The sequence below is a fragment of the Phoxinus phoxinus genome, assembly GCF_949152265.1.
Source record: "Phoxinus phoxinus genome assembly, chromosome: 24".
Lineage (NCBI taxonomy): Eukaryota > Metazoa > Chordata > Actinopteri > Cypriniformes > Leuciscidae > Phoxinus > Phoxinus phoxinus.
This window is the reverse complement of record NC_136899.1, coordinates 24208552-24280208: the sequence shown is the minus strand read 5'-3', so window position 1 is coordinate 24280208 and position 71657 is coordinate 24208552. Positions and strand designations below refer to the sequence as shown.

General features: G+C 38.7%; 4 protein-coding genes and 3 long non-coding RNA genes across 12 annotated transcripts; 3 read left to right on the top strand and 4 right to left on the bottom strand.

Annotated features, from left to right (window-relative positions):
• The first annotated feature begins 2261 nt into the window (after nt 1–2261).
• LOC306992648 lies at nt 2262–3095 on the top strand. Its single transcript, XR_013796318.1, has 2 exons — nt 2262–2901; nt 3018–3095. It is a non-coding gene; the product is annotated as an uncharacterized lncRNA (long non-coding RNA).
• Nucleotides 3096–16412: 13317 nt separating this feature from the next.
• LOC306992975 lies at nt 16413–17635 on the bottom strand. 2 transcript variants are annotated; one of them, XR_013796375.1, is made up of 4 exons: nt 17441–17635; nt 17279–17366; nt 17125–17194; nt 16413–17004 (listed from the first exon to the last, which is right to left on the bottom strand). It is a non-coding gene; the product is annotated as an uncharacterized lncRNA (long non-coding RNA). The 2 variants fall into 2 exon arrangements; XR_013796376.1 differs by having other exon boundaries at nt 17125–17191.
• An 8036-nt stretch (nt 17636–25671) lies between these two features.
• Nucleotides 25672–42919, bottom strand: LOC306992905 (zona pellucida sperm-binding protein 2-like). Of its 2 annotated transcripts, XM_079602182.1 has the most exons (15): nt 42634–42919; nt 42279–42479; nt 40812–41011; nt 37180–37317; nt 36875–36989; nt 35926–36124; nt 35256–35397; nt 34427–34582; nt 34288–34343; nt 30418–30593; nt 29325–29725; nt 27371–27467; nt 27123–27300; nt 26687–27037; nt 25672–26084 (listed from the first exon to the last, which is right to left on the bottom strand). In XM_079602182.1, the coding sequence occupies exons 2-14, from the start codon at nt 42399–42401 to the stop codon at nt 26883–26885; spliced, it is 2136 nt and encodes a 711-aa protein (XP_079458308.1). In that variant the 5' UTR covers nt 42402–42479; nt 42634–42919; the 3' UTR covers nt 25672–26084; nt 26687–26882. The 2 variants fall into 2 exon arrangements, with proteins under 2 accessions (XP_079458308.1, XP_079458309.1); XM_079602183.1 differs by lacking the exon at nt 42634–42919 and having other exon boundaries at nt 42279–42502.
• Nucleotides 42920–45692: 2773 nt separating this feature from the next.
• On the top strand, nt 45693–49429 carry LOC306993026 (uncharacterized protein; the record flags this gene model as incomplete). Its single annotated transcript, XM_079602457.1, has 10 exons — nt 45693–46382; nt 46881–46960; nt 47281–47446; nt 47641–47775; nt 47860–47920; nt 48038–48064; nt 48149–48209; nt 48313–48387; nt 48984–49193; nt 49350–49429. Exons 8-10 carry the CDS (start codon nt 48369–48371, stop codon nt 49427–49429), a joined length of 309 nt encoding a protein of 102 aa, XP_079458583.1. The 5' UTR covers nt 45693–46382; nt 46881–46960; nt 47281–47446; nt 47641–47775; nt 47860–47920; nt 48038–48064; nt 48149–48209; nt 48313–48368.
• Nucleotides 49427–50654, top strand: LOC306992738. The gene is made up of 3 exons (XR_013796334.1): nt 49427–49510; nt 49604–49691; nt 49859–50654. It is a non-coding gene; the product is annotated as an uncharacterized lncRNA (long non-coding RNA).
• A 2552-nt stretch (nt 50655–53206) lies between these two features.
• tubb6 (tubulin, beta 6 class V) lies at nt 53207–59650 on the bottom strand. Its single transcript, XM_079602280.1, has 4 exons — nt 59427–59650; nt 58262–58370; nt 57756–57866; nt 53207–54685 (listed from the first exon to the last, which is right to left on the bottom strand). Exons 1-4 carry the CDS (start codon nt 59481–59483, stop codon nt 53622–53624), a joined length of 1341 nt encoding a protein of 446 aa, XP_079458406.1. The 5' UTR covers nt 59484–59650; the 3' UTR covers nt 53207–53621.
• A 768-nt stretch (nt 59651–60418) lies between these two features.
• Nucleotides 60419–68284, bottom strand: cidea (cell death inducing DFFA like effector a). Of its 4 annotated transcripts, none has more exons than XM_079602440.1 (5): nt 68128–68284; nt 67158–67296; nt 63283–63438; nt 61951–62123; nt 60419–60701 (listed from the first exon to the last, which is right to left on the bottom strand). In XM_079602440.1, the coding sequence occupies exons 1-5, from the start codon at nt 68166–68168 to the stop codon at nt 60593–60595; spliced, it is 618 nt and encodes a 205-aa protein (XP_079458566.1). In that variant the 5' UTR covers nt 68169–68284; the 3' UTR covers nt 60419–60592. The 4 variants fall into 4 exon arrangements, with proteins under 4 accessions (XP_079458566.1, XP_079458568.1, XP_079458565.1 ...); XM_079602442.1 differs by having other exon boundaries at nt 67158–67293; nt 68128–68195; XM_079602439.1 differs by having other exon boundaries at nt 60493–60701; nt 61951–62128; nt 63285–63438; nt 68128–68250.
• Nucleotides 68285–71657: the final 3373 nt, after the last annotated feature.

Here is a 71657-nt window from a genome sequence, read left to right as displayed (position 1 = left end):
GGACCTCTGCACGATGTTGTGAATAAGTGCACCAAAAAGGGCAGTGGGGCCCAGTGCAATAAGTTGTTCCAGGACTCATGGACATCGGAGAGTCAACAGGCATTTGAACGTCTGAAAAGGGAGCTGACCTGCGCTCCAGTTCTGGGATATGCCGATTTCTCTCTTCCGTTCATGCTGGAGACGGATGCCAGTAGCTTGGGTTTGGGCGCTGTCTTGTATCAGTACCAGGATGGGAGAAAGAAGGTCATAGCCTACGCTAGTCGGAGATTGAGAGGTGCCGAACGCAATGACCGGAACTACAGCAGCATGAAGTTGGAGCTCCTGGCGTTAAAATGGGCTGTAGCCGAAAAGTTCAGAGGTTATCTGCTGGGATCTCGTTTCACTATCCTCACGGACAACAACCCACTCTGCCATCTAAACACGGCTAAGCTGGGAGCGGTGGAGCAGCGGTGGGTGGCACAGCTGGCTGTGTTCAATTTCGAGGTACGCTATCGGCCGGGGCGTTGTAATACAGCTGCTGATGCTCTCTCCCGGAGGCCAGAAATGGAAGAGGGGGAGATAGTGACAGAGGATGCGGAGTATGATGGCTGTGTGGCCATTTGCAATGAGCTGCAGGTGGGAACTGCTGTAGAACCAGACCTTGCAACAGCTGAATTGGATCCAGTGGAGCTGAGTGAAGAGGAAGCTAGTTTGGATTTTGCCCTTGGAAACACTCCAACGTTACCTGGGTATACTAAGGAGGAGCTCTGTCGCTTTCAGGATGCTGACCCTTTTCTGAGTATCCTAAAACGGTTTTGGCAGTCGAGTAGGAAGCCTTCTTCCCGTGAGAGACGGACTTTGCCTCGGCAAGTGCGATCATTGCTCAAACAATGGGACAAGTTTAAGGAAGATGGAGGATTATTGTATCGGGTATTCGATGATGTGTTTCTAGGTGAGTGTCAGCAGCTGTTACTTCCCGGTTGTCTGGTTGAGCCAGTGCTACGGAGTGTTCATGACCAGATGGGACACCAAGGAATTGAGAGGACGTTGGGCTTGCTCAAGCAAAGGTGTTATTGGGCAGGTATGCATGAAGCTGTAGACAAATGGGTGAAAAACTGTCAACGCTGTGTGCTGGCAAAGATGCCTCAGCCTAAGATCCGGGCATCTTGGACCCCTTTTCTGGCTTCCCGTCCATTAGAAGTGGTAGCTGTTGATTTTACTACCCTTGAGGCTGCTTCTGATGGTCGAGAAAATGTCCTTGTGGTGACGGATGTTTTCACCAAGTTCAGCCAGGCTTTCCCCACCCGGGATCAGAAAGCTGATACCACCGCAAAGGTCCTCTTGAAAGAGTGGTTTCTCAGGTATGGAGTACCGCAGAGGCTGCACTCCGATCAAGGGAGGAATTTTGAGAGTGCGGTTATAGCAGAACTGTGCAGACTGTACGGGGTACGGAAGTCAAGAACTACTCCGTATCACCCACAAGGGAACCCCCAGTGCGAACGATTCAATCGCACACTGCATGACCTGCTGCGCTCATTACCGCCCGACAAGAAGAGGAGGTGGCCTGAACACCTGCCAGAATTGGTGTATGCCTACAACGCGACACCTCACTCCTCCACGGGATATTCCCCGTATTACATGTTGTTTGGGACACAACCGCACCTCCCAGTTGATGCCTTGTTGGGAAGGGAGCCTGAGGAAGGCACGGAAACCAACTGGTTGTCCGTGCACAGGGAGAGACTCCAGGATGCCCATGCTAGAGCGAGAGAGTACGCAGAGAAAAAAGCAGTGGAACGGACTACCAGACATGAGAGTGAGGTATATTGCCCTGAAGTTGCGGTTGGAGAGCAAGTGTACTTAAGGCACCGTCCTGCAGGGAGAAATAAAATTCAGGACGCGTGGGCGCCAGAGGTTTATGTCGTGAAAGACATTCAAGGAACTACGTATGCGGTGGAACCTGTCGGAGGAGGTGTACAAAGAAGAGTACATCGGTCGCATATTCAACCTTGTCCATTACCAACCCCGGTGCCAGCACCGCGTAGCAAGGTACGGCAAGTGAAGGAAGATGTTAGCTCCCTGGATAAAGGGCCGTTATTGCCTTTGGATCTTGAGTGTGTAGTTGTGGATGAGACATGGCAAATGGCAAGAGGGCGGTCATCGCCTTTAGTGAAGGAAGGTCACGAGCAATCCAATTCGCAAGCGGAGGGTTCGATTGAGCCTCAATGCGAGGGTGTTGAAGAACCAATAACTGCGTCAGAGGAAGGAATTGATAGTGGGGAAGGGGTACCAACATACTCAGTTCCTGATACCGTGGTGAAGCATCCAACCCCGGCTCAGAGACATAGTTTGGGCGTCCCAGAAAAGCCAAGAGCGCCTACACCAATGCCACGTCGGTCTCAAAGGCAGAATGCGGGTACACACAGTAACCCGTACCATTTACCCCAGTCCGTTTGTAACTCTGTGTCATTTAGTCCAGACGTTTTGTCTCAAGTTTTGGCGGGCATGGTAATGTACACGTCTGAAAAACTGAAAGGTGTTGTTGATGGTTAATAGGGAAGTCCACGTGGACGTTGACTTATGGCAGGGGAGAATGTAACCAGGGCAAAAATATTCTGTAGTCATGCTTCCCGTCCCTAGAGGGCACCCTGGTGCACATGAGTAGTGCAGTAACGGAAGGAACAAGAAGTTCGGGTTTGTTGTTGCTTTTTGATAGACCTTCAGCGAACGAGTGAGCTGAGGCGCGTTAGAAACTAACACCAACTTATATGGTTTGCTTATGCGAAAGGGGAAACCCCCAGTTTGGTGTTCTGTTTGTTGAGTGGTTAGAGCAGTGATTCATCGCAGGGAATCTTTGTTTTTCCCGAGTGCCGGAGATTTCTGTGTGGAACGAGCATATACATTCCACAGTGACGGCGATTGAGCGTGAGTGTTTGTTTGATAGAGATGTAGCATGTTATTTGAACTCCTTATCACAGCTCATGTTATTATGGAGGAGAAATATAAACAATACTTCTGTTTCTGTGAAAAAATAATGTCAGAGGGGAGAACGGAGAGACGTTAGTGCACGTGAGGTGACCGTGGCGCGGGCTTTCTAGTGCGGTGTATCGCTTCACAGAGTGAGTGTCATTTTAGTTCATTCTTTTATTGTAAAGGCTTATGTTCACTCAAAGAAAGTATCTGGCTAGCTCTGCACTGTTTGTAATGTCAAAGTTTATTGATAATCTGTAAGAGATGAGAATTAGTATAGTAATGTTAATTGTAGAGTGTTAAGTATGTTTATTCCTGTCTTACAAGTGTGTCAGTGGCTTACTGTAGGAGAATGTGTCTTTAATCATGTTTATGTTTTGTTCTTTATTCAGAAAACATAAAAAGCCACTACTGTTGTTTATTTGGGGTATAAGTGCTCACATAAACCGTTTTTGTGTATTCTGTTTTATTTTTGGGAGTATACAATTATTTGAAAAAAGCTAAAGAAAAATTAACACAATTGAGTATTGTGAAAGAGGGAAAAAATAAGGAAGTGTAACTATTATCCTTTATTTTGGGTTATTTCTCTGTACATTTGTGGAACATTGTAATTCACACTGTACGTGTGAGTTCTGTTTGGAAGTTTTTATGTTTCATATTTTTCTATTGTAAAGTTGTATAAGTTTTTGTTTATATTCCTGACCACAAGTGGAAACTCCAGACATTAACACTGCATTTTTCTCATACGCAGTCGAAAATAAAGAACCCCTTTTTTAGATGTTTAGTTGTGTTTGAGTTTTATATAGTGTACTCATTTACACGGCTACATTAGTAAACTTACTACATAAAGTATACTTAAAAACATACATGAACTTTACTTAAGTATACTTAAAGGGCACCTATTATGACATTTAAAATGTTACTAATGTTGTTTAGGGAGTCCTAATACATTATACATCCTTATACATCCTTATATCCTTATACATCCCCAATATGTATAGTCATAGAGTGTGCAAAAAACAAAGTCACATGAAACACAGCAGTGCTTCGCCTTCAGGGAATATAGTTCCCAGTATTTATACGGTTAAAATATGTCTGTGTTTCATGTGACTTTGTTTTTTGCACACTCTATGACTATACAAATCACAACATGTAAATAGGAAAATGTTTGAGTTATTTTGTCACTTATTTGGATTAGTATGCTAGCTGCAACCATTTACATCCAGTCTTTGTGCTAAGCTAGGCTAGCGGTGGGTGCGTCAAACAGACTTATAGCACGCACGGAGATGAAAAAGGTATGTATGGACTTATCTAACTCTGGGGGATAAATTGAATAGGATAAAGTCCCAAAAAGTCGGAGTGTTCCTTTAAGACAACTCCGAAAACAACGACAAACACTTCACATAGGCTATCTCAATACAATTGTCATTGAAGACCTAGAAGCTAAACGGTGCTTACACAACAAACAAAATAATTATTAAGCATGCTACATAAAACATAAAAGCAACAATTATTAATAACACTTACAGGTTGTGATACGGAGGAGGAAGCTGATGCAAATACACTTGGAACTGAACCTTCCTTCAATATCAGCCAGCTCGCGAATCCAAGTTTGAGTGCATTTAAGTTGGTAAAGCAATCGTCTTGAAAATGGCGCGAGGAAAGCACAAGGCTCGGTATACTTCTGTTGTATAGTTGTATATATGAATTGTAGCCACTTAGTCTTCAAATGCTCCTCCTTGGGCAGATGAAAAAAGTTTGCTTTTGAGTCGCACTTCAGAACACAGCGTCTCGTCGCCATGATATTTTCCCCTGGCCTTGGAGCGCAATAAGTGGGCGTATCGTATTCAAATAACTTGACAAGTTGACGTCATCTAGTCAGAGAAAAAGCTTCGGTCTTCTAACGATTCATAAAAATGACTCAGAGTCGACTCTTACTTTTGAAAGACAATAACTTTATATACGGTGCACTTTCATATTTCAAACTTTGGAGGATGTTTTTGTTCACTTAGATCTATGTTACACACTACATGAAAGGTAAATTTCAAAATTCCATAATAGGTGCCCTTTAATAACTTAAATTAACTTGAGGTATAGTGTGTAAGGACATCATGTGTCATGAGTCATGACATGAGAACAGAAGAGACTGATGTATGATTGACAAGGTATTTTTCAGAAGGAAGTTCCACCAAACCATCTTTTTCTGGGCATGTCAATATACTTAAACCTTTTGTGTGTGTTTTTTTGTCTTGTGACATATTATGAAGTTGTTCCTGGAAAATCCAGATAAAACAGTTTTACTTTTCTTTCAGCTAAGGGTGCTCTGATCAGTATTTTGTGCAACACATTCCATACCCTTTCTTATGGGTGATTAGGAACAATTTAGAGCTCAACAAATAAGGCTTTCCTGTTAAATAAAAAAAAATAAAAAAAGAACATATGTCTTTATAAACAGAAAGTAATCAAATGTTGAGTAAAACAACACTGCATAGTCTTCACTGTATAGATTAAATATATATTAATCCTACTATACTAATATGACAATGAGTGATTTTCTCGTTTTATTAATATTAATGACACATACGGCAGCAGGAATAATAGACTGCTGTCACTTTAAGACCAAATCCACGGATCCAATATACTAATACACATGTGCCTGACTGTATTTACTAACTGTTTATGTTCACTTAAAGGTTGGGTATGCAATATTCGGAGAGGCTAGCTATAGTGAGCTTTGAAAGCAAGATCCCACCCGCCCTTCAGAGCGTCTACAAAGCCACACATTCTTCAAAACACATGAACACAAACAATCATGAGAGACGGTCGGTGTTTAACTACCTCATGTCCCAAAGCACATAACATTACAATAATACTGAACATAAACAACTTAACCCTCTGGGGACCAAAAACGCACCCCCGTGTTTTGCTCGTGGTTTTTTTTTAGCAATGCAAAATTAACTCAAAATGCTCTGTTAATTTTGATCTTTCATTTTCGTGTTATACATCAATCGATCCTGTTCAGTTTCTATTTTTTTTCTGTATACTCACAATAAAAATAAAGTGTTTTGCTTTTTGCCAAACAAAGAAAAATTAACATGATGCGAGTTCCGCACTCTCTCTGTCAATGAACTCCAATTTGAAACGCGTTCAATAAATGATCTGTAACTCCGCGAAACTGCATCAAACAGGCAAACCTACCCATGGGCATAAAGCTTGAGATCGCATCTTTCAAATGAAGTAATTTATATAAAAAACAAATATTCTCAGCTTCTGTAATCTGTATGAAAAGAGAGCGATTCCAGTCGAGCTCATTACGAGCTCATTGACTTTAATTCGTTCACGCTTACTCACGGAGCGCGCTATTCACAAGATAATGTGTTAAGCCATCTATGCAAAACAGGTAAACGCCCCCAAGCAAATGCATTAAAGGGTTAGATCAGGATTTTAGACATGAATCTCTATAGCTTCCCCATAAGCAGTGTGGTGCATTGACCATGACTTACCCCCGACAGCGTCCTGTGAGCCGAGCTCCGGTCCAGTTTTGGTCAAGATGAAATTAGTCCGGCAAGTTTGCTGGGGTCACGGCAATAAAGCTTTTTTCTTCTCAAATCAATATGTGTTCAAAAGAGTGATATATTTAAAGCACAAAACCGCTGTCTATGGAGAGGTCAGACCTCGTAATGGCTTAGCACTATTTTCTTCCCCGTCATGTCACTGCGCGCTGCCGCTACCCTACAGCCAGCTGCGAGCTGCGCAGGCGCACACCACTTTTTCAGTTGTTCGGCAGTGTTTACGTGCTCAGAACAGCTACACGAACGAGCTAACATAGCTACTCACCAAGAGCGATCAGTTTGTACAAGCTTTGTACAAAATGGTGCGGACTTGTGACTATCCGGACTGTACAAACAAAGATGTGGCGCTTTCTCCTCACACATTTCAAAGATTTCCTGTGGCAGATGTTGCTCTGAGGCGACTTTGGCTCATTGCTCTGGGCTTCAATGTGAACACCAAAACTCGCTGCTGTAGTCTGACATTTTATCTTTCTCTTTACGAGTTGTAAACAAAGTTACACGTGCGCGGCTCGCAGCTGGCTGTAGGTAGCGGCAGCGCGCAGTGATATGACGGGGAAGAAAATAGTGCTAAGCCATTACGAGGTCTGACCTCTCCATAGACAGCGGTTTTGTGCTTTAAATATATCACTCTTTTGAACACATATTGATTTGAGAAGAAAAAAGCTTTATTGCCGTGACCCCAGCAAACTTGCCGGACTAATTTCATCTTGACCAAAACTGGACCGGAGCTCGGCTCACAGGACGCTGTCGGGGGTAAGTCATGGTCAATGCACCACACTGCTTATGGGGAAGCTATAGAGATTCATGTCTAAAATCCTGATCTAACCCTTTAAGTTTCATCATTCAGTCACCTGCGCGTTGGGAAGATGGCACGATACAATAATATTCTTCAACTTTTTTAAAAGGAACGTAGCTTCATCACTACCTCCGCCTGCAACTCGGAGTGCGCTTAGCAACAGTCAGAAATCAGAAAGAGTAAGTACATTTACCCACTATTATTACAGATATTTTACAGATATTTTCACAAATTAATATGGAAAACATGTCGATTTTACTGGTTTTCTAAGGCCAAATTAAAACCTGGAATTGATATTTTTCCTGCAGTGCTGAATGAGAAGAGCCTTTACTATTATTAATAAACTATTGTTTTCTAAGCCGCTGTTAAGCATATGCGCTTTTAGAGAGAAATGCACCTTTCATACGCATTAAATTATCAGAATGTATTAGCTTTCGATTCGAATTTGTTCGTTTTAAAGTGGACATTTTAAGCTAGCCTACATAGGCTATATTTTGTTTCAGTTCTCGCACTCCAGTTCACGGAGATCATGAAAGCGCGCCTGATTGTTTTATTTTATTTTACAAAAGCACAACGTTTTCTTGTTATTGTGAGTTTACACAAATAAAAGTAGTTGCGAATAATGTATTATTATTTTCTGTATGACCAGAAATGATAAGAGTATTTTAAATTGTTTCCACTGTTAATAGGAAAATACAAGTGTCCGCGCGCGCGCGCCTCCGTGCCATGCAGTGCGTGCTCCACACTCCACACAAACCCTTGGATATGCGTCAATCTTGTGTTTATTTGTGATAATATTAGTCCTGTATTATTATTGTCTAACCCGTATTATGAATGACATTTGATGAATTGCTTTGTTCTTTTTTTGGATAAAAGCCTCTCTAAATATGTAGCCTAATAAATGTTATAATAATGATGATAATTATTATTATTATTTGCGTACACGGACCCCAAACACACCGCGTCTTCTAAGTCAGGTGACTGTGAATGCGCAAAAACTGTTTCCATTTAAAAAATAATAATTTTAAATTAAAAAAACGGTCTTACAAAGTTTAAATCAATGTATTGTTTTATGTGAACGATTAGGCAGGATGTTTTTCACATCATTTTGAAGCCAGAACCCGAAGCGACAACATCCATTAGTCAAAAGTCTTAGGAAAACATATTTAGTATGTGTTTTGTGGTCTTATTTCAGCAACTTTCATTTTAAATTTTTTCAATAACCACGCATAAACATTATTCTCTTAAAAATCCAAACATGTACATACATGTTGCTCACATATTATGGTAGCCCCGTTTGTGCTATATAGAGTGAATTTACACCTTTGCCATTAACATGTGTATAAATAACTGGAAAAAGCACAAATGTCAGGGCATTTCAAAACATCCCAAGGGGGTATTATTCTCTGACTTTTCTCTCCCCTTCTTGTTGCAAACTAACGAATATGGTGCTTCTTTTTTAGTACTGACAAATATTAATAAAAAATAAATAAATGTGCGCACATCCTAAAAACGTTTGGCAGGCGCTCAATCGAATGAAGCATCAAATTCAAAATAAACAAGAATCGGCACACTGACACTTCTGCTCGAAGTCCCTTTGGGTCGAAACGTTGTTCCTTTTGATAAATCCTTGGGAGCAGAAGTACTGACAAATAGTCCTCTAATGAAACATGCCCTTTCACTTGTGTGTACTTGCTTTTACTGAGCTTATTTTTATTTTGCGTCTCTATCTTAGCAACATGCTAATGCCATCCAAATTTAATTACTTTGTAACACGCCACATGTCAGTTATTGTTGTCTCCTCAGCCATCATGACAAGTGTGAAACGTATGCTATGAGGATGTTATACTTATTGACATAGATACACAATTATTTAAAGTTTAAAGAATGTGACTGTTTCCAGTCCAGCAACTACTGCAGCATTGTTGCAGCTTCAATTCATACACCAGGAAGATTTCCCGTTCTCACAATTATTGCAAATTGTTCTCTATCAGCACATTAATCACCAAAAACAATTAAGATAGTATTGTTTTTAGATAATTCATATTTAGTACCCTTAAGAAAAAGAAGTCTATTCAAGTGTTACAAGTACGACATCCGCCGTCTATAATTAATGAGGGAATAAACCCGCTCAAGTTGTTCAATTAAATGAAAGTATAGGCACTGGTGAGGTACACAGTCTTTTTATTTCTTTAAAAGAAATATACACATATAAACGTTAGACTAGCTAAAACAAATATCACACACAATAACCTTACACAATGTATGACCACAAAAACAAAACAAAATAAGGGCCACAGTAAGAAAAGGGGAAGATTGATTTGGTGTAAACAAGTCTGGGGCTGGAAGTAACAGTCTCCGCTAGTTAAGTGCAACCAAGGAAATATTATAACACGTGCCAAATGTAATACCCAAACCTCAAATCACTCACAAGATAGTGCTATCACTGCATCACACTAACTCCTAATAAGGGAGATATGGTCACATCCGGTACCAGGCCCCCTAAATGGCCCAAACAAAAATACAACCAAACAAAAATAACGAATACACTATACAATGCAACTAACAGACAGCAACTATATGAAAACAAAAACAAAAACAAAGAAATTAAGTCCAAGCAAACACACACTTGTAAATAATTTTAAATACTGGGAAAAACAGCGGTCATATATGCGCCATCAGCTGCCAGATGAATCTGTCAACACATAATACACCTACATTTATACACCATTAAAACATACAAATAACATTTAGATCATAATTTAATTTGTACATCTTTATATAAAAGATAAAACCACATAAAACATCTCATTACCTCCACAAGGTGTCCTATTTTATATCAAACACATCATATCACCAGTCATGAACGCGATACCAGCTTGCTACTACAACACATATAGAACACATATAAAACACATGCTCAATAATACTCTGCTTCCTTTTGCCATGATAAAAATCAAACGACCTACCCAGGAATTGTCAGCAACATGAACAAAAGAAGCTGGACGATATAACGCGTACAGCTCTAAGTGAGCGCGCGCGCTGCCACGTTTGTTACTACAACACAAAACACACATACTTAGCAACAAACAATACTCTACTTTTTACACACAATCAATCTAATGACCTACCCGGGGATTGTTGGCAACATGAACAGGTAAGCGATACCCTCAGCGTGCAGCAGCTCTTCCCACTCGCAACAATGCCACGCCAAACGATCATGTGCGTGTCTCCCACAGCATTGCGTCACCCACCCTTTAACTCGCTTAGGCGGAAATTACGCTGCACACTTTCCGCCGTGACGTCAGTCACCATAAAAAATATATAAACACCATCAACCCACTACACACACCCCTACTTTAAAAGGTCGCCGTCCCGGCGAATACCTCGTAATACTCCTACAGCCATGGTCTAAATACTGTTAAATGTGAATTCACTACCGCATCACCAGGACCCAGCACCTGAGATACGGGCTGAGGTAATCGAAATGGATTTGTGTGACATCCAGCAGTGGGACGTGTAGTACGCCTAACTGAGGAAGGGATTACATCCTCTCTACCTAATCCATTGCCACTCAAAGCAGACGGACCACCACCCCCCACGTTTTCAGGTGAAGCCAAACTTACACCTGGTATAGCAACATTCCGGTCCCCAACCCCACTACCCCAATCTACCTGACCTTCAGAACCAGAATAAGGATGCAACGGTATTCCTGTTTCCATCGGCCCCTTACTTATTTGACCTACAGCACTTGGGTGGGAAACAGAGACTTCCACAACCAATCCGTCACCTTCATCAAATTCAATCTCTTCCTCCACTCCTTCACCACTCTCTACTCCTACCACTGGAACCATGATGATGTGTGAGGTCGGGACCGGCTTTAACTCAGATCTATGAAAGCACTTAGAAGGACCTGTGCCATCTCGACGTCGCACTTTGTAAACATTTCCAAGGCCATCCTTACATTCTACTACTTCAAACATGCTAGGAGACCATGCATCTTGGATCTTATTGCGCCCCAAAGGGTGACTCCTGTGATAAACCAACGTGCCTGGAGCAAGTATAGATGCATCATTTGGTGGCACTGTTCCTTGGTATGGGGCCTTCTCCTCCAGATACCTCCGTGCCCTATCATAAACCAAAGACAAATGCTCTTTATGTTGGACAATCCAGTCACTCACATGACCTCCTACCAACTCTTCCTCTGCTGCACCCAAGAGGAAATCAATCGGCAACTGAGGCTTCTGGCCAAACATAAGTTCGTAAGGGGAATGCTGTGTGGACTGATGAACAGTGGTGTTATAAGCAAACAACAATTGCGGAAGGAAGTGTGGCCACTTCCCTTTCTTATCTGGAGGCAAAGTCCTCAACAAATCATGCAACGTTCGATTGAAACGTTCGCACTGCCCATTCCCCTGAGGGTGATATGGGGTAGTACGACTCTTTTGGATCCCATAAATGTCACAAAGATGTTTTAACAACTCACTCTCAAAGCTACGGCCTTGATCTGAATGTATACGCTTAGGTACGCCATACACACAAAACCACTTTTCCACCAGTATTTTGGCCACGGTCCTTGCTCGCTGATCTGAGGTTGCAAAGGCTTGAGTAAACTTGGAAAACACATCGGTCACCACCAGAACATTCTCTTGCCCGTTGCTAGCTCGTTCCATGAGGGTGAAATCAATTGCAAGGATTTCTAAAGGGCGGGATGCAGTTAGACTCCCCATAAAGGTGCGAAATTTAGGCTGTGTGGCTTTAGCCAATACACACCGCTCGCATGTACTACACCACTGTTTAACATCCTTCCACATTCCTGGCCAATAGCATCTTTCCCTTAGCAAGGTCATGGTTCGCTCGACACCCTGATGGCCATGATTATTGTGCACATTGTTAAGAACCTCCGTCCGTAAGGAAATAGGGAGTAATAACTGCAAGACGGTCTCTCCTGCCGGTGGAAGCTGTACTTGGCGATATAACACTCCTTTATCCTCCCTAATCCGAGGCCACTGCCTAACCAACTCCCTTTGACCTACATGGCTCTGGTCTACTTCTCCCTTTGAGGGCGGTGTTCCCCTCCTCCAGAGTCTCAAGAAACTTCCAATCACCGGATCGGAGGCCTGCAGTGCAATGAGATCACATTTCTCTCGCACCAGTACAGCATTTATAGCTGAGGCCTCAACGACATAGGGGCTTGACTTAAAAGCCGGCTGGTGTAAAATAACCTCAACTGGAACCATGGTCCCTGCATTACTCATCATCTGACTACTCATAGTAGGGGAGGGAAGACGTGACAGTGCATCCGCATTACGATTAGCCGTCCCTGGTCGATACCGAAGGTCAAAATCAAAAAGGGCCAGCTGCGAAGCCCAGCGCTGTTCTACAGCTGCCAATTTTGCAGTTTGCAAATAACTCAAGGGGTTATTATCGGTATACACAATAAACTTGTTACCCATTAGGTATTCTCTGAACTTCTCCGTTATTGACCATTTTAAGGCCAAAAGCTCCAATTTCATAGAGCTATAATTTGACATGTTCATTTCAGGGGGCCGCAAACCTCTACTGGCAAATGCGATAGGCCTAGTCTGTCCCCCCTGGTCCTGAGACAAAACTGCTCCAAGACCACGGTGACTCGCATCAATTTCCAAAATGAAAGGTTTAGAAAAGTCTGCGTACCCCAAGACCGGAGTATGCACCAACTTTCCCTTAAGGGTCACAAAAGCTTGCTCACACTTATCACTCCAATGTTGTTCAAAGGAGCCTGTAGTTCTACGAACCGCCCTCTTACCACCTTGCAGTGCTCCCACCAACTTATGCAAGGGGGCAGCAACCGAAGCAAAGCCTTCAACAAATCGGCGATAATATGAAGCAAAGCCCAAAAAGGAACGCAATTCTGTCACACTACTAGGTCTTCGCCACTGGGCAACAACACTAACCTTTTCGGGGTCAGTAGCTACTCCCTCTGCCGAAATAATGTGCCCTAAATATTTCACCTCAGTCTGGAATAGATGGCACTTTTGTAGCTTCAATTTCAAGTGATATTGCTGGAGACGTCTCAGCACCATTTCTAACCTCTCCAAATGCTGCTGAAAAGAAGTTGAAAAGACCACTATATCGTCCAGATATAAAAGCAAAGCATGAAATCGTTCGTCACCAAATATCCTTTCCATGAGGCGCTGGAAAGTACTAGGCGCATTGCACAACCCAAAGGGCATCCTAGTAAACTCGAAGAGCCCAAAGGGAGTGCAAAACGCAGTCTTCTCCTGATCTTGCCTGGCTACCGGAACCTGGTTGTATCCACTAGCTAAATCTAGGGTACTAAACAACTTAGCCCCAGCCAAAGCATCCAAGGACTCCTCAATCCGTGGGAGAGGGAAGGCGTCCTTACGAGTTCTTAAATTCAGTTGTCTATAGTCTACACACAACCTAATTGAACCATCCTTCTTTTGTACAACAACAATTGGAGACGCATATGGACTGCAACTCTGCTTTACTACTCCTTGATCTATCAGCTCCTGGATATGCTGCTTTACCTGATCATACTGGGAAGGAGGTAACCTACGATAACGTTGTCGCACTGGAGTCTCATCTAGCAAAGGTATTGTATGCTCGACCAAGGTAGCGCAGCCCAAATCACCTTCCCCACGACTAAAGATGTCACTATACCTTTCCAGAAGAGTTCGGGCCTCCAATACCTCCGGAGAAGACAGATTAGGGCAAACTAACTCAGAAAAATCCACAGAAGGGAGTTCTTCCACTGTCACAGCTTGAACTACAGCTACCTGTTCTCCAGTGGAGCTCTGGGAATTGAACTCTACTTGCGTTGTAGACTGTACTGAAACTAAATGAAAGTCTCCAAGAACTACCTTAGGCTGAATCCACCGATCCTGGGTCCCAACGTTTACGACAGGTACCTCCAGCCTCCCCTGAGCTACTGACAGAAAAGCAGAAGATATAATCAAATCACAAGGTAAGTGACAATTCTCCAAAGGCAAAGGCTCCAACAAACCTGAAGAAAAGGTAGATCCTAATCCAGTATGACAAATAGCAGAAACAAACTTTAAAGTACCAGCTGGAACCAAAACAGCAGGTCCGGGACGAACCCGAACACGGCCAACCAACCCTGTGTCCAGGACACGGTCGAGCTGTCTGCATTCCGCCATTGCCTTCTTCCACTCTTTCCCTACGGCTCGTACTCCTAGGTGTTGAAACAAAGAATCTCCATGCTGTATAAACAACTCCTGATAACACTGGTTGATCACATTCATTCCCAGCAAGCCGGCAATCTGGCCATGCTGCCCCCGTACTCCCTCTGGATTCTTCACCACTAGAATTCCCATCCCAGGAAGTAATCTGCCCAATACTTGTACATCCACCTCCAAGTAACCCAAATAAGGAATAGCGAGACCATTAGCGGCCTTTAACTTTAGCCAGTTGCAAGATTGCAACTCAGTTCCCAAAGCCGGCTGAAGATGTTCAAAAAAAAATTGTTCAGTAATCGTGGTCACCATAGAACCGGTGTCTAACAAGCAGGCTACAGATAACCCCCCAATTATCATTTCTACTGTAGGACAGTTCCCTATAAGTTTAGTACCATCATTTCCTCTAAAGCCCGAAAACTCCCCTTCCGATGCCTGGGCACTAGCACCGGAGGGTTCTAGTTTTCCGAGTGATCAACAGTGACTCTAGATGCAACATTGGACTGACTTGAACTTTGTGGGCCATCCCCTCCAGCAACATGCTGAGATGACTTCAGATCTACCTTACAAAACCTAGCAATATGACCTGCTTTATTGCAACGAATACATATGGGTTTACCATCTGGTTGGTAGGGGAAATTAGTACCACGTGGACGCACATCATACCTCTTAGAGAACACCGGTGGTTCAAGGTGTCTCATAATAGTGTCTAATTGTGCTTGTTGCTTACGCAAACACTCCTTTAATTCTGTTAACTCATCTACTGGCTGTACTGCGGCTACATTTGTTTGAATCTCTGCAGCCCTACCCTGAGCACTATAGGAATAAGCACGGGGCCTTTGACTAGCCATGCGTTCTCCTTCTTCTACCCATTGGATAGCTTCAGTACGAATATCCAAAAAGGAGGCAGAAGGTTCCATACGTACCCTTCTTTTTAACTCTCGTCTCAACATGCCATCCCTAACATGCTCGATAAACTGGTCCCTAAGAACAGAATCAGGATTAGCAAAACATTGTGGATCCCTTCGCTTAACTGACTCAATAAGGGACATAAGGGCATGAGAATATTCCCTCAACGATTCTCCCTCCATCTGTTTTCTTTGAAAGAACTGAGTCTGCAGACCTATGTAAGATTTAGAGCAACCATAGGTCTCCCGAAGGATGGAAAAGATCTTTTCTGCAGTATTTCTTTCTGCAGGGGTCCTAAACTTCATCTCCGCCTTTGCCTCACCTTCCAGTAAATCAAAAACAAAAAAAACTTGTTCATTGTCTGACATATGACGTAAAGTCAAAGAGCTACGCACCTCCTCTATCCAGTCCTCAACTCCCAAAGAATCCTGAGCAGCCTTCCCTGAGAAACGAGGACACTTTCTTTCCCTTGGGACATAAACATATCGCTCAGTTACCACTGGAAGAGATGGTATAGACAAAGGAGTCGGTAAAGAATTAGACACAGAGGGAGGGCCTTCCAACAAATCATTAGCAGGGACAGCTACCACTCTCTGAGTGGTTTCCTCTCTAAGCCTGGCATTTTCTGATTGCAATTGTTGTACCAATTCAGTTAATGCCTGCACTTGCGCTGCCATTTCCTCTGCCATACTGTAATAAAGCAAAAAAAAGGAAAGAAAAAAAAAGGAGAGAGAGAAAAAAAAAATATATATATCAAAAAATAATATTTTGCATATATGTATACCACTCAAAAATATGGACAATCTGCTGTTCCACGTCGATGCTCGGAGGCCCTTTGATGATGATCCAGGTCTTCAACCACTGTTTTTCCCAGTACACAACACCATATAACAAAAAAAACAAAAACAAAAAAACGTGCAACATACACCCAGAGCCTTAATACTAATACCCTGCCGACTACGCCACATGTTACAAGTACGACATCCGCCGTCTATAATTAATGAGGGAATAAACCCGCTCAAGTTGTTCAATTAAATGAAAGTATAGGCACTGGTGAGGTACACAGTCTTTTTATTTCTTTAAAAGAAATATACACATATAAACGTTAGACTAGCTAAAACAAATATCACACACAATAACCTTACACAATGTATGACCACAAAAACAAAACAAAATAAGGGCCACAGTAAGAAAAGGGGAAGATTGATTTGGTGTAAACAAGTCTGGGGCTGGAAGTAACAGTCTCCGCTAGTTAAGTGCAACCAAGGAAATATTATAACACGTGCCAAATGTAATACCCAAACCTCAAATCACTCACAAGATAGTGCTATCACTGCATCACACTAACTCCTAATAAGGGAGATATGGTCACATCCGGTACCAGGCCCCCTAAATGGCCCAAACAAAAATACAACCAAACAAAAATAACGAATACACTATACAATGCAACTAACAGACAGCAACTATATGAAAACAAAAACAAAAACAAAGAAATTAAGTCCAAGCAAACACACACTTGTAAATAATTTTAAATACTGGGAAAAACAGCGGTCATATATGCGCCATCAGCTGCCAGATGAATCTGTCAACACATAATACACCTACATTTATACACCATTAAAACATACAAATAACATTTAGATCATAATTTAATTTGTACATCTTTATATAAAAGATAAAACCACATAAAACATCTCATTACCTCCACAAGGTGTCCTATTTTATATCAAACACATCATATCACCAGTCATGAACGCGATACCAGCTTGCTACTACAACACATATAGAACACATATAAAACACATGCTCAATAATACTCTGCTTCCTTTTGCCATGATAAAAATCAAACGACCTACCCAGGAATTGTCAGCAACATGAACAAAAGAAGCTGGACGATATAACGCGTACAGCTCTAAGTGAGCGCGCGCGCTGCCACGTTTGTTACTACAACACAAAACACACATACTTAGCAACAAACAATACTCTACTTTTTACACACAATCAATCTAATGACCTACCCGGGGATTGTTGGCAACATGAACAGGTAAGCGATACCCTCAGCGTGCAGCAGCTCTTCCCACTCGCAACAATGCCACGCCAAACGATCATGTGCGTGTCTCCCACAGCATTGCGTCACCCACCCTTTAACTCGCTTAGGCGGAAATTACGCTGCACACTTTCCGCCGTGACGTCAGTCACCATAAAAAATATATAAACACCATCAACCCACTACACAAGTATGCTATTAGTATAGGCTACTTATTTTAAACTAAAAATAAGAAAGTATACTTTCAGTCTATACTTTTTATGTACTTCTAATAAATATACTTTATGTACTTCTCAGAAATATACTTAAATTTGCTCTAAAGTATACTTGGCTTGTACTGACAGAAAAGTCTAAGTATATTTTGCCTATACTTGTGCTCAATCTTTTGATCAAGATATACTTAAAAGTATAATTAAAGGAGAACTCCGGTCAATATAACATTGAGCTCAATTTTTAGTAAATTTGGAGTGCTGTCAATACAGAGAACAACGACAAAAATCGGTGTTGCCTACACTGTATTATCCTATTTTTAAAATTTACACCCTATTGACTTGAATGGGGCAAGTTTTAAACTTAACCAGTTCTTAGTCTTATCATCCTTGATGTGTCATTACAAGTGCCCAGCCATGTTGAGTGATTCCTTCAGAGTGAACACGAGTGAATCTGACTGCAGTAGATGTGAAAGATATGAATAAAAATGATGTTATATCAGCCAGCGCACAGACCTGTATTTAGTTCCTGTTTTCGGTCGAAGTCCAAAGTAGTCGATTGTCGAGTTCACGCGCATAGGTTTAGTTACTATGATCACGCGCGTGAACTCGACAATCGACTACTTTGGACTTCCACCGAAAACAGGAACTAAATACAGGTCTGTGCGCTGGCTGATATAACATCATTTTTATTCATATCTTTCACATCTACTGCAGTCAGATTCACTCGTGTTCACTCTGAAGGAATCACTCAACATGGCTGGGCACTTGTAATGACACATCGAGGATGTTAAGAGGATAAAAGCAGGTTTAAAACTTGCCCCATTCAAGTCAATAGGGTGCAAATTTTAAAAAGAGGATAACACGGTGTAGGCAACACCGATTTTTGTAGTTGTTCTCTGTATTGACAGCACTCCAAATTTACTAAAAATTGAGCTCAATGTTAAAATTGACCGGAGTTCTCCTTTAAGTAATCAAAGTATAGGCCCTACGTGGCTTGTAGTTGTGCTTACTATTTTGTTTGAACAGCATATTAAATGTTTTTCTTTTACATAGTTTTACATTCTGTCATAAACTTTTATTTTATTTTTTTATTTTATATTGATTTATAAAGAACACAGATGTTCCTATTTCTGAGTATCTGGATTTGTGTGTTGGCTAGTCCACTGGTAGTGTAGGAATTTACTTCAAATCTACTTTTCCCCCACCATTGACAGAATTTTCCGGCTATATGTTTTAACTGTTGCACGTAGGGGGCGCTTTTACGCATCTTCTTAAAGAGTACAGAATCTCCGGATCAAAACACAGGTAAAGAAGAAGCAGAAACAAGTGATAGAAGATTGCTCATGCAAATGTAAAATAACGCGATCACCAAACATTAAACAGCATATAAATCAAAACTGTGAAGCTTTGGGTGTGATGGACTCAATCGACTCCATTTGTTTAAAATTGTGCTTTTTTTATTATTATTATTAAAGTTGCCCATAAAAATGGGTAAAAAAAAACAGGATGCCTGAAGGTAGAATAAAATGTTTTTAAAATAGAAAGAGTTAAAGTACAGTTAAAGGTAGCCTATATTTCAAGTATAAAAACACAATAACCAAATAGGAACATAGTAGTATACTTTGTTGCAGCATCAATTCATACACCAGGAAAATTTCCCGTTCTCATAAGTGTTGCAAACTGTTTAGAAATGAGAAAGAACCAAACTGTTTACCACAGCTACACAGATGACACACACTTAGCCCAATCGCCTAACGATTACCGCCCCATTGACTCCCTGTGCCAATGGATTGATGAAGTAAACCGTTGGATGTGCTAAACCTTTCTTCAGTTAAACAAAGACAAAACTGAAGACATTGTGTTTGGAAACAAAGATGAAGTTCTCAAGGCGAATGCATACCTGCACTCTAGAGGTCAAACAACTACAAATCAAGTCCGGAATCTTGTCAGACCTTAGTTTCAGTAGTAATGTCAAAGTAGGAAAAAAATGGGAACCAGAAACTTTATGGTTACTGACATTCTTCTAAATATCTTCCTTTGTGTTCAGCAGAGGAAAGACATTCATACAGGTTTGAAACAACTTAAGGGTGAGTATATGATGACAGAATTTTCATTTTAAAAGTGAACTAATCCTTTAAGTATATTAATAACTTAAATTAACTTGAGGTATAGTGTGTAAGGACATCATGTGTCATGAGTCATGACATGAGAACAGAAGAGACTGATGTATGATTGACAAGGTATTTTTCAGAAGGAAGTTCCACCAAACCATCTTTTCTGGGCATGTCAATATACTTAAACCTTTTCTGTGTGTTTTTTTGTCTTATTATATTGAAACATATTATGAAGTTGTTCCTGGAAAATCCAGATAAAACAGTTTTACTTTTCTTTCAGCTAAGGGTGCTCTGATCAGTATTTTGTGCAACACATTCCATACCCTTTCTTATGGGTGATTAGGAACAATTTAGAGCTCAACAAATAAGGCTTTCCTGTTAAATAAAAAAAATAAAAAAGAACATATGTCTTTATAAACAGAAAGTAATTAAATGTTCAGTAAAAGCAACACTGCATAGTCTTCACTGTATAGATTAAATATATATTAATCCTACTATACTAATATGACAATGAGTGATTTTATCGTTTTATTAATATTAATGACACATACGGCAGCAGGAATAATAGACTGCTGTCACTTTAAGACCAAATCCACGGATCCAAAATACTAATACACATGTGCCTGACTGTATTTACTAACTGTTTATGTTCACTTAAAGGTTGGGTATGCAATATTCGGAGAGGCTAGCTATAGTGAGCTTTGAAAGCAAGATCCCACCCGCCCTTCAGAGCGTCTACAAAGCCACACATTCTTCAAAACACATGAACACAAACAATCATGAGAGACGGTGTTAAACTACCTCATGTCTCAAAGCACATAACATTACAATAATACTGAACATAAACAACTTAAAGAGCTCTGACCTGCACCACCTGACTGCTACAGATTCATTTAGCCGTTAATAGTGTTGCTACTGAATTGATAAAATTGCAGTGAAATGAAAACATGTTGTCTGTCTTTTTTTTCTTTTTCATTTTGCAATGTAAAAAAAAAAATCAGCCTGCTGCCTCTAGCAGTGGTGGGCCGTCAGGGCCAGCAAGGCCTTCTCTGCTGGCCTAAACATTATCAGAATCACTGACTTGAACTTTAATATTTTATGAATGAGTATTACATGATTCCCAATAGTCCATTCTCGTAATGTCATAGCTTTTCTCTTGGTTGCGCTGCTTCCAGTAGTGTATGTTTATTTTAGCGCTTTTATCCAATCATATTTCAGTCATCATGTGTTGCCAGGGTCAAATATATCTGCCTCGAGGCCTTCAGAATCGATAGTGCGGGCGCCTGTAGCTTAAAATGAATGGCAATGAAGCTGTTGCTTTAACCAATCAGATAATCAGTCAGATTTAATAAGCCAATCAGATTTTGAGTTGAATGCACCGGGGCCATCTAGCAGGCATACAATAACGTAAGCATTTTCACGCCCTTTGATTGGATGGTCAGAGCGTGTACTATTATTATTACTGGTAGTCAGAGATAGCTAACCGCATCAGTAGCGAACTGTGTAAACTAAAATATATTCCTGTAGATTTAATAGTTTTTCAACCCACAAATTAATGTTTCTTTCCTTCCTCGACCACTAGCAGGTTCAAACCTACCGGAAAAAATCCCTTATTCAGCTTTATTCAGCTTACGCAGAGTCACGGATCTCTATCGATCTGTCCGGGTAAAAACAGAACTGACTGCAATGTAGCTAACGTTATGCCAGGGCTGATTTTGAAGCCAAAAGTCGCGCTGATCTCATTGATATCGTTCAAAAATCTGTGTGAGAGCTTGTGTCGGCTGTAACGTTACACATCATCATGTTTTGCGGTGTTTTCCCGGTTTACTGCTCTTCTGTCGAGCAGACACTTGCAGCACTAAAGCCAATTAAAACTTATGCCAGAAATACGTTGGGACAGACTCGACTTTCAGCACTTTATAGCCTCGATGGCAATAGAAAAGGTTGTTGGGACTGAAACGCACAGACAACCTGTACATCCAAGTAATTTAAGTCTTTTTGAGGAAAGAAATTAGAATGGATTTTGTATTAAAAAAAATAGGCAGTAGTTTTGGTGAGTATAATGCATTTTTTGCCCCCGTTTTTGTCCGTGCATAATATTTTCTTCCTAATTTTTCTTGTAAATTTATGATCGAAGCAACTTCTTTTTTCAAACATTAATACTATTGTAACCATTGAAGGACAAGACAAGGGAGTTTCCTTTTCTGAATTTATAATCAGAACGCAAGAACCACTGTAGCCTACACTTTAAAGCCGAACGCACTCGCTCGTTTCTCTCTACCCAGCCTTTCCCGAACTCACCGCATTAACCCTATAACTGCCGGTGCAAAATAAAAACAGGAATTTCACTGTTTTTCGTTATTAATTCAGGTTGGACATCACTGAAGGCCTAGGTGTGAAATGCACGGCCCGCCACTGGCCTCTAGTATAGTTGCAAATGCGGTATTATATAATGCAATAAGTGGTATGTACAGAGTATAAACTAAAGCCCTATTCGGACGGGATTAACTTTAGATGGAGTAATGTAATTTTACTAAAGGACGTCTGTAATAATGATGGCCAATTCGCACGGGATAAGAGATCTCAGTAAAACTAGCAGAAGTGGGAGGGGTAACTCGATTTGCGTCACTCTCCTGTCATCATGTACGTATTATTTGCTTCCTGATATCACTTACGCAAACACATATAACCTATATTTATTAGGGGTGTAACGGTTCACAAAATTCACGGTTCAGTTCAATACGATACACTGGTGTCACGGTTCGGTTCGGTACGGTTCGGTACGTTTTAGATACAGCAAAAACTAAAAATTGGCAGATAAATTTCCTTGATTTAAAAAAATAATAATAATATTCATTAAAACTAACAAAGTATGATTTTTTTTTTTTTTACATTGAACAGTGACGGAGCTACAGTATACTTTAGCCATCTTCTATGGTGTTTTCTTAGAAGCATTCTGTATAAAACAAAAACAGCTCCTTATAAAAAAATTCAAATGTAATATTGTAGTAGTTATGAACAAATACAAAGAAAATAACAATTTTGTTTTTATATGGAACTCAATAACTCTTTATATGGAGTGTGTTTTTACTCAACTGTTAAGTTTTTTTTTCAGAAAGATGAGAGTGTCCACATTTTCTGTGGACAGCACAGATCTGCTTGATGTGACAATGTCCCCAGCAGAAGAAAACACCCTCTCGCTAGGGACAGAGGTTCCAGGCACAGCCAAGTAATGCCGTGCCAACATGGCAAAATGGGGGTATAAGTGCTCATGTGTTTTCCACCATTTCAGTGGATCTGCCTCCAGGGGAATAGAGTCCACTGCCGTGAACAATTTCATCTCCTCCTCTGCCATTTCGGCCACAGATTTGAGGCTTGGCTCATGATGATGGGTCATGAACATTTCTTCAAAAAGTTCAGTCATGGCTGATTTCTTTTCTCGTGGAGGTGATGTTGAGGGCTCCAAGTCCACTGTCTGAGTCTCCATAGAGGTTGCTGGCTCTGTGGTGGCTGTAGCTTGCTCCTTGAGAAAAATATACAACAATCATCTTAGATACATGCTAATAGGATTTACTACAAAAGGTTAGTATAAATCATGCACACAATTGCAACTGTTATACACAGGGACATGAGATGATGAACACAACATCTGGATGTATTCAGTGTCAAAGTATGCATATGAAAATGTTATTTTAAAAAATCCCTTAAAGGTATGCAAATAATTAATCAAAAATATAGTAAGCAGCAAAATATAAATAGATTAATGATGACATGGGCAAAGCACCCTATTTTTAGACACCCTAAGTCCAGCAGCTCCAACAACTGCATTAACTAAATTCCTGGCATTGTCAGTAGTTACAGGAATAGTTACATTAGCTCTCTCCAACTTCCACACTTCCACTGCTTCTGTCATCCCTTTGGCCAAATCCTCACTTGTGTGACTCTCAAGGGGGCGTGTCTGAAGAACGTGGCTTTTCAGCTCCCATTTAGCGGTAATGTAATGTGCCGTTACAGTCAGGTAGCTTTGTGTAGCCCTTGACGTCCAGCCGTCTGTTGTCAGAGCAACCGCTGTTGCTTTGGCCAATTTGTTCTCTATTATTCTTTTGTTTTTTGGTACAAAGCAGGAATTACGGTCTGGCTGAAACGGGCTCGTGAAGGAATATTGTAACGGGGCTCAATTACATTAAGCAAGTTCTTAAAACCTGCGTTTTCCACTACAGAGTAAGGTCTCATATCCACGGCTATAAATGGACCAATCGCCGCGGTGATGTCTTTTGCCCTGTTTGAATCAGTTGGAAATGTCTGTCTAAATTCTGCGTGGATATTTTGTGGCGTGTATGTATCTCCTTTTTTTCGTCTTGTTCCAGATTCTGACACACTGGGGTGATGTCAGCGTAAATGAGTTGACATGTTTGAAGTATTCCCGCTGGTGTGCCCTATTGTCATGTAGCAGATGCGACATACCGTTGTTTTGTTATCCACCACTCTCTTGCCATCACCATCATAGCTTACAGGGAAACCAAAGTGCACCCAAACACCAGACCTGTTGGTTATTGGAGGATCTTCTATTTCTGGTCTGTTAAACGCATTAGCCATTTTGCAATGAGCCTTCAGCGTGTACGCCTGACATATAAGTTAGTGTTTTTTTCTTCGGGGGTTGGAGTGTTACGTCATTTGGGCTACCTTGTTGAACGCATAACATTATATTTCACACACTTTTTTATTTTCCAAATGTAATTAATTAGTCCAACGAACCGTTCGGTATATAATGCGTACCGCGTACCCAACCGAAAGCCTCGTACCAAACGGTTCGTTACGAATATGCGTATCGTTACACCCCTAATATTTATATATATATAAAACAGTTATGTCCGGTTGAACGATGAATTAATTAACTTCAGATTGGATTATGTTGGTAATAGGCATTTACCTAATGCCTCTAACAAGTGCTTTCGATCTTTTTTTTTATCTGAATGGTATGTGTAAAATACTTTTTTTTTTTTTTGCCACAGACTTGCCCCAGCGTCTAGAACGCAACTGAATGCTTTTTCAAGCGCCTCCATACTTAAATACCCGCAGAAAACTACTTTTACACACTTGCGAATCCTCTCATTTTAACAACACAGTGAAGACACAATGCGGTGAAGTAAGAGGGATTATAAAATGCTGCACGCTTTATAGGCTATGTATTATCCATTATTGAATTTGAATAAAAGTTTTGTTTTTCATTCGTCTTTTCTATTCATGTCCGGATAGTTTTATTTGTTTTGATGCAATTGGATATAGCCTACATCACAGTGTTTTGCAGGGCGTGGCACTACTAAGTAGAACAAAGGAAAGTTAATTTAGATTTAAAGGGCACCTATTATTACTTTTTTTACAAGATGTAAAATAAGTCAGAATGTGTATATGAAGTTTTAGCTCAAAATACCCAACCAATCATCTTTTTTAGCATGTTAAAATTGTTCTAAATTGGTCTAAAGTGGCAATCAGACTGTTTGCCTATAGGTATGTACCAGCCCTGCCACCGATCAAACTATATGAATCTATTATCGGCTGATAACGATCAGTGCCAGATCCCCCTTACTTTCAGCATTCTTGCCTTTTTGGCCTGCCTTTTCTTTTTCAGCTGTCATGAGCAGCTTAAATGAATGTCTTATGATTGTGTTGCTGTGCTATTCTCAATAATTTGCTAAATTATGACCTCCTTTGTCAAAATAATAGATTCGGCATAAAAGATCATCTTTTTTTATGATGTTGTAGTGCTATTCAAATGTCGTATAGTTCAACTAATCAGCTTGACAAGGTCAGTATTTGTAACTCTAATCAAAATATTGAAAAAACAAATTTCAAAACACGTTTTATTTATTTACGTGTCTTATAACAGTCAGCATTATTAGCAGGGAAGGATGGCATAAAAGCAAATATGTCTATATATAAGACATTATTATCTGTGAGAACTGTATGAAAAAAAATAGCAGAATTAGAAAGATGTAAGATCACGTCCGGGTCACCAAAAATATTGGTGTTCGACCTTGTTTGAGCTTATTTAGACCAATGAATGGGACACAAATGAGCCAAAGTATATATGTATCTGACTCCATGAAGTTGTTGTTAATATAATTATTTTTGTAACATTACTTTATTTGAATCCAGAGGAAAATGCAAGCTTTATGTTAGCTTTTTAATCAAATATCATGTTGAGAATAGCAAATCAGAACTTTTCTAGAAACTGAATTAACATGGATTAGTGATAAGACAAAACAAATAATGTCATTAATGACTCACCCTCATGTCGTTCTAAGCCCGTAAGACCTCTGTTCATCTTCGGAACACAGTTTAAGATATTTTAGATTTAGTCCGAGAGCTTTCTGTCCCTCCATTGAAGCTGTATATACGGTATACTGTCCATGTCCATAAAGGTAATAAAAACATCATCAAAGTAGTCCATGTGACATCAGTGGGTTAGTTAGAAGTTTTTGAAGCATCGAAAAAAACTGCGTCTCCCTCAGTCTATAAACGAAGCTCGGGCGCACCGGATAACACGTCATCAGCGTCTTACGCCAGCAGCGTAACTGTGGAGTCGTGAAGGCGGATTGACAACAGACCCGGGAGAGAATACAATGCTGAATAAAGTCTTATTTTGTGTTATTTTTGGACCAAAAAGTATTTTCGATGCTTCAAAAACTTCTAACTAACCCACTGATGTCACATGGACTACTTTGATGATGTTTTTATTACCTTTATGGACATGGCCAGTATACTGTATATACATTTTCAATGGAGGGACAGAAAGATCTCGGACTAAATCTAAAATATCTTAAACTGTGTTCCGAAGATGAACGGAGGTCTTACGGGCTTAGAACGACATGAGGGTGAGTCATTAATGACATTATTTTCATTTTTGGGTGAACTAACCCTTTAATCATTTCTAACACAAAAACCCTTTTATGTATGTGCAAATTTTAGTGGCATACAATGTCTGACAAAGAAATGCAGATTGTACCACATTTAAATTATATTTTCAATTAACATGAACAGAGAGGATTCATAAACAGAAAATTGGAAATTAATTTATAAATGTTCTTCAGGAGCTGGACATTAGATGCATGCGGTCAGTTGCTCTCGTCTTTTTGCTGTTGTACACCAACAATCCCACCAGCACCACAATGGAGAATATAAAGAGTCCTGAGAAGACTGCGGTGCCTGCATTGATATTAAGAGAACCACCATTTTCTGATGCTAAAGAAAGAAAAATGTGGTTATATTAAAGATCATGATGCAGAATCATTTGAACTCATTATTATTTAAGACTTTACCAATATACCTGCTGCAGAATGCTGATGTCTAACCACACGGAAGGGACCCTGCGTTATGTGATGCCTATCGGTTTCTTTGCTCACATCTCGTCTGCGTTTGCGTGCGGGTTCTCGGAGGCAGCCTTGGGCGCATCTAGAGTTTGAACTTCCTTCCGCACACAGAATTACCGAGCAGGTAATATACACCTGTCAAGAGAATTTGAGTGCACTGTATAATGTTCATACTCTACAACATGGCTATGTGATTCTGTAATACCTCATTGTAGTCTCCTGAAAACTTGAAAGCTTGGATTCCAAAGTCATATGTTCTTGCATCACTATGATAAACCTCAACTGTGCCATCCAAAATACACCTGTAAGAACACAATGATCACATGACCTCTGAATAATTATACAGAGCAGTTAGGGTAGCAAAACAATGTATTAATTCTGAATATTCAATAAATCATACACAAAGAGATTACATTAATTCTTTATCATGAATGTGTATTGTGTAATCTATGGAGAAATCTTGGATGAAATTCTCAAACAGTAGATCTTCAACTTCCTGCAGATTAAGTGATCTGAGAAACTTGACTATCACAGAAACCCTACTATTGCAAAGTATTCGGCAAATATAAGCAGAATAAGCGATTAGCTATAATCTTTTAATCATATGAAAAACAAATACACAGGAATCACAGGAGTAAACAAAGGTATAAGTAAACAAGAAAATACCGGACGAGGAACAGAACCAAACTCCGTACTTAAATACTAAGGAGATAGCCATGAACTAAATGAGACAAAGTCGATAATTATAAGTAACCATAGAACCAAACAGGGAGATAATCAGAAACTAAGGAAACCAAACCTAAATAGGATTTAGAGGAAACAAAACAGAACATCAAAATGTCCAAAAACCATGACGGTGGATCATGGGACCGAGGTGGAGACAGGGGCTCGGCAGATAATAGAGAAAGTCAGGACAACGGGGAAGCCGGAACGAAGGAGAAGCTTGGTGGAGCTGAAGGGGTGGAGGGTGGAGGTGCAGCCAGAGACTCAGAAGTCCGTGGCAGCGGTAGAGTAACAACAAACTGAGGCTGAGTCTGAGGGACGAGGGAGCCAGGAGGAATCCTAGGGCTGACGGACCACGGAGGAGACTAGGAAACACAAGAGCTGGGCGGCGCCAACAGACTGACAGGTCAAGGTGGAGTAATGGGCCTGGAGGTCCAAGGTGAATCCGGAGACTCAACCCTTATGCCAAGCTAGTGGTCGTAAAGCCCTAGACAGAGCTGCACAAAGTTAGTGGTGGGGGCAGAGCCGAGGAGCATGATGACACCGGTGGAGCCGACGGATCCAGGGGAGTGGACATAACCAGCAGAGGAGATGAGACCAGGAAGTTTGGAGGGAACATTGGAAAAGGAAGGTTTCCAGATCGAAACGTAGTATCTAGACAGCCGGCTAAGACCAGCAGAGAGGGTTCAGGGGTAGGGACTCAGGAAGGAACTGGATCCGTGGACCACAGGTCTATGAGGCAGTGGCTCCGGGATGGACTGGGCAATGCAGTTAACTCCGGTACGACCCAGGTGGCAGGCTTGGGCTCATGATGTATGGAATATGCAGCTCTGACAGGCTTCACATCTTGCAGAACTGCTGTGACGGATCTTTATTCCGTCACAGCATTATCCATTATCCATATTTGCAGACAGACAACTCTTACTGCATGAAGCCACGAACCGCAATAGATTTAAAATAGAATGCTGCGTGGAGTCATCCAATCAAAATGCGGCGTGAACACAACCAATCAGCATGTTCAGCACACAAGTCCCGCCCCCAAAAGTTCCTGAACTTTGAAAAAGTACTACCTCGCCAGCAGGGACTTTCGGATGGGGAAATATTTACCCGGAACTTCATTTAGACCCTGATTCCTGCGGTGTAAACACACCGAGTACCAGCCCAAAGTTCCTAGTTCCTGTTCCCACGGTGGAAACGCGGCTAAACTTTCAATTAATTTGCCTCTCCATTGCAACAATCATTACAAAGCATATTTGATGATTTATATATAACTATGTTGATTTTGGATAAATAAGGTTTCACTGTGGGCAAAACACCAGAGATATGGAAAACCAAGACACTTTTCATGTGTGGTTAAGACAAAATTAAATTGATGTAGAACAGATATAGAAGAGAGGTTTTACCACACTTTAGTGTAAGGATTTTAGCAGTCTCACCCTTCTTTGATGATGTCATAAGAGAGGGCACTGTGTGGGTTGTCATCTGGAGTGGCCCTGCAAGACTCCACAAAGAGCTGGACCTCAGGGAGAGCAGAATGGGCTGCAATGCCCATGTAGAGCACATCCATCAAATTTATCTCCAAAGGATACAGACTGGTATCCACTGGACTGCTAAAGTTGTTGTCAGTAAAAATGTCAAATGAGTAACTAAAAGTGCCAAAGCTGGATTCAGTAAAGATGAAGTCTGACTTCTTGTTGATGAAGTGGTTTGAAACACTGGCTACTTTGGGGTACTGACAGGAGAAGCCGATTTTAACTTGATTGCGTCTGGTGATTACTTCATTGGGGTTCTCAAAAGAATTTATCTCGTTTTTGAATACCATGAAGTCTCCAGAGTCCTGATTGGTCATGGGGAAGCAGGTATGTGAAAAGATCAAGCAGAAATAAAAAACAGAGATCAATATTTCACATTTGACGGTTAACATGACTTTTTCAAAGGTTTTGTAAATGTTTGGACAAAATATTCTTAAAAAATTGTTATGGACCATTATTAATATTTGATATACATTGAGAGAAAACGTTCATAAAACAATGTTCTCGGAACATCCTTATGAAGTTACTAAAAGTTGATGAACGTTTTTGTAATTTTAGGAGAAAACATTGTGCCAATAATGTTCATGGAACATCCATATGTTTTTTTGTTTTTGATGAATATTTTTATAATGTGAATATAAAATGTTCCTAGAACAAAATTCTTTGAATATTATATATAACTGATTAATTAAATCTTGGGAGAAAACCTTTTTGTGCCATTATTCTCAGATAGTCCTTTAATCATTAGAAGGATCAGCTAAAGTGAACTTTTTCAGAACTTGTTCAATAACATTCTTCAGTAATTACAATAAAACGTTCTCATAACTTTTTAAAAATGAAAGAATGGAATGTCCATCTAAAGTTCACATAACCAAGAAGAGAAGTTCTTAATACAGTAAAAAACTGGACATTTAGATTTTTTTTTTTTTTTTTTTTTGCTGAGTAACATCGCAAATATTCCATTTAAATTGGAGAACGTAGACAGCAGCATTTCTACCTCCATCGTGGTACCACAGGTGTCGAGGGACACCATGCCCAGGATATGGGTCTCATTGGAAGTAAGAGAGCAGGTAGGGTCTCTCAGTTGGAGCCAGTTTTGATCAATCCCCTTCATGGAGGCTTTGCTTATTGCAATGTCGATTCTGTTATCCTCACAGAAGATCTCTGCTTCACCTTGGGGGATATGATACATTTATCAATTGATCTAAAATGACAACAACAAAAATTGCAAGATATTATCAATGCACTAACAATGATTTTAGAGGAAGAAAAATGTGAAAAGAATTTGTTAAATCCAAATCATAGTATCGGGATTGGGGATTAATCTGTTTGAAAAGATACAGATACACAGTCATGCTGCTGTGACAACGCTATCTCACGACAAATTCGTACGAATTTGTACGAGTGATTAAAAGGTGGCTAATTCGTACGAATTTGTACGACCTCACTCGTACGAATTTGTACGATTTGTCTAAACCCACGTGATGGGTAGGTTTAGGGTTTTGGCAAATCGTAAAATATGTACGATGTAGCAAAAAACTTGAGTGAGGTCGTATGAATTGGTACGAATTAGCCTCCTCGTAAAATTCGTACGAATTGCCGTGAGATCGGGTTGGCTGTGAGCATGTACAGTAAGATTATACTGCTGTTGCATGAATAGACACATAAATACCATAGCAGATCTAGGCAGGTGGAGCTGGGGGAGGTGGCTTCAGAGGTACTCTGATAGCACGCTGCAGGACTAGCCTACGGCAAAGACTAAACCAGACAGCTAAACCAGCTAATTACGATTGAAGTTGATTGGCGATTTCTCTCCTGGTGGAGAATGGGAATTTCCCCGTGGATTCAGCTGTCAGATACCGGCTGGTTAATCATTATCATGATTGGACTTATAATAAAAGCAAGACGCACAAGCTGAGCTTACATTAGCTCCAAGATGGAGATTTAATAAAGGGATTAAAATTTAAATTTAAAATTTAATAAAAATTTATTAAATTTTTTTAATAAAATTTAAAAATTGGGAAACTTATAAATATCTTAGTGAAGTAGAAATAACATCATTAGAACTAAACACGATGGAGGACATAGATGAATGTAATGAGAAAATATGTAAATGATGTAACAGATATTTATAAAGTTTATAAAGAAGTTATAGGAAAAAAGGGACCATGTAAAAAGAGGAAAGCAGTTCCTTGGTGGACAGAAAAAATATAGTAAAGCTGTACAAAATAGGAATAAAGCATTTAGAAAAATAAATAAAAAACTTATTTGAAGATTATTAATTACAAGAAAGCACAAGCTGAAGTAAGAATAATAATACGAATAGCTAAAAATAAGTACTGGAGAGATTGGTGTAATTCAATAGGAGAAGATATTGACATAGGTGAAGTATGGGGATCAATAAAAAAAAATGGGAGGAATATATAGAAATCAAACTTTAGCCATTTTAAATCATAATGGAGACTCTTTAGATGCATATTTTAATATATATAATTTAAAGATGGCCCTAGGGGGAGTTAAACATACATACTGGAAGAGATGATGTACAGGTATGTTATGCAATGATTCAACATTTATCAGATAGATCTTTGAAAATTATTTTAAATATTTTCAACAAGATATGGAATGCAGAAAAGCTTCCTTCGTGGAAGCATGGAATAATAATTCCAGTAGGCAAACCTGGAAAGGACAAATCCAATCCAATTAATTATAGGCCAATTGCATTAACTTCTAATTTATGTAAACTGATGGAATTGCAGGAAAGATGTACAATTTAATTATGGACTTCCTTCTAAAAAAACAATTCAAGTTAGGGTTGGAGTAGAGTATTCAAAGACATACAAGGTAGATAATGGATAGATAACTCCTCAAGGAAGTGTATGCAGCCCGTTTTTTATTTATATATCATGATAAAAAATAAAAAAAATTGTAATTTAAAAGGTGAAGTAGGAGGAGCTTTATTTGCAGATGATGGGGCATTTATCTGTGCCTAAAACTCAAGTTAAATGTTTTACTAAAAGGAAAAAAAGTACCAGAGGTTAAGTTAAAGTTATACAAGCAGGAACTGGAGCAAGTTTCAGTAGTCAAATATCTAGGTGTATATGGAACCAAGGCTGACATTTGCAATATATGCTAAAAAACTGATCAATAAATGTAAAATAGGAGTAAATATTTGAAGATATTTATCAGGGGTTGAATGGGGAGCTTGTAGGTTACCGTTGAAATTATTTTATAGTATATTAAAGGTTGTATCAGCTATTTCAGGCCCAAAAATAAATGATCACATTCATCTAATCTTTCCTAACGATCCGCTAGCTGCCCGCCCCATAAGCAGGTCGTCAAAAAAACGCGTCTCTGTAGGCAGCCTAGGCTCTGAGATCTGCACACAAAAACAATTGGTTTCACCAACCACTCAAAACCCAAATAAATAGTGTTCAACCAATCACCGACAGGGGCTGGGTGTTATGAGGTTTTGCACTCGTGCACGGCTGCCTACAGAGATGCGTTTTTTTTGACGACCTTCTTATGGGGTTAGGAAAGATTTGATAAATGTGATCATTTATTTTTGGGCCTGAAATCGCTGATACAACCTTTAATAAGATCAAGTTTGGATTATGGAAGTATAATTTACGGATTTGCAACTGAAACTGTACTAAAAAAGATTGAAGCAATACAAAATCAAGTTTTAAGAATATGCTGTGTTGCGTTCAGAACATCTCCCATTGCAGCTTCACAGGTGGAAGTTGGTGAAGCTCCTTTAAAACTTCATAGGCATAAAATAAGACTGAATTATTGGCTTAACATAAAAGGTAATAAAGAGAGTCATCCAGTAAAGGGCGTGATAGAAGAATGCTGGGAACAAAAACATTTGATATTATATACCATCGTGGATATTTCCAATGCCAATAAATTCTCATTAAGAATGAGAGCGATTGTTAAGAATAAGTGTAAGCTTAATAGTGTTATTGTGGGTTCCTGCTCATGTGGGAGTGGAGGCTAATGAAGTTGTTGATAAACTAGCTAAGCAAGCTGTAAAACACACAGAGATATTCAAGTGACTGAGCAAAAAATAGGTTAAAGGTAAAATTAAAGAATTCATAAACAACAAATGGAAAGAACTATGGAACAGTGATTACAAGGGTAGACATATGTATAGTATACATAAACAAGTATGGAAGAAGTGTATTTAGGAATAGGAAAAAAGATACAATTACTTCTCGCATTCGAATAGGGCACACTAGATTAAATCATTCCTTGTTCAAAATAGGAAAACATAAAACGGGTAAATGTAATTATTGAGATAAGAAACAATTGAACATGTTTTAATAAAATGTATAAAATATGTAAAAGAAAGGTTAGAACTTATGACGGAAGTAAGAAACTTGGGTGTTGAATCATTTAATATGGAAAGCTTTTTGAAAGTGTAGAACAAGATAAACTATATAGTGCTATTTTGAAATATATTAAAGAAATAGGAGTAGACTGGAGAATTTAAAGGTATTGGTTTAATTGGAAGATTTTTTTTCCCTCTTTTCTTCACCCCTACTCTATTGTTTATTTAAGTTGTTAATTTCTACACGCTTATTAGTGCTTCACACTCCAGGTAATGCACCGAAAGTTGGTTTGCCAACCGCCATAAAACTCCATTAGAAGAAGAAGAAGAAGCTGAGCTTACGTTTAGCCGTTTCTGGTTACCCTGTTAACAGATGTTCATTTTTACAGTTTAGTTTGTTTTTGTATTGTGAAATATCTAGTTCAGTCATGAAACTCCACCATCTAGAGTTTCATGACTGAACTAGATATTTCACAATACAAAAACAACTGTTAACAGAATCATTCATTAAGACACTTATGAAATATATTTTACCTGAGAGAACCCTCGATTTTGCCACAATGATCACAATGCACCTCATCTCTGACTGACTAATTATGGAGAGAAAGACAAAAGACAGATCAAGGAAAAAATCCTGAATTCTCAGTGAGCTTAAGAACAGATGTAATTTTACCTCTGAAGGGTCTCTGCAGTGAAACACACGGGCACATGATGATGCAGGTCAGATTCCTGTGGTGTCCATGTCAGCATTGCCTCGGTAACCCCTTGACTTGTATTCCTCAAGCTCTTGGACATATTCCATGGACCACTGACCTGGAAGTCCAAGATACTACACAAGAGTGATTGAAAGATTAGATAACATTTGCTAAAATAAACGGTACATGCAAAATCTGCTGGTTGGTTTATATAGAGATACTAAGCATTTCAACAATTTCACATACTGTACATCTGATCAGGCCCGGTTCCAGAATCAAATCACTGAGGGTGTGCCCATATATATATATAATGTGTAAGCAACGGCTCCTAAGCACCACCACAACACCAATAGTAATGTACTGTGAGAGATTTACAAGTCATTACTTTTACAAATAGTTGGAAAAACATTTAAAAAATATATTATTATATTTTATTTTGCTTGAGCGAAGTTTCTTTATATGGGGGCACACCCACAGCAGTTAACAATGAATGAGGCATTTATATAGCCCTCTCTTCCTGTTTTTCCAGTCTTACACTGATGTAACAAACGTTTGGTAAAACAAATCTTGCTCCATGCTTAATCTTTCCTCAAATTTACAAGTTTGTTGGCACATGAAATCTTTAAGATATTAGGTTAAACTTATTTGGCTTGCTGTCCACTAAAGAGGGGCTCGATGAAGCAGCTTCAACTCGAGCTCTGATATATACATCTGATAGATCTTCTGTATTTTTACAAAATTGCATATGTTAGTAGAAATTTGGACCTGTTGGCATTTGAACCAATGTTTGGACGATGCATATTTCACCTGTTGTCCGAGCTCTGGGCACGGAGGGTGATAATGTGAATACGTCCCACAGCTGCATGTTGAACATCTCCATGTAAGGGAGTTGGTGTCAGTAAACTTGGCCTGTTCACCCCTGGTACACAACTGTGGACTGGTGTTAGGACTACAAAACAGTGGAAACAGGGTAGAATGATTTAAATGCACAGAACTACAGTGAGTCGGAGCAACACATGAGAACTACTGCTAAAGCCTTATTCATACAGAACTAGTCTTTGACAGCAAAGTACATCAGTTTGTATTTTATCACATGTTTATAATAGAATGGAGCAGTACTAAAAGAGTTTTGTTGGTTCTGTAAGTTTTTTTCCCATTCAAATATCCCATAGTGATTTAATTAAGTCATTATTAAAGCATTATCTGCCATGACCATGAACTGTATCAGGTGGAAATTAAGTTTTAAAAAAAAATGAAGAATTTTTTTTCAAATCTTAATCCTTATCCAGTTAATCACAAACAACTGGAAGTGTAAATGCATTGTTTAAGAGTGGCAACCTTGAAAAACATTCAGCTCTTAAAACTTCTAGTATCTTGATATGTAATTTACTAGGAGTGTGTCACTTTCTGGCTTTCGAAATGTGTGGATGGGATTAAAAAAGGTTGAGAACCACTGATCTACATTATTCTCACTCACTTTCAACTCCAAACTGCAGAGGCACTTGACTGAGTGGAGTTGAGTCAGTGTTGGCGGTCTGATTATAAGGATTTCTGACAGAGGAGATCCCATTCTCTTTTGTCAAAGTGATGTTTGATACAGGATAATCCTCCATTGTGAACTCAAAAACATGCAGTCCCAAGTCCAATGTACCATTATTGCTCAGAGTGCACGAGTCCTAGACAAAAAAAAAAAAAAATAGCACGGTTTGTGCATTGAAATAACATTTAAATTCTAAAACTGTAAAAAAAGTGACGAACATGGAAAAAATAAACTAAAATGACATTGTAAATGATTTGTAGTGCCCTGGGCAGCCAGTCTTTTAATGGTTAGTCACGGCTGATCACGCATTGAATAGTTTCAGTATTATGCTATTTCCTGATGAGGGTAACTGTTAAAGATTAAGATTATTCAAAGACAATATGTTCTACATTCCTGTCAAGATGTTAAAGCATATTAACTGATACACCCGATAAAAGATCAGCCAAAATAGGTCACAGCCACAGGTCTATTCTTAAAAAGTGTTTTTTTTTTGGCATAGACTTTAGTCAGGTTAGACGCCATATTGAATTTAACACAGATGAATGAGGCTGTGAGGGATAGATGTAGTCTTTACAATGGCACGCACTGTACAAAGTAAAGTACAAGTGAAAGTATTTTTCGGAAAGAAGTTGAACAATCGGTATGTTGTTAAATAACAGTATGAACCTGAACCATTGTTGTTCATTGAACCATTGTAAGGTCTATTTACATGTAGCATACAGAAATACTGGCAAAAATAGTTAATTGTGGATGTTTGTAATCTATACTTGTCAGCATTTAAAGAAATTGTAAAAGTTAGTTAAACTTATTTAAATTGCCACGGTGCATTTGCCTGTTAAATCTGTATCTGAAGTTTTCATGGGTGTGTATCAATCGAAAATGTTACCTCATCAAGATTTATGTTTGGGTGCTGATGGCAAGATGGGCACTTGCATCTCACATTATCTCCATCTGGGTCATGGGCCAGCAGGTGAAGATGCTGAAAACAGTTCTGAGGAACCCTGAGGAAAGACCATTATCAAGACGCAACTATTTTCTTCATTGTTGGAGCGACAACGGGGAAATATATTGTACAGATTGGCAGTCAAAAACATATTTGATCTTTAGGTTAGCAGTAGACCACTCAGAATCAAGTATTCTAGAAAGCTGTAGGACAAGCCTATGGATAAATTGTATTTTAAAAGCACAAACCTTATGTTTGGTATTGTTGCAGAAACAGGGGACCTGTTTGCAGTCTGAGTGTCTGAACGTTTTCTTGTGTCAACAAGACTATGAAGTGTCCATTCACGGACATCATGAACATTATTTGCCCAGCAGCAACCAGAGTCACTGAAAGAGAGTTTTAATAAGAAAATGTTCCATATATATATATATATATATATATATATATATATATATATATATAGAGAGAGAGAGAGAGAGAGAGAGAGAGAGAGAGAGAGAGAGAGAGAGAGAATGTGATTACTATACTGTACATAAAGTTAGAGTAGCACATGTGCTTTCATACTTTGCATAGGCATATATTAACATATTGATGGCAACTTTAGAGACGTAAAAATGTTTATGAATCCTTTGAGGTTGATACAATATTAATTCAATGAAATTAATGGGTGGGGTTTATTGTTTTTATAATAAATTAGATTCATTTTCTTTGACCCTTCTGTATCTCATTACAAATAATTAACTGTAACAAAAATTTAAAGAAATCTGCAGTTAAAGGGGTCTTTCTCACGTAACAAAGGCCAGGTAGTGAAAGCTGTGCTGGTAAACCTCACTCCCCTGGCCTCAAGAGGTGCGCTAGCGACCGATACTAGCGGCTGCAGTCTTTAGCCTTCTTGTTAGTGTGCCCGCCTCCCATGCCGGAGACCTGGGTTCGAGGCCTGCACTGAGTGGGGCGAGTAGGACTTGAGGGGTTATATTGTTGCCGTAACCTGTTTGGAGTGAGGTTTCGGGGGGTGAGTGCAACGGAGACCAGCTAAGAGTTTTCCCTCAGGGAAAACTACGGTTACACTTTATTTCAATACTCCACTTTAGACGTTCTACTAATTTTTCAACGTCAACTAACTGTCATTAGAGTATTAGTAGACCGTAGTAAACTGTTTGGTTAGGGTTAGGTGTTAGGGTTCGGGTTAGGAGAATACGTTTACTTCTAGTTGCTCATAGTCAGTAGAATATCTGTTGGAGGACCAACAAAATAAAGTGTTAGCAGATATTAAGTAGACAGTCTAATCCTCTAATATAAAGAAGCTGCACAGTGTAATTCAGACAAACAGTAAACACCATCATGGTGACCCACATGACATTTTAAAAATGCAAAAAAAATGTATTTAACAACATTAAATGTAACATAAAACCCTAATGTACATAACTGATTAGAAGAAACTAACAGTTAGTTGACATGTAGTTGCAAAGTTACTTATAGTTAGTAGAATGTCTAAAGTGGACCATCGAAATAAAGTGTTACCAAAACTACTTGGTCTTGAGCCACCACTGCAATGGCCTCATGTACAAAAGGCCAAAGGGAATCACGTTGTACACAGCTGCCATGGGACCCAACAGTTTCGGAAACTGTTCCACAGTGACGGCTTGGCCTAACTTGATTCTGCCTACGGCTAGAGGAATCGACTCAATTTGAGCAGGACACAGTTGTGCCTGCATCGTAATCGAGTCCCACACTAGTCCTAGAAAAGTTGTCCTCTGTACTGGAGAAAGCATTATTTTCTTGGAGTGTAATCTTAACCCCAAGCACCTCATGTGCGCAAGGATGACATCTAGAAGCCGAACTGGCAACTCCTGTGACTGAGCTAACATTAGCCCATGGTGGATATAGCGGAGTACACAAATGCTATGGAGTCGTAACGGAGCCGGAGCTGCGTTCATGCACTTTGTGAATGACCAAGGTGACAATGCCAGGTCGAAAGCTTCGCACCCGAAAGCAACCTGAGGAACCTTACTGTGTTGAGGAAGTATGGATATCTGGAAGTACACATCCTTTAGATCTATCATGACAAACCAGTCCTCGGACCTGATTTGAGTCACGATAAGTTGTATCATTAATTCAATGGAGGAGCTTGCCCTCTTTAACAATGCAGTTCAACTAAATGTGCGAAGCAAACTTTGTACGAAGCTGAAATAACCTCAACAATGAAACATCTGTAAATCAGTGGGCTCCCGGAACATTTTCGGTAGAACGACAAAAAGAGCATTATATTTAACATGTTAACCCATACCCCACTTTATTTTCTTTACTGCCACTTTTCTGTTCTTACTGTTTTAATCCCTCATTCTTTGATCAGACCTCTCACTTGCCCTTCCTTTGCTTTTGCCCTTCTCAAAAAAACATTAAAATTATCTTATGCGGACTTACTTTTCAAACTTAACATTATTTATAATTGAATAATGAATAATTCATTATAAAATGAATTATTCATTATTCAATTATAAATTATGTTTATAATTGCATAATTTCTCTTGGAAACAGGGCTGGCTAGCTAGTATGTATGCTTAGCATAGCGACATCAATTTATGAGATTAATATCATGTTTTGCTCCAAAATCCAGTGTTTGAAATAGCTTCTGTGGTCCCATGTTGCTTCTTATGGTGCGTTCACACCGGACGTGAATAGCGCGTCAGACGCGAGTGATTTCAATGTTAAGTCAATGCAAAGACGTGTTACACGCGTAAAACAATCCTGCGGCGCGAATGAGGCGTAGAGTGCGGCGCGGTAGACGCGAATGCGCCTCGTTCGCGCGAATTGAGCATCTGGCGCGAATGATTTTATAGTGCTTTTTGTGCATACGCGTTTGACGCGAATTCGCGTCTGCCGCCCGAGTTGAAAAATCGGAACTTCTGCGTCAATTCGCGCCCCGTTAACCAATCAGGAGCCTGCTTGCATCACACTGGGCGCGGAACAGGCGGAAGTACCGCTGAAAGCGGCCGTCATCCAGGCGCAGCTCCTGGAGCAAATGGTGAAAAACTCGCCAAACTGGGTTCGCCTCCGAAGGGTCTGGTGGACCCAAATACGGCGGCGATGATCCCTACGCCACCGTTCTGCTCTCCAGAGCAAATACAGAGCGGTGACTCTCTCGATAAATTATCTATCAACATCACACATCTTGTAAAAAGATGGCCGCCAGCGGGTTTTGAAACTTTTGCCCACGCCCGTCAATTTCGCTTCAAACTTATGTTTTTACTCGCGTCAATTTCGTCTGCATATTTTATTATATCTGATATCCATATTAGGGATTTCCCGGAACGTCATAAGTTACTTAAAATACTTCTATGAATCTCACTTGTGGACTTTCTACACAAGTACGCTCTCCAGCTTTCAGAATAAAAGAAACAGGAATTACATGCAAGTGTTTAATGCTCCGTATTGCTAACATTGCCTCATTTTGGGTCAAAATACTTTGTAACATAGTAAATCAAGTGTTTTTTCTTACTCGAGTCATATTATTTTGCTGTACTTCTACTTTTATTAAAACAAAATTTAGTACTCTTTCCACCACTGGTTAATTGTTGATGAACAATACTTAACTGTGAGTTGATTTTAGATACCAAAATCATTAAAAATTATAAATGACATTCCTGAAAATATCTTATACAATTAGAAAAATTCCTGAAATGTCAAAATAAAAATAATTGACATGATTTTTCAATACTTGAAGAGGGTCTGGGGTCCTAAACAGATCATGAGGGCTTATTGAAATGTCTAAAACAATACGTTTTAAGATAATATACTTACCGAATGTAATAAGTACTTATAGTAAAAGTATGCAAAAGTAGTTCTAGTAGTAGTAGTACTATTATTCTATTGATCTTACCTCAGAGTGAAGGGCTCGTCGCCAGTGACATTGGTGGTCATGTGACGCTCATACTGGCACCACAGGATCTGACCTGACTGGTCCTGATCCGTCACCTCCGGCTCTGAGAATGTGAGACTGCCACAGTCGCCACTATCACAGACCCATGCGGCTTGAGGATCACAGGGCAGTTTACCAGACTCTCTGTAGTAAAAGTGCATCTGCCAGGAACACATACTACAGATATTTAACATTTGGCAGACGCCTCTATCCAAAGCGACTTATACTGCATTTCTAGATAAACATTTTTACATTCTTATCAGTTCTTGCTTTCCCTGGGAATCAAGCCCGTGACCTTGGTGTTGCAAGCGCCGCTCTACTGTTTGAGCTACATGAAAGCTATGTATCTTTTTTTAACAACTGCAAATAAGCCATGCAAGATATTATAGAGAATGCTTTCAAATATCAGACCCCATTGACTTTCACTTTATGAAAAAAAAAAAAAAAAAAACTTTTGTGCTTCACATAATGACAATGACAATGACAATGACAATTTATTTGTATAGCACGATTAAAAACAACAGTTGTTGACCAATGTGCTTTCCACATGTAATCCACCACATAACGTCACAACATTGAAACACATAAATTTCACTTAAGTATACAACATCATACCATAAATATTTAAAAAGCGCAAAGAATCACAAATCACAGACAGAAACAAGTTTAATCGAAGGCTTTTGAAAATAAAAAAGTTTTAAGTCTGGATTTAAAAGTAAACAGGGATGGAGCTTGTCTTAGACTAATAGGTAAAGTATTCCAAAGCCTTGGTGCAGCGACGGAAAAAGCTCGGTCTCCCCTACACTTGAGCCTCGATTTTGGGGTAGATAGCAGAGCCTGATTATTTGATCGGAGTGCTCTTTCCGGTTTATATTCGGTAATCATTTCAGAGAGATAGGTTGGTGCTAAGCTATTTAAAGATTTATAAACTAATAGAAGTACTTTAAATTCTACTCTGAACCGCACTGGTAGCCAATGTAATGAGCGTAAAATAGGGGTAATGTGCTCCCTTTTTTTTATGCCGCACAAAAAGCGTGCCGTAGCATTCTGTACAGTAGAGAGAATCATACAAGTTCAGGATTAAATGAAGGTGATTTCTCAGTTATGTTTAATTTCAAGTAAAATAACAAAAATAGAAAAAAAAAATGTCATTACTATAGCCTGTTAACTGTCAGTTTCCCAGAAGCGAAATCTGTGAAAAATCTTCTAACTTTTTTACTTTAAAATTTTTCGAAGCTGCTTTCACTTCTGCAATAGTCTGCCGGGTGTCTTCTTTTAAAGAACCTTAATATGAACCTTAACCTTAATATCTTAATATGAATTCTAAAGCATTCATGAATTACAACCATTTAAGTTCATATCTATGCTCAAAAAGGGGGGTGACAGTTAACCGATTAAAGAGATATGAATGTAATAACCTGGACTTACCTGCACTGTTCCACCTGGATATCTGTTTCCAGGCATGAAGGTCATCGATCCCCCATAGAAACTTATGGCTGGACCCACAGAAATAGTCAAGCTGGTCAGCAGCAGTAGCGCAGCATGTGCCATAGTGTTTGATGAAATGACACAGAGTAATGCGGTCAACACAGATCACTACATGGACTACAGTTTGACTGGTTCTGCCAGCTGAAAACAAGTACATGAAGAATGTTTCTGATCTTTCTGATCACACTTTTTAGTTTCTGTGAAATCCAAAATACACGGATATCAGCTTTCAGTAGTTGTTTCCTTGTGTGTGTGTAAATGATACGGATTAACATGGACAACATGTTCTACATACCTGCCAAGAAATTGAAACATAGTTTGATAAACTAGATAGGTGAGTGCTCAAAAAAATTATCACAGGTCAGGTTTGGATAAGGTCACGACTAACCATATCATCAAGCTGTCAGGGTTTGGATAGGTGGAAGTAGCAAGGACTCAAGTGCAGAGAAATAAGGCTTTTAATCATAATAAAAAATAAACAAATACAAGCAAAAACTACCCCAAGGAGGAAAACAAAACAGTCTTGGACTGGACTGGACTGGACTGCAGGATCTAAGCAGGACACAAGGGGTACATTCGACGACAAAACAGGAAACACAGGGAGAATAAATAGGGAGAACAAACAAAGGAGGTAACGACGAGGGAGGACAGGTGGGGTAAATGAATCAATCAGGTAACAAGATGGGAGGGGCTCGACAATCGACTGGAGAACACATGGCACAAGGAAACAAACATGACAAGCCATGTGGTCACACCAAACTTGACAAAAACACAAGCACATGGCCAGTAAAACAAATCACCAGCATGTGCTCACACTTAACGAGACATGACCACGCCGCCAATGAGAACTTTCATAAGCCACGTGTTCACACAAAACATGACAACATGAAAGCACACAGCTGCGAGACACGACGCTGTCGTCACTAAGCTTCTCTATGATTGACAGATAAATGAGCCAATGGAAATCACCGTCAACCTGCTTAAAGCGAAAGTAACACAAAAGGGAAAGAAAAACTAACAATTATCAAGGGACGTAACACCACCATTGGGAAATAATAAAAAAAAAAGTACAAATCAGCCACAATGAGGAAAAGCACACAGCAATAAAGAGGTTAATTAAAATATTCAAATGATCCAAATAAATTGTATTGTAAAAATTGTAGAAGCAAATGTATCATATTTATTGCATAAATATTATTAGTACCACACTTCGGTTGCCTCAAAATTCTGAATATGTTTTAAAAATGACTATTGAACAAAAGTTTGGCTATATTAGATTAGTACTGCTGGTAAAAAGTTACATTTGAGGTGGCCACTTGTGACCTGGAGGAATGGGAGCGTATGAATGACATGACATGAGAGTGAGTAAACGTAAATGGTAAAACAATGTGTATTTTTGGGTGAACTAGCCCTTTAAACAGTGAGAAGTTTGATCTTAATGTCCACTAGATGGTGACAGATCCATTTACCATTCAACAAAATAATGCCATTGAGGGACATTTATTATCAAAGCCTCATCCTCATTATCATTCTCATTCACATCATGTAATATGATTTTTGTGTTCAGAAAGAAAAGAGTAAGACTAAGATATGTCTTGCTAATGTGGCTTGTCTGCCTGTCAAGGGTGGTGTGTGATTAAATCTCTTGTTGTTGAAGGTTAAGACACCACTTATAGACCACATCACGGACACAAAGAGAAGACATTGAAGTTAAGTTATAGTACTGTAACTATAGTACAAAGGGGGCCTGGCAGAAAAGGTTTAGGAACCATACAGTAAATAGATTCATAAAATTAAGGGATCTGGGGATGATATACGTTTGTTTGATGATTTTAGAGTGGCCTGTTATTGTGGCCAGCCTAAGGCACACCTGTGCAATAATCATGCTGTCTAATCAGCATCTTGATGTGCCACACATGTGAGGTGGATGAATCATCTCGGCTAAGAAGTGCTCACTAACACAGATTTAGACAGATTTGTGAACAATATTTGAGAGAAAAAGGCCTTTTGTGTACATAGAAAAAAAGTCTTAGATCTTTGAGTAAATGGGGGCAAAAGTGTTGCGTTTATAATTGTGTGCAGTGTATATAAAATCCATTTATTTGATGCATGGATTCTGTAGTTTCTGCACAGAGATGTTGGTCAATACCAAACCTATAATTTGATATGATGCCTATACTTTCTGTCACAACTTCAATGTATTCAAAACTGATATTATATGCCTACTTTTTTACATGAATATGCGATTTTTCAAAATAATGCCATCTTTAGAACACAAAAAAGATATTAAATTAAAGATGGGGGGAAAGATGAATAGGCTTTGGGGTGGACTATTTTAATTTAGGCCAAGCACAATATCCGAAATCTCTAGGCATTGTAACGTTGACTTTAGCGTTTTTCACGTGCTGTCCAGAAGATGTCAGTGTTGCTTAATGTCAAATGCTTTTTTTTTTAGATGCATTCCAAAAGATCAACCAGATCAACGTGATTATGCAAATCGAGTCCAGATAGGCGTTTTTTACATAGAGAAAATTATATTCTTTATAATGACACTTACAGTCATGCATTATTTTACCGTTTTAAACTTTTCCATAGTCACATACTGTACTTTATGAATCCTTTTGGAATATTAACACTGATTCACAGTGATATGAATATGCACGAAGGACACTGCTTGACTCATATGGAGCTCAGAAATTCAAAGCAAATACGGTAATGCTTTAGATTACAGTCCGGAAAGTACTGCGTAATTAAGATGAATTTACAGCGTAACTTTCTGTAATTATAGTGTACCTATGAAGTACTTGCATGCAAGTATAAGGGAACAATATGTAAAGTTTAGGGAATACAGGGGTAACAACCTACGGGTACTTATTGTACTATCAAGGTGACAAGCACCACTATATCTTTCACCAATGTTAAAGCAAAAGTTGCAATTGTTTTAGTTTTCGTTGCTCTTTTGTTAAAAAAGATTACTGTATAAATGCATAGATATGTACCCTGTAATTTTTTAAAAGCCTATAGTATTGGTACACCATTATTACAAAAAGGTATGCAGTGTGTTCTTGCTAAATTTGGTCCCAAATGTGATTTCTGTATCATAATAGTAGAATAAGGACCCCTTAGTTCTATAATACTTACAGTATAAATATATATTTTTTATTCTCCTGGTTGTTACCCCTTTATTCTCCAAACTTTACATGTTGTTTCCTTATACTTACACACATACGTACTTTATGGGTACACTATAATTACAGAAATGTACGTTGTTAAATCGCTTTAATTAAGCAGTATTTTCCGGGCTGTAATCTAAAGCGTTCCCCACTAACACAGAACGTTTAGGGAACGTTAGGGAACGTTAGTTTATGGTTCTCTAAAGGTTAGTTTGAACCAAACCAAAAACGAACGTTTAGGGAACGTTCCCTCAGGGTTATAACGTTCCCTAAACGTTAAGGGAACCAACCAACTAAAACGTTCTCCTGTGGTTGCACTGTACCTCCACACAACGTTCCCGTTTGGTTGTTTTTGGTTGTTTTTGGTAATGTTTATTTAAACAAGCTCCATTTAAGTTTTTGACGTAGCATATAAAAGGTTTGCAGTCAGTTGATTTAATTCACTCAAAAATGATTGGTCTTATGAAATCCAAGTAAAATAAACAGATTATCAAAAGAATATATTTAATTTTAGACTGATCAATTTAGCAAACAATACTTTTGTGCCTGATTTCGTTTTTTTAACTGTATTAGTTGAAAATACTTAAAACAAGAATCTATCAATCGAACGATTTTCACAAATAAGAAAATTCACTTCCAACAAAGTAGGTTTTTTTTTTTCAGTGTACAAATTCAACCGTTACACCCCCACGCCAGTAGGGGCAAGTGCCTCTGTTTTCAGGTGACCGATTGAAATCATGTCCTGTGTCCTGACTTCCGTGTTCTGCGATTTACACCAAAGTCCTTCTGGATACACAACTTGCATGGGAATCCGTCTTTCTTTCAGTGGTTTCGTGTAAATGGACGCTCAAGATAAATTGTTTGAGCACAGGTATGGAGCCCTTGACGTTATAGTGCTAGTTCGTTTTTTCGTCTCTTTAGAAATACACACGTTGCACCCACTGTTTGTGATTTTCACGTAGAATAATAATAGTTCGGTAAAATATTTTTAGAATACTTTTCTGCTATCACTGTTAGAATACATTCAGAACATGTTTAATTTATTCCTGTACCGTTGGCATTTTACACTCACTTATTTGCATGTATGCAAAGCAAGGCCTCTGATTAGGTGGCAATGTCGTCAATGCGTCTCTATCCAGTAATTTTCAAACATTCCAATGCCGTGTTAAATGTGCTAACGTTATAGCATTGTGTGTCTGATCGCTCCTCTATCAGTTTTAGAAACTGGTCAGACAATAACAGCTATAGTCTACATAATCCTACAGTGAAATTAAAAAAGCCATTTCACTACATGCTAATCTTGAGTAATATCATTTTCTCCTTTTTTCCACCTTTTCTCACACCAAACAACGACGTACGACGCCATCAGAAAGCGCATTTTGGGAAATGTGTGGATCCGTCCGTTCGCATTTCTGTGTTTCTATGCATGTAGACTAGAGCATCATTGTGGTACGTGTATGTTTTTACGTATGTTTGCCTGAACCATGTTTGTACAACTAAACGTAGCACAATTTGTGTGTATATATTATAAAATAATCTGTATAGTGGATGTAATGCTCGAACCATGATGCAGTATCTGTCTGCTTACTCGAGCACATACGGATGTGTAATGTCACACACTGTAGCATTATACTTTTACGTTTAAACAGTGCATTAAAAAAACAAACTCCATATCTAATGTTTAAGAAAGAAATAACAAATATTCGTGGTCGGGGATAGCAACACTCCATTTTAGTTTAAAATTACCCTCTAAAATGCTGATTGGCCAGGTTTGCTGACGTCAAGGCATGTGACGCAACACGAACGTTCCTGATTGGCTGGAGGAAATGGATAAGTCTATGTAGAACTCAGTAGACCGTTCACTATCAGGAAGTCTTGGAAAAACAACCAACAACGACCAACAACAGCAACCATTGAGCTTCACATTCTCAAAAAGTAAGTGAAATACGTTACAGTTTCATGGTTGTAATGCAAGGGTTTGGGGTTTAACTTTAAGCCGTCTAGAAAATCTGGCTGTGTACAGGTGACTTATTGGTGCTATACTATATATAAATAAATACGTTTTCTCTGTATGGAAATACTGCTTTGTTCGGCTACTGTCTCACAAAAACTTTGTTCTCTTAATGTAGATTCCTATGACAAAGCCATGAAAAAATGTCGGCGACTGATGGACACTTCCAGCATTGAGACGGAAGACGATGCGAGTGTCCACAAAAGGCAGTGTAAACGCCCAAGGAGGTTCATGACGGATTCTTCAAGTGATGGTAAAACCTTAAGTACAGACATTATTTACAAAATTAACATTTTCTTTTAGCAATCTGTACAAATTTTTTGGTCTTTTATTTCAGATGAATCTGTTCCACAAATGAGAGAGTGTGAGAACGGAGTGTGTGTCTGGAAGCCCTGTCCGTAAGTTAACATTTAAGAAACCTGAGTCATATTTCCTACCATGGAACTACTGACATTCAACCTAGTGCATATCATGTGACTATTCTGATGTGTTTGTCTCTTCCTGCCTGTTTCCAGGTCCGCAGCTGCCTCCACCACCTGCATGTAAGTTTTTTTTTCTTCCTCCTCCATTTGCAAGAAACCTACCATAAATGAAGTGACCAATATTCATATCTACTTTCTTTTTAGATGAGTCAACACCACACAGAAAACCAGCCGGTCGCCCAGAATTGGATGGGTCTATTATGACGTAAGCTGAGGGTACAGTGGCTTTGCATTTTCCATTTCCAATTAAATACTATTTCATGACAAGGAACTTGAGAGTAACTTGACTTTTTTGTTGTTGTAAACAGCAGAACTCATCACACAGAGGGAGGTGAGACATCACACAGAGGGAGGTGGCTCAGCCATGGAGACGGAAATGAGAGGTAAGAAGACTCACTTAAAGGAACACACCGACTTTTTGGGACTTTAGCTTATTCACAGTATCCCCCAGAGTTAGATAAGTCCATACATACCCTCTTCATCTCTGTGCGTGCCGTAACTCTGTCTGACGCACCCACCACTAGCCTAGCTTAGCACAAATACTGGATGTAAATAGTTCCAGCTAGCATACTGCTCCCTATAAGTGACAAATAATGGCAACATTTTCCTATTTACATGTTGTGATTTGTATAGTCACAGCGTGTACAAATAACAAGGTCACATGTGAGACAGCCATCTTCTAATCATATACATACTCTGAACTATATTCTCAGAAGGCCGAAGCACTGCTACTTCTGCGGAGTGATTTACTCCAACTCTGAGCGAACTCTCTGCTCCTCACCACGGGGGTTCTCAGGGGCTACAAGCAAATCACGCCCCAGAAGTAGCAGTGCTTCGCCTTCTGAGAATATAGACTTATCTAACTCTGGGGGATACGGTGAATAAGCTAAAGTCCCAAAAAGTCGGCGTGTTCCTTAAGTTGTTCACATATTCAAGTAATGTATAACAACTAAAACTAACATAATTAATTTTTCCATAGCCATGTGGACATCCATTACCCGTATGGCACAGCGAATGGAAAAGATGGAGCAGAGGCTGGATGAGGTGCTCATGCTCTTAAGGAGCTCCCAGTCCCAGTCACATCCCTCTGCTCCTGTCGATGATATGTTGCTGTCGCCCTGCTCGACAGTCACAGAGCTGGAGGAGTTTGACAGGAGTCTCGGTCAACAGGAGAGGAGGGGAAAAAATGGTAATTAAGTTGCCATAGTCCTGCCCTAAGATTAACACTATATAATTGCATAACTTCAAATATCATTATAACTGAACTGACGGCTCTTACAAAATGAGATTGTACAAGCTCTCCACTTTGTTCTACATGTATAATTTGTATTTCTATGTTTTACAGCAACTTTTCCTGACAACTCTTGGAGGTTCGACCAGAGGTACTGCCATCCGTCGCATGCTACGGCGAGTGGCAACCAATGACGTCCATCAAACAGTTTAGTCTGCGGGGCAGAAAGGCAAAGAAGGCCTTCCAGGACCTGACAATCTGCAGGGTTATAACAGGCAGGTGTTATTTTATTGTTCACATCAGTATTATGCTTAGCTTGGAGGTTTTAATTTGACTTGTAACTTTACTTCATTTTGACTTTACTCTAGCGGCCTTCCAGAAAAACTTCCCGGCGGTGACTGCAGCAGAGACGGAGGACTTGATTGGGCAAGTGCTGAAGTTTGCCCCACACAGACGGTAAATTAGAATACTTCTATGTGATGTTCATAATTATCAAAGGAATGGGAAAACTATCAATATTTGTCATAATAAAAAAAACAGGGTTGTTAGTAAGGCAATTTGTCTTGCGTTTGTCAACGTGTTCATTCTCAGTATGACATATCAAACTTTTGTTTATTTTTTAGGCCAGCTGAGAAGGACTGAGAAGGGCTGAGAAGGGCTGATCGGTCAAGACAATGGAGCTCTTTTTTTATTTATTTTTTATTAAACAATTGTATTTTTGCCACTTTGGCCATTCACTTTATTGTCCCTTTTCAATGTGAAATTTGTCTTGGACTCAAAGCTGCATTTATACACAACATATATACATACACACAACAACATATGCACAACAACAAATGCACATTACATTATCATTCCAATATGCATCTTGCACACTACATTTGCACTCTTCATCACACTCTTTGTACTTAAATTTCTGTTTTATTTGTATAGTTGTAAAACTGATTCTATTCTTGTATTTTTTTTAGGCCTTTTATATTTTTGGTATTTTGTAATTTTATATTGTCTATATTAAAGTTTTAAATCCCATCAAGTTTGCCTGTTCATTCATTCCTGCTAACATATAAATTAATTTCTGCTTGTATAATAATTAATTCCTGCTTATGCACAGACAGTTTAAAGTAATAATAAAATTGGTACCATTGTTAGATTTTTAAAGGTTAGTGGAATGTAAAAAATAACCTTAGGGGAACGTTCTAGGAACGTTACCTAAAGGTTGCAATGTTAGGGGAACGTTCTAGGAACGTTACCTAAAGGTTGCAACGTTAGGGGAACGTTCTAGGAACGTTCCCTAAAGGTTACAACGTTAGGGGAACGTTCTAGGAACATTCCCTAAAGGTTGCAACGTTAGGGGAACGTTCTAGGAACGTTCCCTAAAGGTTGCAATGTAACCAAAAACGAACGTTCCCGGAACGTTAAGAAAACTTTCCATGGGAACCAAAACCTAACCTTAAGGGAACGTTCCGCAACCAAAAACGAACGTTCCCGCAACCAAAAACGAACGTTCCCAGAACGTTCTGGGAACCATAAATTGTTACCTGGGTTACCACAAATACACATGAGACACACATTCTCATAACTGGATGCAAAAGATTGATCTACACTCACTAAGTCCCTAATTTACACTTTGTCCCTAAAAGACAAAATACACTCTTATCTGTGGTTTTCTAATATGGAAGGGATTGGGATGAATAGACGAGTCTGGAGTGTGTCCATTTTGTTGTCCGGTTTGCCTCTTTGTTACTATAATTATAAGGCGTTTGTTTTGGTATAAACATTTTGAATAAAGCCATGAAAATGAGCCGAAGTGTCAGCAGTTCTTTTGGAAACATGAAACAGTGTGACAGTAAATGTATAAATATGTATTTTATAAATGTTTAGGCATTTTTCTCAGCAGACACTTTGCATAGTTAGTGTTACTTTGCACCCATCTCCAGGGTAAGCATCGCCTTCGGAGAATATCTGAGGATGACTAGTTGGTTTAAACAAATGAGACATGAGATTCCAGAGACATTTTCAAAGCCTTATTGGGCATGGTGTGACTCCCACACGCTTGACAGTGAGGTAGTGATACTGTGGCTGAAAAAGTGTTGGATCATGGAATACAGAGCACATTTAGCTATACGGAGTTATATATTTATGGTTGTGGGTGAAAATACCAATACTATCCTCTTAATCCTGGAACTGTGGAGGTTCTGGCACACTTTCCTGGTTCTTAAAGGAACTGCGACCGAGACACTTTGACCCACTTTCCTCTCAGCTGAGTCGACTGCAGCTGTTAAACATACCAAAGTAAGACCTCTAAACCACTGCGTCCACACACACAGCTGCACTGATCCGGCCAATAACCATTTCATATTTCAAAATATCACGCACATGGACCTTTTTATGTCACTCCATTGACCTTGTTAAAAGTATGGGGGACAAGGAGAGATACTGTAAAAATGTGCTGCAATTATTATTTAAAATATAAATAAATCACTTTACAAACACTGACAATAAAATGCATGTATACAATACAAACATTTGATTTCATAATTAAAGTAAAGTAATGAGTAAATTATGCATAATTGCACACAACTAACCTTAAACCAAACCATAACCATAACTAAAAGGAGGCGCGGTTTCACAGAGGGCTTAGATTAAGCCAGGATTAGTTCAATTAGGACATTTAAGTAGCTTTTATAAACGTGTCTTAGAAAAAAGATGTGCATCTTGAGACAAAACAATGGCATTGACATGTTTTAAGATATATTAGTGAAAGTTGCTTTCTTAAAACAGCTCAAACGTGCATTTTGGACTTAATGCCTTGTCTGTGAAAATGAGTTACAGTAATTCATATTAATCAGTACTTCAATGTGTTATTACCCTGTAACAAGAACCTTAAAACACCTTAAAATAAAGCCTTTTTTTGTTGTTGTTAATTAATTAAAAATATATTTAAAATATTGAACGCCTTTTAATTTTAACTTTATACAATTATTTAGCAAACATCCAAAAATGTTAATGACTCATTTAAAATAAAAATATAAAAAAAGCCATTTGCAAAATTAAGTAAAAAATGTAAGTAGCCTAATTAAATTATGAAATATAATACATAATTAATTAGCCATTAATTACATTTACATTTTTTATTTGCCATTTCCTTTATGTTATTTACATTTATTAATTATATTAAATTATTTATTTATGGAGGACTAATTTATTAAACAAATACTTTTTGTGTTTTCCACATGGCTTCCCGACTTTTTCAGTGTGTGCTCAGTGTGCCAATGAACAAAATATTTATATGTAATGGTTTGGAGCAATGAACTTAGTCCTCCATAAGAGATTAGTTTTACATTTAGAAATGTTTAAGCTGCTATGACAGAATTGGATACATGATTTCCAGCTGAAAGCCCTTTGTGTGTGTTAATGCTGTGGCTCTGAACAGTGGACCTCCTCTATTGTTAGCTACATGCTGCTAAGTGTAGAACGGCTTGCTCAGCAGCTGTTGAGAATAATAGAAGGTCGAGTGAGCAGGATTTGCGTCCAAGGCTGGAACAAGAGCCTTTGTGTTACGGACATGAAAGCCTGTGTTATTCAGAATGACTGGCTCTAACCTCACCTATCCTCTACAGGATTTTAGCTCAACTTGAACTTGAGGCAACATCAAATCTCTCGGACTATCCACCTTTTCCCTGATGAGGCACTTCTGATTTCACCAAAGAAGACTTTAGAATCCATCCAAAAAAATAATAATTTAAAATCATAAGCTTGCACTACAAATAATCCTTATCCGTCTCAGTCAGCTTGGCTGAATTTTCAGACGTCAGAAGAATAACGTTACCCTTGGTATTTTAATGTGGCATAGAATAACAAGCTCTTTTCAGTTGCTGAATTATTTTCCTTTCCCTTCATATTCCGCTGTATGAGAAAGGACATGTACTGAAAACCGTCATGAAAGTGTACTCTCTTTTTGTTCTCTCTTTAAGTGTGCTTAAGTGGTCTTTTATTTCATTTATATTCTATTATATACAAGTACAGTTTTTAAAAATATACTTTTAGGACTTGAAGTATACTAGAAGTGCACACTCAATACAATTAACGCACTTCTTTTTTCACAAGGGAAATGTTAAATTATTAACTGGATTTTTTTTTTTTTTTGAAAGAAATAGAGTGGTAATTTGATTTAAACCGTTTACTTCTTAGTAAGCACTATTAATAATTTATTCCAGTCCAAGTGTAGTAAATTATAAAAACCACAAATATTCTCTGAGACAGTACAATGTATATGGTCCTCAAAATGCATTTATTGCAAACACGCTTTGACTTCAGTCATCGACATACGAAAACGTTTAAAAAAAAATCAAAGCACCAAAAAAAAAAAAAAAAAGTGTCTGCTGTTCACTCGTTCACCTCTTCCTCGTCATCCTCAAATGCTTCCTCGCCATCATTGGCTGTAGCCTCCTGGTACTGCTGATACTCCGACACAAGGTCGTTCATATTGCTCTCGGCCTCGGTGAACTCCATCTCATCCATTCCCTCTCCGGTGAACCAGTGCAGGAAGGCCTTGCGTTTAAACATGGCCGAAAACTGCTCGGAAATGCGCTTGAAGAGCTCCTGGATGGCCGTGCTGTTGCCGATAAAAGTGGAGGCCATCTTAAGTCCTCTGGGGGGAATGTCACACACCGCGACTTTAACGTTGTTGGGGATCCACTCTACGAAATAGCTGCTGTTCTTGTTCTGAATGGCCAACATCTGCTCGTCGACTTCCTTCATGGACATTGGCCCGCGGAAAACGGTAGCCACCGTGAGGTATCGCCCGTGCCGCGGGTCGCAGGCGGCCATCATGTTCTTGGCGTCGAACATCTGCTGTGTGAGTTCAGGCACCGTGAGCGCGCGATACTGCTGACTTCCTCGCGCGGTCAATGGCGCGAAGCCGGGCATGAAGAAGTGAAGGCGAGGGAACGGCACCATGTTGACCGCTAGCTTGCGCAGGTCTGCGTTCAGTTGGCCGGGGAAGCGTAACGAAGTAGTGACTCCACTCATAGTGGCAGACACTAAGTGATTGAGATCCCCGTACGTGGGTGTGGTGAGTTTTAGCGTGCGGAAGCAGATATCGTACAGCGCCTCGTTGTCGATACAGTACGTTTCGTCGGTGTTTTCCACCAGCTGATGCACCGAGAGCGTGGCATTGTACGGCTCCACCACCGTGTCGGACACTTTGGGTGAAGGCATGACGCTGAAGGTGTTCATGATGCGGTCGGGATACTCCTCTCGGATCTTACTGATCAGAAGTGTCCCCATTCCGGACCCGGTTCCTCCACCGAGGGAGTGTGTGAGCTGGAAGCCTTGCAGGCAGTCGCAATGCTCACACTCTTTCCTGACCACATCCAGGACTGAGTCCACGAGCTCGGCTCCTTCTGTGTAGTGGCCCTTGGCCCAGTTGTTTCCGGCTCCTGTCTGTCCTGCAAAAGCAATACAATAAGGGAAGATTGGCTGCTGGTAACAATTTATTTCGAAAGTCCACTTTAGATATTCTACTAACTGCAAGTAACTTTGCAACTACATGTCAACTTACTGTCAATAGAGAATTAGTAGACTGTCTGCATAATATCTGCAAACTCTTTGTTTTGTTGGTCCCCCTACAGATATTCTACTGACTATAAGTAACTTGGCAACTACAAGTCACCTTATGGTGCTTCTCCACTGCATGGTACGGTACGGGACGGTTCGGCACTCTTTGGCACTTTTCCACTGCATGGTACGGTACGGCACGGTTCGGTATGGCACGCTTTGCTGCTTTTCCAATACATGGTACGGTACGGCATGATTCGGTACAGCTGCATGGTACGGTTCGGTACGTCACGCTTTGGCACTTTTCCACTGCATGGTACGGTACGGCACGGCACTCTTTGGCACTTTTCCACTGCATGGTACGGTACGTCACGGTTCGGTACGGCACGCTTTGCCGCTTTTCCAATACATGGTACGGTACGGCATGATTCGGTACAGCTGCATGGTACGGCACGGTTCGGTACGTCACGCTCTGGCGCTTTTCCACTGCATGGTACGTTACGGCATGATTCGGCACGGCTGCATGGTACGGTACGGCAGACTTTGGCGCTTTTCCACTGCATGGTACGGTACGGCTCGCTTCGGCTCTCTTTAAATGATACCACCTCTGTAGAGGTTCCAAGCGTACCGTACCGATAATAAAATGTCACGTGAAAACACTGCAGATCACTGATTGGTCAGACAGATTTGGTCCCTACCAGCGTCATTGGATTTGCGTGACACGAGACACCAAACCCGCTAGATTTAAATAGCCAGTAACAGCCGAGTCGTACCACGCAGTGGAAAAGCGCCATTAGTCTACTAACCCGAACCCTAACACCTAACCATAACCTAAGAGTCTACTGACAGTCTACTAATACTCTAATGAGAGTTAGTTGACATGTAGTTGCAAAGTTACTTATAGTTAGTAGAATGTCTAAAGTGGACTATCGAAATAATGTGGAACCAATTGGTTAGCAATGAAAATGAAGTACAAGCTTCTTAGCTGCTGGCTACAGCGAACATTGTGGCAATTGTGGAGCATTCATCATAGCCTAGACGTTAATGTTCATTCTTGGGATGCATTCCAGCTGCACTAATGCATTTTTATTAGTGAACGTCATTTATTTCCTCATGTCAAAATAAAATAATTCCACACTTGTCTTGAGAAGTGATATTGATGAGAGAACAGTTCATTGTGCCTCTTTTATATACACCACCTGCCATATATGTAGACATTAAATGTATAGTTCGTCGTGGTCTATGTATGAATTTCATAACAAAAGTAAACATTTTTGAAGAAACTAAAATATAACATTAGATTTGTTTAGATTTTCACAGTCATAACTGAAAACCATTAGCTTCAAGTGCAATTTTAAAGTTACCCACAGTTTAATTTGCCAACAATACATATAAGGTCTGTCTGTAGTCTGTACTATCAGTAAATTGTTTCTGAAAATGCACAAAGTTATTATAAGTTTTATAGGAAAGGAACATAAATGTATCACTATACTACATAATTCCCCATATTTGAGTTATTTTGTAGTTTGTAAATTGTTGTAAATGTTTAACAATTCTTAAAAAATGTGGAAATATAGTAACGATAAAGAATGTGTAAATATATCAAAATATTTCACTGGTTGTGTATGTCACAGAAATTCACAAAATAACCTTTTTCCAGAACAAAGGCATAATGAAGTGCCTTGAAACACACTTTATTCTGCATTATTCTATTTTGACGTAATTTCCACTGAAACAGGAAGACAGGACGGGACATATCAATCAGCTCCTCCCCTTTTTAAAATAGCCAATAGCATTTCGTTTATATCACAGCTCGGCCAATCTCTAACCGTTTCCCCTCCTGATCTCCTCCATATCGCTTTAAAATATCATTCTGTGCAGAATTCAAATCTGAGTCTCATACGTTTTCTTTTCTGCGGCGACTCGATCATATGATCCGCTCTGTGTATCGTGTCTCTGGACCGGAGCTGCAGTGGTTCATGTGACACTAAACTGAAACCAGACTTCATTCGCCCCAATGGAAAGCAAATAGTGCACTATATGACAAGTGACTGATTTCAGCTTCACCATCTATTTATAATGTAGGGGGTGGAGCTTCAGATTCTAAAGAGCATTTGATTGGACAGGAAATCTGTGATGTCATCAAAATCATTGATCCATATTGGCGGAAGGATATTCATATTTAAAGCCAAAAAACTTTTGATTTTGATTTCATGGGAACTTTAAATAACCTTTTGTGAAATGGAAAGTTTCCACGGATGTTAAAGGTTCTTCATGGACCCTATAATGAAAATGTCATTTTTTAAGAGTGCTATATTGTAACAAATTTTTGTTTAAAGGAATAAAGAGCACAAGTTCTAAGAACATATAAAATCAAATGTTACAATTATGTGTTCTTTATAGCCGACATTCTTTGGCTTGAAGCTAACAGACCTACCCTGGAAATCCTGAGTTCTCGCGTGAGCACAATTTGAATTTGCTCAGCGAGTCACTCTGGCATTGAGTAATGATGCTCATTATGATATGATTATGATGCTGCGACATCGAAGTCATTAGTAAACATTGTAAGATGGCTATGGATGAACACAGGTTTTTTTTTTTAAGGCTTTGGCCGCTACTATGAACGAGTTAGACTTAGCTTTTTATCTAAAAGAGGAACAGGAGACGGCGCTTGAATCGTTCCTTTGCAAGAAGGACATTTTTGCTGTTTTGCCGCCCGGATACGGCAAAGGTATAATCTACCAGTTAGCTTCGTGTATTGTTGTGATTGGCCGTAGTGTTATCCAATTGTGTGCAGTGAGATTTTCAAATGCATGCTTGGTGCCGTCCCTCGAGTTGGGCGATTTTCATTACTCAATGCCAGACCCTTGATCTTTTGGATTTGGGTCTGGATTTCCAGGCTATAACAGACCTACAAATAATAATAAAAAAAAGAGAGAGTTTGGCATGTTGATACAGTACCAAAGATGAAGTTGTCTGGTCGAAAAAGCTGTCCAAATGCCCCAGAACGAACACTGTCCATAGTTCCAGGCTCCAGGTCCACCAGCACGGATCTGGGAACATACTTGTGAGCTAAACACACACACACACACACACACACACACACACACACACACACACACACACACACACACACACACACACACACACACACAGACACACAAGGCTATAAATCGTGTTTGCTGTAAAAGATATGCTGTGAAACTTTATCACTAAAACAGATGATAAATGAATTAAACGATTATACATTAATTGATAAAACAATGCACATTTTGTAAATTAACTCATATTTGTTTTATTAATGTATGCAGATCCTTTAGTAAAACATTATGCTAGTGCAGTGAGTGAGAGCAGCTCAGGAAATTCCTCTGAGCTGACTACACTGTTCAAAGTTTAAGGTCATTGTGAGTTTGCGAGGGGGAGCAACAAGAGCACGGATTCATACTCGCACACTGATGCATACTTACAGGACGCCTCGTTGTAGTACACATTAATTCTGTCAAGCTGCAGCCCTGAATCACCCACATAGTTGCCGGCTGGGTCAATGCCATGCTCGTCGCTGATGACTTCCCAGAACTAGACACAGTTGTTTTGCGTTAGTTCAGATGTGATTTCAGATAGATTTCAAAGCACGAGATTCTTTGCATACTAGCGCACAGTAGGACACATCTTGCCACACCCAGGGCAACTGATGTGCCCTTAAAATATAACGGGTGGTTGCCTACCATGACTCAAGCATCGATCACATTTAAGTAGGCCTAATAGGACTAAATATGATCAACTGTAATCAGCTGTAGAGAGAGAGAGAGAGAGAGAGAGAGAGAGAGAGAGAGAGAGAGAGAGAGAGAGAGAGAGTCGTACTGTACTGTAGATTCAACTGGTTTTGTGCACATTTTAATTTGTGCATAAAACTAAAATGGTTTTAGTTTTATGCTTCAAACGAACTAGTAAAAGCTAGGTAGTTTTAACAGTTTAGTTTGGTAACGTTTTTAGTACACTAGAGTAAGAATTACCCCCCCCCCCCCCCCCCCTCCCTCCAAAAAAAAGAAAAGTTTTTCTAAACCTGTATGAGTTTCTTTCTTCTGTTGGACACAAAATAAGATATTTTAAAGAATTTTGGTAACAGACAGTTGACGGCACCCATTGACTTTCATAGCAGAACAAAAAAAAAACTATAGAAGTCAATGGGGCACATGCATTTTCATTTTTGGGTGAACTATCTACTTAGGAGTCGGGAATCCTATTTTAATCACTAAAAATTAACGTTCATGAATCGAATCACACTGGTCGTGCGGTACGTTTTGATTCACTGAAAAGAATCGGATCATACGAGTCATTTGCTTAAGAATCGAACTGCACTGTTTGCACTGCAGCTGTTTTGCATTCACTGTCTATAATCAATAGCGGTGTGCGCTGTGAAAGTATATTTGAGAACTGTCATGACTGAAAATCATCAGCTTCAGGTACTTTTTTTAAGTTTCCATAAAAAAAGTTTTTTCCCTTAAAAAAAACACAACATAAGTTTCAGTTTCCATATGAAATCTGTATTAATTAATCAGCAAATTGTTTTTGAAAGTGCAAAATATAGTTTAGAAACGAGACAGTGTGGTAGGTAAATACAATATAACTAACCTTTGTTCCAATCTGATTGCCGCACTGTCCGGCTTGAATGTGAACGATTTCCCTCATTGTTGTAGTTGTGTGAAGATGCTCCTCAGAGTCTGAGCTCTGCTGCAGGGTGACTGTGAGTTCAGGGAGACACACGAGCCTCAGCTTTCACACGATTGGTCGGACTTTGAATGACACATCAGCTGCACAATCACACAAGTGTGCTGTCATTGCTCTCTTCTAGTCGCAGATTCTGCCATACACTGCAAAATAATATATCAGGCTACAATACAAATATCAGTAGCCTATGTTCAGAGTAACCTAGCTGTATTTCAAAAGAAAGTGTAGAAAAATTAGAATATCGTGCAGAAGTTCAACTTAAAAGGTGAAACTAATATATTATATAGACTCATTATATGCAAAGTGAGATATTTCAAGCCTTTATTTGTTATAATTTTGATGATAATGGAAAACCCCAAATTCAAAATTAGGATATTGTGAAAAGGTTTTCATAAGCTGTAAGCCTAATCATCAAAATTATAACAAATAAAGCCATGGAATATCTCACTTTGCATGTAATGAGTCTGTAGTTTTTTAAAGTTGAATTACTGAAATAAATGAACTTTTGCACGATATTCAAATTTTTTGAGTTTCACCTTTATGTATACTTGTCTTTTCCGAGCAGTCTCTTTATGACAACAGCTTGATATTTATCACAAAAACCAGAACCATGATGATACTCTGCTGCCTTTTCCATTGTCTTTTTAGATAGCAGATATCCTCAAAAATTACATTTGAGGCACAATAAGTGTGTAGTCCTGACAAAATCAACCTAATGGTCACCCAGAAACACAAATCGGGGAAGAAGGGGATCATTGAGATCTTTTTGGAGTTTCGTTTTGATGTATAAGTAAATCAGATAAAGTCTTTTTAAAATGCAGTCACAAAACAAGTCAAACTGGAGATAATTTTTCAGCACAAGCCTGATAAAAGATGACAATAATAAGCTGATCTTTAGTTTACAATTTTTTTATTCACAGTACAGATTCACACACATTTAATGTTATCACTCTCGAAATAAGCTAACATATACCAAACATATTAAATAGCCTACTGATGTTTGTCTAAGCATGCAAGCAAAAACTAAACATAAGTGCAGTATTATTTTTCCACACTATCTGATGTGTCGTTCAGCTATAGCATTCCTCTTCCCCGATATACCGCAACACATACGAGGATCCGCACAGGAGAACCTGACCCGTCAGTTTGGCCACGTACATGAAACATCGCAGTAAAGACCTGGAGAAGGTAAAAGAGAATAATATTAATATAAATGGTCATCATAAATGGTAATATTAATATAAATGAGATTGTTGCATTTCTGTGTTTAGATGCATGTAATTTTAGTCATTTAGTTTAAACACTAAGTGTATTATAATATTTATTATATGAAATATGAAACTATTGGTATTTATAATATATTTGTATTTATATTTTTCAGAATATGGTATATATATTTATGTGGCTATCAATATTGTTGTTGACACCATAGCTTTTCTATTTCTACAGGTTTATAACCTGCTATTTGTGGACAAAACAACTGTCTGTGGAAAAATAATCACTACAAATAAAAAACCACAACGAGTTAAAGCAACGTGTCCTTGCTTTAACTCGAGTTAAACCAGCTACGCAGAGGAGGCGTTTTTTAAGCAGGCTAAAACAGCTGATTCGGCCACCCTCCACCTGTCTACCAATCACGAAGTCAGTAGTGTTTCGGTATCCGGGTTGCCAGCTCTGCTCTAGTCTTGCCATTGGAAGCTCCTTGTAGCAGGCGGCGTTCCTGCTGGATCCTGCACCTATCTGGCAACCTCGAGTCAGGCGGAGGGGATACACCGCTCTACAGTCATTTGAAAGTGATTGCAGAACTAGTTTTGGCCACAATCTTACATACGGTTCCTTTAAATTAGATGATAAAACGATATAATAATGTTCACTAGTAGTGTCCGACTTTTGGATCCAACTGTATATGTGTCAAGAAAATTATTTATAATTAAAGTCACCTGCATCAAATCAAAATGTACAATTCTTATTTTTAAATGGAATATTGCAGTATTTATTAAATGATTTATCTTTGCACATTATTTTTCTAAATTCACATGCCTTGTAATCTTTAATCAGAATAATTTCCCCCTTCCTCTTGCAGCATCTCTCCTCTTCTCTGATGACGAGGGCGGGGCAACCTGTCACTCACATGAGATCAGCCAATAGCAAACCACAATCATCCAATCAATTACCAATGGACAAAATCAAGCCCCGCCCACATCTGTTCTTGTTCCAGAAGCCGTTTCATTCGTTTATACGTCACAATAGAGAAGAAAAGACTATCGCAACTTCTGTTTCATGCTGACTTTAAGATTGCAGATTTAAATCCTGACATTAGGAAATGTGTGTGTGTGTGTGTGTGTGTGCGTGTGTGTGCGTGTGCGTGTGTGTGTGTGTGTGTGTGTGTGTGTGTGTGTGTGTGTGTGTGTGTGTGTGTGTCTCTTACATCAGAAAGTACTTGGCTCTGGTACACTTGATGTCGTATGAGAGAGAGTATATTTCATAGAGTGTGGCTTTAACGGTGAGGCAGCCCAGAAAATCCTTTGGGTTCAGCTTGTACAGGTCAAAGCTCAATTTGGCAATTCCACTTCTTCTCGGCTGTCGGAAACTTGGCAGAACCTGCATGGGAAATATGAAATGAGGGCAAAACAATATTTAGTGAGACAAAATCACTGACTGAAAGCAGTTACGTTATCGGAGTAAATACTAGTGGAACAATAACACAAAGATGGGTTAACTAAAATAACTTTTGCAATAATTAAATGAATATGCTGAAGATAGTTTCAAATCTTCTTGTTAAGAAAATAAAACTGATAAATGAACATCTGCAAATGAAGCAACACTTGGGATCAGGTTAATCCGACTCTAGGGAACGCAATCCAGAACTAGTTTCAAATCTGTCTTCATTGTTTGCTAAAGTACCGCTTATGAAACACAAAAATGGAAAAGGTCTTGTAAAGCATGCAGTAAAAAGTATGCAGTAAAAAACTATATATATATATCCTGTTATGTTTACTGTAAGAACTGTCAGATTTGGTTTGTGAAAATTCTCTCTAAAAAAGTATGGTAACAATTTTTCAGGATTTTTTCTGGGATTGCATTTTGGTGACAATATATTTTGAAAATCACACACAGTATTACAGATATGCTGTACACAGAATAATTATAATTAATCAAAATTATAGCTTTTTCATTAAACGTGGCATAATTAATAACTTCATAACAAAAATAAGAAATAAGTAGAAATTGAAATAGAAATAAAATCAAATTTTATGTGGAACACAATATAGTTTTACTGTTTATTAATGTAAAACAGGGATTTCCAAACTCCGAATCCCTTCACCTCAAACTTTAAATATAATATTTACTTGATATTTACTTTACTTCTGAGATTTTAAGATATTATTGTAGTCATTAAATAACACATTTGCATGTTCACGGTTCTGTGATGTCGGCAGATAGTCACAGAACTATTGTCAGGCAGATAGTAAAAAAAATGTTTTTCTTGTTATTTATTCATTTAATTATACATTTTTATGATTTTATTTATCCCTGGTGTAAATGAAAAAATCTGTATAAAAAAAACAAATTTTACTGTAAAAGTAGTCTTGAATATACAGTAAGGCAGATTAGCACTGTTTTTTGTCATTTTTTTACTTTCCCAAAACTATTTTTGCTATATTTTACAGTGAAAATTACACTTTTTGTCAAGTGACTTACAGTTAACCAATAACAGATTTTGTTCAGTTAAAATAATGAATATATGTAACTGCTGTACCAGTTTGCTAGGGGTCCAAACTTCCCCTTTCTCCAGGACCATGAATGGAGTATTATTAGGCAGAGACTGGAAAAAAGCCTCGGAGTCCACCACTGTCCCATCATCCTCCAGCACCAGTGTGAGCAGCTGACACGTCATCAAGAAAGAACTGGCCACCTGAGAGAGATAGAGATGTTAGTATATATATATATATATATGTATATATATATATATATATATATATACAGGTGAAACTCGAAAAATGTATTGTGCAAAAGTTAATTTATTTCAGTAATTCAACTTAAAGGGTGAAACTAATATATTATATAGACTCACATGCAAAGTGAGATATCTCAAGCCTTTATTTGTTATAATTTTGATGATTATGGCTTACAGCTTTTACCCCAAATTCAAAATTTGAATATTGTGAAAAGGTTTGCATAAGCCATAATCATCAAAATTATAACAAATAAAGGCTTGAAATATAGCCTATATATATGAGTCTATATAATATATTAGTTTCACCTTTTAAGTTGAATTACTGAATCAAATAAACTTTTGCATGATATATATATATATTTTTTTTAGTTTTACCTGTATCTTCAATAAGATATGAATGTAGACAGAATGATGTTATCATTCAGTATTACTAAAACTTTTTCACATTTGAAAAATAAATAAATAATAATAATGAATAGTTACAACTAAATAATCAGAAAAAAGTGTGGGTCAGTAAGATTTTTTTTTGAAAGAAATTAATACTTTTGTTGATTAATTAAAAGCAAAAGTATAGACTTTTATGGAAGCCCACAATTATGACTTCTCGAAACTGCAAGTTTACATCTTGCAATTGTGATTTTTTTTTTTACTCAGAATTGCAAGATATAAGCTCGCAATTATGATAAAATGTCATAATTGTGAGTTGAACACCCCCCCCCCCCCCACACACACACACACACACACCTCATAATTGGACTTTAAAACTCATAATTTCAAGTTTAAAGGGGTCATGACATGTTTTTTTTTGTTTTTTTATTATGTTCCCTTAGGTGCAATTATAGTATTACTATAGTTTTTTTTACAAAAAAACTTTTCAAATGTAGTGATTTATGACCTTTTCCCTGTTTCTCATCCTCTGATTCAAACAGTCTGTTTTGGGGGTGTTTCCCCTTTAAGAGTTCAGTGTTAACGCCCACTGTTATGATTGGCTAACGTCAGTGCCTATGCATTTATTATTAACGCCCCCAGCCAGAACATTTGCGGATTCAGCGTATTTAAAAAGTAGTTTAAAGTTTTAAATACATTACTTACAGTTAGCGTCGTCGTTGTTGAGCCCAGAATAGTCGGCACGGACTTATCTTTGAGCAACGGTTTTCTGGCAAAGCCAGCATCATTTTGGGATTTGTTCTCAAAACAGTCATCCTTCAGATGTATAGAACAAACGCTTAAACTAACACTGCCGTGACTGAGACGTCCACAAAAAATAAAGTGCATCCATTTTTCCCTGACAACTATCTTTCGCAGCGTATTCAAAGATGTTGTTTGTCCACAGCCAGGAACAGCACATCTGCGGCATCGTAATTTCCCTGAACACAGACACACTCGCTGTCCGTCGACTGAACACTTGTGATACGAAATGAGCGTAGTTGTCTTGCGCTTAAAGCGTAGTTGTCTTGTGCTGGGGAGGCGGTCATATGCAAACGCTGGTACGTCACTTCGTACCGTGACGTCACTTCTTACCATGAATCCAGAACGAGCTGTATTTAGAGCTTGATTAAATAAATGATTAGTTTATAATGGGGAGGACGTCTTAAAGGATAATTCCGGTATTTAACACCTTGAGTCTATATTGTAGTTTGTTTTGGATGAACAAGAGTGGTGGACAACATTTTTTTGACAATGGTTCCTCTCTCGAGTTTTTGACTATAATAGAATTGGCCATGGACCCATTTAACATTGGAGTCAATGGCCATGTCCGAAAATGTCATTAAAACAGCCAATAATGTTCGTTTACAAACGTTCACCGAGTGGTTAGTGGTGTACGTTGATGATTATAAACAATATATCGTCGCAATATATGATTCCAATCCGTTTATTTTGCTATAGTGGAACTATTTTTTCAACAATGGGATTTTACAAAATGACGAATAAAACACGACAGAAACTGTATTTCGCAACACTTTTTGTTTCTGGAACATCAACTAACATCACTAATCACTCGGTGAGTTGCACAGTTTTGAAAACTAATGTTAAAGGTTTTAATGACATTTTCGGACATGGCCATTGACTCCAATGTTAAATGGGTCCATGGCCAATTCTTTTATAGTCAAAAACTCGAGAGAGGAACCATTGTCAAAAAAATGTTGTCCACCACTCTTGTTCATCCAAAACAAACTACAATATAGACTCAAGGTGTTAAATACCGGAATTATCCTTTAAGCTATGAAACTTGCAGGACGTTTTAATGGTAGGGGAGCGCGGGGCACAACCTAACGCGGGGCTAAATGTAACACGGACCTTTCATGTAGTTACTCAGGGTCACGCGGGTTGTGTTTACGATCTTTTTCTCTCGCTGCCAGAAGACGGTCTCCCGTGGATTTGTGAAAAGTTTTGGTAATATTTTGTGAAGATACGGGACAAAGAGTGTTTTGACACCATGTTAGTATTTTTTTTCATCATACGTATTTTTCTGTTTCTGAGTTGTGTGTCTACGTCACCAAATCTAACTTTATATTGCCGTAATCACTGTCTTGTTGGCTAAAACATGGCACCATTTTGAAACATGTCAGCAACTCCTAGCAACTGTTAGCTAGGTTTAAAATATTTTTTACACAGCGGGGTTAGTTGTAGCACAGTGTTACAACTAAGCCGCCAAGTGTTCACAATATTGTAGGCTATGGGATTTGTTTACTATATTGATCACTTGTTTATTTATTAAAAATATTGCCTGTTTTCATGTAATAAACACTTTAAAATGTGATTTTAAGCTTGTTTTTATTATTATTACTGTTACTATTAATAATAATAATAATTTTGCATGCAAAACTGTGCAGCCCTTTCCTATATCTCTATCCATGATATTGATCCATAATAGAAGGATGATTGGATGAGGGATGGATGTATGGATATCTATCTATACAGATGTACAAACAATATCAAACTATACAGATAAAATAGTACTGAATTATGTGTGTTACACACAAGTGTTACAACTAACCCCTCTGTCTGTTACAACTAACCCCGCATATGGGGTAAGTTGTAACATTTGCACTTCTGTCACTTTCAGTGCAACTGTACGAAAATGGAAGGTCCTAGAAAAAAACTTTAAGTGTTCATTTGTAGCAAAGATGTGTATGTTTCTTGTGTAAAAAAAATAATTAATCTAACCTAATTATTTTTTAAATAATTGAGCCAAAACCAAAATGCGTTAGGTTGTGCCCCGCTCTCCCCTACAAAGACCTCTTATATACCAAAAGATCAAGGCAAATTTGGTTTCTCATGTCATAACCCCTTTAAATCTCACAATTGTGAGAAAAAGAGTAAGAATCGTAAGATTGCAATTTAAACTTTTTTTAATTTATTTTTTGCACACAAGAAATGTTACCCTCAAAATATTGCTTTTTTTAGGGTAAAACTTCAGCTGCACCTTTTTCATCTCACAATTTTGACTTTTTTTCTTGCAATTCCGAGTTTCTAACTCTAAACTTGCAACTGTGAGAGAAAAAAAAGTCTGAATTGTAAAATAATAAGTCACGTGCCCCACCCCCTCCCCCACCCCTCTCAGGCTTGCAAGAAAAAAAGTCAGAATTTGGAGATAAAAAGATGAATCTAATATTTCACAATATTCCTGTATTAAATGCAGATGGAGCCTTGTTGAGCAGATGTTAGTACCCGACCTGCTCCCTGAGGTCTCCTAGAGAAGTGCTCGTGAAGCCCGTCCTCCTGCGGCGGTTCTGTGTGCACACCCTGTACGGACGGGCCTGAGGAGGAGGCAGCATCCGCTGGGCGAGAGACGCCATCGACGACACAGACCTGCTGAGGTTTAGCACAGTTAGATCCGACACTTTGAATATGACACAGAGTTTGGGCTATAGAAATAATTGCATGGCTGCACAGCTTGTCTAAAGTCCAGAAAAAAAAACAGCTTTATAAGGATTTAACGGACATTAGTGACCTAGGCAATTTGCCATTGACCAAACAGTTTGGTTTGTTGAGAGTGAGTAATCGTTATATACTGTAAACAGGAAGTGAAATGTTTACTGTGTGGTATTGTGCCAATAATGCAATGCTTGATAAAACACAGCAGATAATAGTACAGATCACTTACACTATTGTGTGAAAAAGAGTTTGTAATATAAAACGTGATCACATTTTACAGACGTTTAATCATTTGATTTGTGCATTTAAGAATTGCATACAATACAGTTTGTTTCAAAGCAGCTTTACAGAGATAAACAGGAAAGTAATGATAACTAATTCTGCTGTAAAGCAGCTCTAAAAAAGACAATAGTGACATTATTCAGCTAGTTAGTTAATCCTATTAAAAAGATAAAACTTTACAAAAAAGGGCCAATTTGTTACATTAAACTAACAATGCATAATAAATATTTAACAGCATTTATTAATTTAGCTTAATGTTAATGTAGAAATATAGTTATTCTGTTTTAAAACATTGTTAATGTATTCAAATTCAGTTGAAGTTAATATGGCCAAGATGAATAAATGCTGTAAATATATTATGTAACTAATGCATTAACTAATTTAACCTTAAAGTGTTTCAAATAAAACTAAACTTTCATAAAGAATATTTTTATAAATGACCAAAAATGCTGTTGCTCTCCAACATTAAAGCCTAAAAATGATTACCTCATTAGAGATGTAGGAAGTAATGTTTTAGCGTACTCCATACTGTAGAAACACAAGCGGTCTGAGCTGCAGATGAAGAGAGTGTGTAATCTGAGCAGAACGTGTGACAGGAGTGTGTGTTGCTGGACTGATGTAATGCTCAAGTGTGCACTCCAGGGGGCACTGCTCAAATGAAAACAAATTCATATCATTTATGTTGTATTGAACGAGTACTAGTGAGCTATTTCAGGGGTTTTCCTCACACTAAGCTAAGGCTGTTCTGAGTTGTGAGTGTATAATGAATTGCAAGTCTGTAACCACAGCTGGGGTGAACCATGCAGTTCTCCATGAATTTGATACGAGTCTGTCTATGACTTATATTATAATACCATTATGAAATTTGATACGTTTAAAAATAACTGCTGGCCATTTGTGCTGCTGAAGATGAGTAAAGGCTGACTGCACAGTATTGCGCTTGCATTTCAGGACTGTAGTGCTAAACAAACGAAATAATTATATTAATTATGCAGATTAAAGCATATGAGACAGCGTTCTTGTTCAGGTTCAAGAGCTGAAGAAATGTGGATCTGAAGTGTTTGATCTGATGAGAGACCACAGCCTGAATAATGTGCCAGGAATGTTTACTCAAACAAAAAAATGTTTTACTCAAATGTTTCAAGGAAAAACGTTAAAATAAACTTTATTTTATGCTGCCCACTTAGGTCAGGTGTCGAACTGTCAGTGTTACAAACATGCAGGGATGAAATCACTATCATGTTACAGCATGGGAAAAAAATTGAGGGTAACAAAAGAAAATATAAATAAACATCTGAAGATTACATTGTTCACCTAAATGTTAGTACTTCAATGAACTAAATAAAATGCATGTACAACATTTAAACGAATGTAGTTTTCTACACTTTAAAAAATGCTGGGTTGTTTCAACCCAATTTTGGGTCAAATATGAACAAACCCAGCCATTGGGTTAATTTTTTTAATTGCATTTTTGATCCAAAATTGGGTTAAAACAACCCAGCATTTTTTAGAGTGTAGTAATACAACCCACCCCACCTACTCTTAGGACTTGACATTCATTTACATTTGGGCCAGCAACCCAGCATTTTTTATAGTGTACAAGCTGTAAAACCAAATTTAAAGCTATACGGTCTGAGGTCTGAACTGCAAAGAGTTAAACGTCACGGGCTGCCATTTCATAATTACGGTAACGGACCCTTTTCACAGACTGTGAGGATGTGTTTTAACCGCGGTCATTAAAGTGTATGTACATTTATAATGCATTGTATCAAATTACAAACATGCTGGGTTGTTTCAACCCAAATTTGGATCAAATATGGACAAACCCAGACGTTTTTTTTTGTTTTAGAAATTTTTTTAACCCAACGGTTGGGTTCGTCCATATTTGACCCAGATTTGGGTTAAAACAACCCAGCATTTTTTAGAGTGACGCTGCTGTGAGGATACAGTTTTTCTAATACTATTTGAGCAAATGATTATACACACACACAAAACAATTATATAAACCCAACTGTGACGACTTCCGCTTTTGAGAAACCCGGCGGAAATGTGAAAAGGGTGAATAACGAATGGCGTGAATGCAGCAGCAAAAGCTCATTGGTTTGGTTCAGAAGGAACTGTTTGTGGTGACTGTAGTTGCATCACAAACAATGCACTTATACACCGTTCTTATGCATTATGCTCTCACCATGTACAGTAGTGTATGAATAAGCTTATTCTGTCACTCAACATTGTTTTTCTGACGCTGAGTGACAGACTGGCAGCAGATAAATGCTGCTGAGCTCTTTGGATTAGAAGTCCGCTTGAAAAAAGACAGAGGTTCTCCATCAGTCCACACCTCGGGAAGATTGCAACCCTCCATGCATCACCGCTGGCAACAGTTCAACTACTTGGGATGCTTCATTTCCACAAGGTCTACAAAGAGTCTGATAAGACTGGCAAAGGCCAACTGCTCATTTGGCAGACTGTACAAAAGAATTTGGAACAAGAAGCACCTGAAGAAAAGCACAAAGATCAGTGTGTATTATTGTACTCAGTGTTTGAATTATACCGTGAGCAAAATCCGAGTGGAAGCTTGATTACCTAAAGCGTCATCTGACACAGAAAGTCCATGTAGACGCATTGAAAACATTAAGACTTGGACATGGGAACTCTATCGATAAAATTCTCACTGAAACTAATGAATCCCGAGAGAGAGACGAATTCAGAGAGCACGATCCGACCCTGAACAAGTAAAAATATTGATCGATAATGTGATGCTATATAGCAATTAACACCAACATGTCCATGTTATCAGTTCAGGATATACACGATCATATGGCAAAATACGTCGACCTACCTCAGAGTTGGAGAAGCAAAAATTATGCTTTTGAATTTGTGGACTGTATCAACTCAGTTGTGCAGACTGAGATGATAAACAGCATAAGAAATGCTCGTGTCCACACACTAATTGTGGATGAAAGTACCGATATCTCAGTGTATAAGATGCTTGTGCATTACATTAAGTTTCGGGAGCAAACTGATTTCAGTTACAAGACAGTTTTTGCTGGAATCATTTGATGATTTTGTGTTTTGAAGAGAAATTATGTTTGTTAACCTGTTTTTCAGATGCTGTTCTTTGGAGAGATGTGTCTTCCATACACTCATCAAGATGAGCCACATAGCCACATAGACCTATCATCCTCAATGAAATTCAAATGACATGTTTTGTAACCTAGTTTGTTGCACAGTTATTAAATTGTTTATATATAGGCTACCTATAGGAAAAATTACACCATGTCAATTTAATAGTCATATAATTATTGTTAAGCACTGCATTAGCATTTTTCTTTCAATGAAGTTCCACTTAAATGTTGTAGAAATGACTAAACATCTTGGATACTTTTATTTTTTTTTATATATCATTATCAGTCATAATAACCAGTGAACCAGTCATAATAACCTCTCTAAACCTTATTGAAACCTTATCAACCAAAGATCCTTTAAGTTCAACTAAACTGGCTGATAAAACACCATCATTAGAATGTTCCCAAAGTCCAACCATTATAAAGGATATTGAATAAATATCAACCTTGTAGACATATTGATGCATTTGCTGTCATCTCTTTGAATCCCATATGGCTAACGCAGGCTGGTGGTCATTTTCGGCAGGTCGCGAATTGCTCACCGTACTGAAATGTGCACTCAGAAGAAAAAAAATGAGCTCAGTGCCGAAAAAATGAGAGTTTATTAGGTTAGGTTAGGCAATTAGGTTGCGAATTGCTCACAGTACTGAAATGTGCACTCAAAAAAAAAAAATTAGAGGGAACATAACATTGGTCCAGACCCAGGAGAAGCTTGTTGTTTTGTGTTCTGAAGACTGTCGAGTGCCGTCAGTTCATTAGCTCAGTGGCAGATCGTCTCAGTTAGAGAACATTAAAAGCCATCCCTGGTTTTACTGAACAGCATTACATTATCTCAATCACAGCCGTCATGGCCTGGATTGTATTGTTAGGATCAGTCTAGATAAATGCAAG

What these genes read in the sequence shown, in the direction of transcription:
- cidea (XM_079602439.1), bottom strand. Translation starts at nt 68,168, where the DNA reads ATGGAGTACGCTAAAACATTACTTCCTACATCTCTAATGAG. An exon ending in TAGGAGACCTCAGGGAGCAG is followed by an intron (nt 63,439 to 67,157) that starts GTCGGGTACTAA and finishes TATCTCTCTCAG; the next exon opens with GTGGCCAGTTCTTTCTTGAT. An exon ending in AGAGCCAAGTACTTTCTGAT is followed by an intron (nt 60,702 to 61,950) that starts GTAAGAGACACA and finishes TACCTTCTCCAG; the next exon opens with GTCTTTACTGCGATGTTTCA.
- tubb6 (XM_079602280.1), bottom strand. Translation starts at nt 59,483, where the DNA reads ATGAGGGAAATCGTTCACATTCAAGCCGGACAGTGCGGCAATCAGATT. An exon ending in GCAATCAGATTGGAACAAAG is followed by an intron (nt 58,371 to 59,426) that starts GTTAGTTATATT and finishes AACTGTGTCTAG; the next exon opens with TTCTGGGAAGTCATCAGCGA. An exon ending in GTACTACAACGAGGCGTCCT is followed by an intron (nt 57,867 to 58,261) that starts GTAAGTATGCAT and finishes GTGTGTGTTTAG; the next exon opens with CTCACAAGTATGTTCCCAGA.
- LOC306992905 (XM_079602182.1), bottom strand. Translation starts at nt 42,401, where the DNA reads ATGGCACATGCTGCGCTACTGCTGCTGACCAGCTTGACTATTTCTGTG. An exon ending in GACGAGCCCTTCACTCTGAG is followed by an intron (nt 37,318 to 40,811) that starts GTAAGATCAATA and finishes ACTCTCTTTCAG; the next exon opens with TGACTCTGGTTGCTGCTGGG. An exon ending in CCTGTGGTACCACGATGGAG is followed by an intron (nt 29,726 to 30,417) that starts GTAGAAATGCTG and finishes ATGACCAATCAG; the next exon opens with GACTCTGGAGACTTCATGGT.